Source organism: Barbus barbus, assembly GCF_936440315.1.
Source record: "Barbus barbus genome assembly, chromosome: 32".
Classification (NCBI taxonomy): Eukaryota; Metazoa; Chordata; class Actinopteri; order Cypriniformes; family Cyprinidae; genus Barbus; species Barbus barbus.
Genome location: NC_136760.1, coordinates 10999242 through 11054353, shown reverse-complemented (window position 1 = coordinate 11054353; position 55112 = coordinate 10999242). Strand labels below are relative to the sequence as shown.

At 36.3% G+C, this 55112-nt stretch overlaps 4 protein-coding genes across 10 annotated transcripts; 2 read left to right on the top strand and 2 right to left on the bottom strand.

The window, feature by feature from the left end:
- Positions 1-3940: 3940 nt before the first annotated feature.
- Positions 3941-18370, bottom strand: LOC306852777 (ER membrane protein complex subunit 9-like). Of its 5 annotated transcripts, XM_079389848.1 has the most exons (7): positions 18203-18357; positions 11103-11208; positions 8318-8512; positions 5225-5301; positions 5055-5124; positions 4876-4970; positions 4007-4803 (listed from the first exon to the last, which is right to left on the bottom strand). In XM_079389848.1, exons 2-7 carry the CDS (start codon positions 11172-11174, stop codon positions 4623-4625), a joined length of 690 nt encoding a protein of 229 aa, XP_079245974.1. In that variant the 5' UTR covers positions 11175-11208; positions 18203-18357; the 3' UTR covers positions 4007-4622. The 5 variants fall into 5 exon arrangements, with proteins under 5 accessions (XP_079245976.1, XP_079245974.1, XP_079245977.1 ...); XM_079389850.1 differs by lacking the exon at positions 11103-11208 and having other exon boundaries at positions 3941-4803; positions 18203-18370; XM_079389851.1 differs by lacking the exon at positions 11103-11208 and having other exon boundaries at positions 18290-18364.
- A 704-nt stretch (positions 18371-19074) lies between these two features.
- LOC306851962 (proteasome activator complex subunit 2-like) lies at positions 19075-23151 on the top strand. The gene is made up of 11 exons (XM_079388508.1): positions 19075-19252; positions 19528-19560; positions 19654-19716; positions 20013-20099; positions 20224-20269; positions 20919-21016; positions 21105-21173; positions 21293-21360; positions 21484-21538; positions 22353-22439; positions 22585-23151. The coding sequence occupies exons 1-11, from the start codon at positions 19205-19207 to the stop codon at positions 22663-22665; spliced, it is 735 nt and encodes a 244-aa protein (XP_079244634.1). The 5' UTR covers positions 19075-19204; the 3' UTR covers positions 22666-23151.
- LOC306851963 (U6 snRNA-associated Sm-like protein LSm5) lies at positions 23051-28297 on the bottom strand. Its single transcript, XM_079388509.1, has 5 exons — positions 27013-28297; positions 25507-25602; positions 25183-25210; positions 23796-23868; positions 23051-23270 (listed from the first exon to the last, which is right to left on the bottom strand). The coding sequence occupies exons 1-5, from the start codon at positions 27056-27058 to the stop codon at positions 23238-23240; spliced, it is 276 nt and encodes a 91-aa protein (XP_079244635.1). The 5' UTR covers positions 27059-28297; the 3' UTR covers positions 23051-23237.
- drosha (drosha ribonuclease III) lies at positions 28062-53611 on the top strand. Of its 3 annotated transcripts, none has more exons than XM_079388505.1 (32): positions 28077-28237; positions 28724-28821; positions 29366-30096; positions 31541-31847; positions 32028-32169; positions 32836-32996; positions 35390-35470; positions 37358-37444; positions 37548-37634; positions 38599-38670; positions 38991-39072; positions 39156-39227; positions 39424-39593; positions 39890-40014; positions 40317-40416; positions 40670-40777; positions 41224-41331; positions 41985-42123; positions 42217-42277; positions 42452-42511; positions 42638-42737; positions 43331-43433; positions 44659-44729; positions 45356-45400; positions 46518-46675; positions 46960-47065; positions 47685-47826; positions 48286-48368; positions 49097-49200; positions 50568-50660; positions 51216-51262; positions 51440-53611. In XM_079388505.1, exons 3-32 carry the CDS (start codon positions 29366-29368, stop codon positions 51553-51555), a joined length of 3861 nt encoding a protein of 1286 aa, XP_079244631.1. In that variant the 5' UTR covers positions 28077-28237; positions 28724-28821; the 3' UTR covers positions 51556-53611. The 3 variants fall into 3 exon arrangements, with proteins under 3 accessions (XP_079244632.1, XP_079244631.1, XP_079244633.1); XM_079388507.1 differs by having other exon boundaries at positions 28101-28237; positions 28748-28821; XM_079388506.1 differs by lacking the exon at positions 28724-28821 and having other exon boundaries at positions 28062-28237.
- Positions 53612-55112: the final 1501 nt, after the last annotated feature.

The following is a 55112-nucleotide window of genomic DNA, read 5'->3' as shown; positions in this document are numbered from 1 at the left end:
CCACAGCTAGACAGACTTTCTTTTCAAACCTTATAAACAGTAACTTAAACAACACTCGCACTCTTTTTGCGACTGTTGAGAGACTGACAAACCCCCCCAAGTCAGATTTCCAGTGAAATGCTCTCCGACAGCAAATGCAATGAGTTTGCTTCCTTCTTTTCTGAGAAGATCAATAATATCAGAAAGGAGATTGGCACATACTCAAGTTATGCAGAGGTCACACAGATTCGACCGCAATTTCAAAAAAGAAGTGACTATGTGTGCTTTTAAAAAAATTGATAACAAAATTTTGGAAGAAATAGTACAGCACCTTAAATCTTCAACCTGCTATCTTGAAACACTTCCCACATCCTTTTTCAAAAATGTGCTTAACTGTTTAGAAGCTGATCTCTTAGAAGTTGTGAACGCCTCACTTCTTTCTGGGACTTTTCCAAACTCCCTTAAAACTGCAGTTGTTAAGCCCTTTCTGAAAAAGCGCAATCTTGATAACACCATGTTGAGCAACTATAGACCCATATCAAATCTTCCTTTCGGTAAGATTATTGAAAAGGTAGATTTTAATCAGCTGAACAACTACTTAAACTCAAATGGATACCTGGACAATTTTCAATCTGGTTTCCGAGCACATCACAGCACAGAGACAGCACTCATTAAGATAATAAATGATATTCGCTTCAATTCTGATTCTGGCAAAATATCAGTGCCGGTACTACTAGATCTTAGTGCTGCGTTTGACTCTGTCGATCATAACATACTTCTAGAGAGACTGGAAAACTGGGTTGGGCTTTCTGGGATGGCACTCAAATGGTTCAGGCCATACTTAGAAGGGAGAGGTTATTATGTGAGTATAGGAGAGCATAAGTCTAAGTGGACGGCCATGACATGTGGAGTCCCACAAGGCTCAATTCTTGCACCACTCTTGTTTAGCCTGTATATGCTCCCACTAAGTCAGATAATGAGGAAGAACCAAATTGCCTATCACAGCTATGCTGATGATACCCAGATTTACCTAGCCTTATCTCCAAACGACTACAGCCCCATTGACTCCCTCTGCCAATGCATTGATGAAATTAACAGTTGGATGTGCCAGAACTTTCTTCAGTTAAACAAGGAGAAAACTGAAGTCATTGCATTTGGAAACAAAGATGAAGTTCTCAAGGTGAATGCATACCTTGACTCTAGGGGTCAAACAACTAAAAATCCAGTCAGAAATCTTGGGGTGATTCTGGAGACAGACCTTAGTTTCAGTAGTCATGTCAAAGCAGTAACTAAATCAGCATACTATCATCTCAAAAACATTGCAAGAATTAGATGTTTTGTTTCCAGTCAAGACTTGGAGAAACTTGTTCATGCCTTTATCACAAGCAGGGTGGATTATTGTAATGGTCTCCTCACCGGCCTTCCAAAGAAGGCCATTAGACAGCTGCAGCTCATCCAGAATGCTGCTGCCAGGATTCTGACTAGAACCAGAAAAACTGAGCATATCACACCAGTCCTCAGGTCCTTACACTGGCTTCCAGTTACATTTAGGATTGATTTTAAAGTACTTTTACTTGTTTATAAGTCACTCAATGGCCCAGGACCTAAATATATTGCTGATATGCTCACTGAATATAAACCGAACAGACCACTCAGATCATTAGGATCGAGTCAGTTAGAAATACCAAGGGTTCACACAAAACAAGGGGAGTCTGCTTTTAGCTATTATGTGGCCCGCAGTTGGAACCAGCTTCCAGAAGAGATCAGATGTGCTAAAACATTAGCCACATTTAAATCAAGACTCAAAACTCATCTGTTTAACTGTGCATTTGTTGAATGAGCACTGTGCTATGTCCGAACTGACTGCAATGAATTTTATGTATAATAATTTTCTTTAAATTTATTTTAAATCAATTTCTATATCATTTTAAAATTCCTTGTTTTTATTATTTTTATTTCCATGTTTTTATTGATTTTTAATGTCTATTTCACTTTATTTTATGTAAAGCACTTTGAATTACCACTGTGTATGAAATGTGCTATATAAATAAACTTGTCTTGCCTTGCCAAAGAAGGCTGTGAATATTAATCTGCATTGTTAATCCTATTGATCTTTTATTTTAAGAATTCACAAAAATCTAACCTTTCATTGGATAATAAGAATTTAAAATGGAGGGAAATATCATTATGAAATAAATGTTTTTCTCTAATACACATTGGCCACAATTAACAGCACCCTTTCATTCAATACTTTTTGACACCTCCATTTGCCAGTTTAACAGCTCTAAATTTTCTCCTATAATGCCTGATGAGGTTAGAGAACACTTGAGAAGAGATTCCTTCATCCAGAATCTCTCCAGTTTCCCAGCTCTATGACGGTGCTTCTTCTCTTCAGTTCACCTCACTCATCTTCTACAGGGTTCAGGTCACAGGACTATTCGGAATGGCCATAGCAGAAGCTTGGTTTTGTGCCGAGTGACCCATTTTTGTGTTTGGATTATTGTACGGTTGGAAGATCCAAACATGGCCCATTATAAGATTTCTAACAGAGTCAGTCACTTATTGATTTTTTATCTGTTGGTATTTGATAGAATCCATGATGTCATGTGTCTAAACAAGATGTCCAGGACCTCCACCAGAAATATAGGTCCACAACAACAAAAATCCAGCAGTATATTTCATTGTACACATGGGGTACTTTTTATCCCTGTGTTCACCAAACCCATCTTGAATGTTTGCTGCTAAAAAGCTGATTTTTTTAGTTACATCTGACCATAGAGGCCAGTCCCATTTGAAGTTCCAGTCATGTCTGATAACTGAATATGCTGGAGTTTGTTTTTGGATGAGCTAGGAGAATTTTTCTTGAAACCCTCCCAAATAACATGTGGTGATGTAGGTGCTGTTTGACTATTTTTTTTTTTTTTTTTTAAGGTTTTTCTGACCCCGAGACTTAACTATTTTCTGCAATTCTCCAGCTGTGGTCCTTGGAGAGTCTTTAGCCACTTAAACTCTTCTTCTCACCGTGCATTAGGATGATATAGAGACCTCTTCCAGACAATTTCGTAACATTTTACGTTGACTGGAAATTCTTAATTATTGCCCTGATGATGGAAATGGGAATTTTCACTGCTCTAAAGCCACTTCACTAATTTGTAAAGCTCAATTATCTTTTTCTGCACATCAGAAATATATTCTTTGTGATGGATGATTAAGGGAATTTGGGCTTTGTTTTCCCTCCTATTTATATTCCTGTGAAACAAGAAGCCACGGCTGGATAATTTTATGTTCATAATCACCCTGGAGTGCTCAAAATTGTGAATATGAATGGCAATATACTTCAGAGATATTTTACTCATAAGAATTTCTAGGGGTGCCAATAATTGTGTCCAACGTGTATTTGAGAAAAACATTTATTTCATAATGATATTTCCCCCCCATTTTAAATTCGTATTATCCAATGAAAGGTTAGATTTTTGTGAATTTTTTAAATAAAAGATCAAAAGGATTAACAATGCAGATTAATTTTCACAGCCTTCTTTGATGTTTTACCAAGGGTGCCGATATTTTTGGCCATGACTGTACATAGACCACAGGACATTCTGAGGACACACTCCAAGTTGCATCAGAACTGCACCTATAGGGTCTTAATAATGTCATGTTTGTGATTTAATGCCCCCTCTGGAGTGTACTCCAGAAAGCAGGCTTAATTTATTGTAACAGTAACACTGAAATGATTGAACTGCAATTTGATTAGACTAAACTTACTTGAGGCTATCGGTTCCAAAACAACACTTTGATTTTACTTGAATCAACCCAATATGTAACTCAAAGAGCAAATTTTTGCTTCCTTGAAGGGAACTGTGAGAAGGGGGAGAACACATATAGGGTCGTGCGAAATTAAAGTGAAATAGAGTGTGGGGTGGTGGGGGTAAGTGTAATTTAAAGAATGCTATTAACCAAACCATGTCATTGCCAGTTGACTTTCATTGCATGGACAAAAAAAAAAAATTAACTGAGAATTTTTTTTAAATATTTACTTTTATGTTCCACAGAAGTCAGTCAGTCATACAGGTTAGGAAACGAAAATGTCAACAGTGCTGCAGTGGGGAAAAAAGGCATCAAAACAAATATAAGCTCCAGACAGACCTGAAGATCCACATATCGTGGGACACACCTCACATGAACCATACACTCACACTACTCTTTGCTGGAAGGAATCATCTAAATTATTAGACAATTCTAACCTTCATATAGTTAAAGCTAAATACTAGATTACTTGATGACAACATAAAAACTCCTTTTTCCTTCACATTTTTTTTTTCCCCATGAAGCCTGTAAAATGGAGAACCCCATGTAATGACAGCACCTGAAGAACCATACGTAGTTTTAATCCAGATTACATTAATGTTGAGATAGATAGATCTTAAAAAACAAACCAATTAATAGCTTGTTAAATTACTAAAATATAACAGGAGATTAAATTTATCAAAGTAAGAAAAAATATGCTGTTTGTATTACGAGTCAACCCCAATGTAAGTTTGTGTTAATTTTTTGGATCATTTTCATCATATAAATGAGTCCAATAATCTTAAAAACACAATTAGAGAAGAAAACTATGATGTGAGAAGATTTAGTCTATACAGTTAAACATTTCCATTGGCTGGGGAGATCAGCTCCATGATCTTGGCATTGAGTTTCTGATTGGTCCAATCTTTTGTGATGTCATCCAAATGGCTGTCAAAGTCCACCAATAGCATCTGATCACCAGAGCTGAACAGCTGATTAACTATGGAACAGGTTTCGTCCCACTGTCGAAGTATTATTCTATGGAATACACGTCATTAATTAACTGCACTGTAGCGTTATCATCAACAATTATTTTGAGATTTGTCTTACGTGTGTTTGTCTTTGAGAGCCCAGCGGGCGTCTTTACGCTCATACATCACGATTGCAGGAACACGGCAGCCTGGAAACATCTTTTCTCCATCAATCTGAGGCAGAGGGAACATTTGTTTCCATTATAAAAAGGACTTTTCTAATAAACGTTTGTACCAAAATGACATTTTCTAAATTACCATAAGCAAAACAGCATTGTTACACTGCTCAAAGATCTTCTCTGCAATCTTCAATGCACATGGTGTAGGGCTAGAAAAAACAAACATACAAAAAAAAAAAACAGTAAGAGAAAAGTAAAATACAGAGAAAATAAGGCACTTGGGTAAGATGAAAAAAGATGGAGGAGTACCTGCAGTCTGAGACACAAGCATTGGCTTGATAATATCCCACAATCCTTTGCTGCGTTTGTGAACACCAAACGTCGACCTGCAACAGGAAATATTGACATGTATTCTATAAAAAAAGCATTTAAATGTCATTATTTTTACATTTAATCATTTAGCAGGGGCTTTTATCCAAAGAGACTTATAAATGCGGAATACAATGTCATGCTGTTCATGCTGCTGCTATAATATACACTCCCCTCCAAAAGTATTGGGACAGTGAGGCCAATTCCTTTATTTTTGCTGTAGACTGAAAACATTTGGGTTTGACATCAAAAGATGAATATCAGACAAGAGATTTACATGCCAGCTTTTATTTCCAGGTATTTTCATCTGGATCTGACACACAACTTAGAAGATATCAACTTTTGTTTGAACCCACCCATTTTTCATGTGAGCAAAAGTATTGGAACAGATAGAATTAACAGATTAAAGTGAAAAAGACTTAATATTTAGTTGCAAATCCTTTGCTTTCAATAACTGCATCAAGCCTGTGATCCATTGACATCACCAAACTTTTGCTTTCTTCTTTTGTGATGCTTTTCCAGGCTTTCAGCGCAGCCTCTTTCAGTTGTTGTTTGTTTTGAGGGGTTACCTCCTTCAGTCTCCTCTTTAGCAGGTAAAAGGCATGCTCTATAGGGTTTAAGTCTGGAGATTGACTTGGCCAGTCTAAAACCTTCCGCTTCTTGCCCCTGATGAACTCCTTTGTTGTTTTAGCAGTGTGTTTTGGGTCATTATCTTGCTGCATGGTGAAGGATCTGCCAATAAGTTTGGTTGCATCTTTTTTTAAATTGGCAGACAAAATGTTTCTGTAGACTTCTGAGTTCATTTTGCTGCTACCATCATGTGTTGCATCATCAATGAAGATTAATGAGCCTGTCCCAGAAGAAGCCATGCAAGCCCAAGCTATAACATTACCTCCACTGTGTTTCACAGATGAGCTTGTATGTTTGGGATCATGAGCAGATCCTTTCTTTCTCCAAACTTTTTCTTCCTACCGTTCCGTTGCTTTGGTAAAGGTTAATCTTTGTCTCATCAGTCAATAAAACTTTGAGGCTCATCTCTGTACTTTTTGGCAACTTCCAGCCTGGCCTTCCTATTCTTCTTGGTAATGAGTGGTTTGCATCTTCTGGTGTAGCCTCTGTACTTGTGATCATGAAGTCTTCTGCGAACAGTAGATTGTGATACCTTCACTCCTGCCCTCTGGAGGTTGATGCTGATCTCACTTAAAGTTGTTTTAGGGTCTTTCCTGACAGCTCTCACAATGTTTCTGTCATCAACTGCAGTTGCTTTCCTTGGTCTACCTGTTCGATGTCTGTTACTTAGTACACCAGTGGCTTCTTTCTTCTTCAGGACATTCCAAATGGTTGAAATGGCTATGGCCGATGTGTGTGCAATGGCTCTGATTGATCTCTCAGCTTCACAACTGCTTGTTTTTCACCCATAGACAGCTCTTTGGTTTTCATGTTGGTTACACCGCTTAACTATAAATGCAGTTTGAACAGGCAAGCCCCAAATCTGAAACTGAGCGTGAGACATTCAGTGCTAATTATTGTTTGAATAATCATTGTGATAGGACACAAAATACACCTGTCAGTCACGTTCCAATACTTTTGCTCACATGAAAAATGGGTGGGTTCAAACAAAAGGTGATATCTTCTAAGTTGTGTGTCAGATCCAGATGTAAATACCTGCAAATAAAAGCCGGCATGTAAATCTCCTGTCTGATATTCATCTTTTGATGTCAAACCCAAATGTTTTCAGTCTACAGCAAAAATTAAGGAATTGGCCTTACTGTTCCAATACTTTTGGAGGGGAGTGTAGATCATTCTATATTCAATTCTTTCAAACTGCAGTCCCATAATAATAATAATAATAAAAAAAGAGAACCATGAAAAATATAAATATTGGATATTTCACAAGAATATATAAATCTACTTGAACCAAAATCATTAACTGAGATAATAAGCAAAATATATTAAGATTAAGATCCTAATCTTCAAAAAAAAATAATAATAATTAATAAATAAAAAAATACAAATTTTTCACTACCTACCAAAACTAGTTTTAGCCCATTAAATGAGCCTGATTTTTAGACCTTTTTTTGTGTTTTTTTAACAATATTTGACCAGCAAGTGACACAGCATCCCTTGCCATCATTTCTGTATTAACAGCAGCTGGATCCCATCATCTTGAAGAGTCAATACACTTCTAATGCAGTTAACAAAAGCTCAAATGGGGGCAGTCGTGGCCTAATGGTTAGAGAGTCGGACTCGTAATCGAAAGGTTGCGGGTTCGAGTCCCCGGCCGGCAGGGATTGTAGGTGGGGGGAGGGAATGTCCAGCGCTCTCTCCACCCTCAATACCACGACTGAGGTGCCCTTGAGCAAGGCACCGAACCCCCAACTGCTCCCCGGGCGCCGGAGCATGGCTGCCCACTGCTCCGGGTGTGTGTTCACGGTGTGTGTGTGTGTGTGTGTGTGTGTGTGCATTTGTTCACTACTCACTGCTGTGTGTGTGCACTTGGATGGGTTAAACGCAGAGCACCAATTTCGAGTATGGGTCACCATACTTGACATTTACTTTACTTTAAATGTGCTTGCTTGTCATGAGAGAAGCTTGAAAATGTTGAGACTTCTATTAAATGGACAAAAATAAGAGAGAATAATCAAATATCTTCTGAGTTCCCAAAATAAACAAAAGTCATACACATTTAGAAAAACATAAGTATGAGTAAATTATGACAGATTTCATTTTTGGGTGAACTAGCCCTTTAATGGATATGGTCACCAAAACAAAATCATTTTAGTTTAAGTAAGTCCAAAATGTTTCACCTAATCTCTCACTGAACAATTTAGCTTTCACAACCTTTTTATATCATAAAGCTAATGACATAATAACGTTCTTATACTCATTCACTATGTTTGTAGTTCTGCAATGAAAAATCATAGCAGAGATAAAAAAACAACAAATGTTGCAATATTTGAATGGCACTCGTGGAGTTAAGTGCAGCAGCATGACAATTTTCCCAATGCATATATTTATTAAAGGTGTTCTCACCTGTGTAAGAGCGAGCTGTGTGATTGGAGCCAGAGACAAATGCGAATGGAGCAGCGGCACACAGTCTGTGATACATACAGCTGCCCCTGCTGGACTGGAGGACAACAGCAGGCCGTTCACACTGCAGCGAGGAAACTGACTTGCATGTAGGTACATTTTGGCGTAAGCCAGACAGGACAACTCCACCTCACCCATCTGAAAACAACCCATAGGAGGGGAAGAAAAGAAATCAATTTTATTAGGTCAAAACTATTACTTGCAAGCAGGTGTGGTTATCCAGGTCATTTAAGGAATATTTTTGTGCATGTAAATATACACTAAAAAATGCTGGGTTAAAAACAACTCAACTTGAGTTATTTGGCAACCCAGCGCTGGGTTAATATTGGACAGAACACATGCTGGGTTATTTTGAAAGCTGGTTGGGTTAAATGTTTTATTTAAGTCAACTATCGTTTAAAAATTATTATATTGCTGGCTTAAAATGGGCTGGAAATTAAAAATCACACTCAGAATTACTAGAGGCAACAGCAATAATCAAAAGATAAACATTTATCATCAAGCAAGAACACCCATGGACAAAATATAAGACAAATTTAATTTATTTGGGTGAATAGAGCATAGTTTACAATATTACATACATTTAAACTCGTTTAACAAGATTTTAGAAATAAAAATGTTACATTTAAAAGTAGCATTTTAATTGTATTCAATAATTGTGTCTTCAACCATTCTCTGTAATTACTTTTCACTGAAATAGTGCTAATTCTCGTGCCGGTGTCACCGAAATCTGAGCCGGTGATGGACTGCTGCAAACCTCAGACCACGGCCTCGCGTTTCACTTGTAACTGATAGATGCCGTGACCGACTCCATCACCTGCTCACAAACAAACAGTACTGAGATCAACATATTTAAACATCAAATGAAATGAAATGCAGTATTATAGCCAATAAAATCCGTCTGTTATGCAAGGTAAAAGGCGTTTACATCATGTGAAACAACCACTGCTGACGCAGCTGACCGACATTTCATATCTTTATGTTGCATTGTGTAAAATAATATAATTTGCAGCACAGTAAAGACTTTATAAATTAAATAAAATGTATACAAACCTTTGTTTCACTGAAGAAGTGCACCAAATCAGCAGCGCTGAGAACTGCTCTTTTCTGTAGAGGACGCAAAAAGCCCACAATCTGACTCAGCAGCTCGGTTGTTTTCGTTGGAGACAGGCTCAACCCAGCAGTTGGGTAGAAAAAAAAATAACCCAGCAGCTTAGTTACAGAAAAACTACCCAGCACCTGGGTAAAAAATAACCCAATAAAATGACCCAACTGGCTGAACAGGCATTTGGGTTTAAAAAAAAAAGAAAAAAAAGAAAAAAAATTTTTTTGAGTGTAGTCTTTGTCTTATAACAAGGATATAAAAACGTCTTTGATTCATATTTTTTTCTTTGTCTTTCTGTTCATGTGTTTGATGATCATAAATATTGCAGATTGCAGATGAGCAGAAAATATCACATGGCTGAAACCGATGAATGAGTAGCCCATATGATTGTCTATAAATAATTTAAAATTCAGTACACAAAGCTGAACGAATCAAACTCTGTTCTCTCTGTGTTGATATAGGTTTGCTGCAGGTAATCCAGTTTAACACCACAATCCAATGACATAAAGGATAGATTAAATTGGAGACAATAAGAATGCGATTGAAAATGTGTGTAATATGCGTGTTAGCCCTGTGATGGACTGGCCATCTGTCCAGGGTGTTTCCCTGCCTTCAGCCCGAGATACTCCAGCATCCCTGCTACCCAACACTGGACAAGCAGTTTGTTTGGAAATGGGTGAAAGGATGCAAAATGACTGAACATGCAAATCAAAACAAACTGCCCACTAAATCAATCCAGGAAGATGTCTTTCTAGATTTGAATACTGCAATTTCATAAAACGGAATGACCCGTTTATGAAAGTAGAAACCGTTTAAACATGTCTTGTGTTGTTCACACAGGCTGGTGCTTATTTCAAACGCCTTGATATCACCTGAAGATAACATTTAATTCATTAAATTAGCAGATCTGACACTTAAGTTTTACAGCTGGATAACATCATTTTAATTATAAAGTTTAATATCAGTGGTGTAAGCAGATTATGAAATTTCAATGTAACTTAAAGCAAAACCAAACAAAATAATGTTAACACCAGCTCGTAATTCAGTATGAACACATGGGAGTCTAGCCTAAAGGAACACGACTTATAAACCAACATGTTTTAATTAAGTTGGTATTTATTTATTTATTTATTTTGACTGTATGTGTAAATTAAAAGTATGGAGAAATGAAGATAAATGTCTTGACGAATGATGCGTTTCTTTGAACCCATCAGATTAGAGTAAATGGAGAGTCAGCGAGAGCCTAATTTGATTGGCTACAAGGTGGCCCCGCCCTCCCCCTCACACTTGCAAATCTCAGTTAGTGAGAGAATCGTGTAGTGATGGGAAGTTCGGATCATTTTACCGACTCGGACCTTTGAGTCTCGTTGAGTTTTTCAAGTCATTTCGTTCATTTTAGCAAAATATAATTCAAATGTTACGTGTTACTTTCCAAACACATCTACTACTTATGCAAATGTTTATCACACTACAAACAATACAAAACTATAATGCTATAAGAAACAGAAAATATTAATTCTTTTTTTTTTTTTTTTTTTTATTAAAGCTCAAAAATCACAAATATAAAACAGAATACGACCATCAACATAAAAATGATAACAATAATATTAATTAATTGTTTACCTGGGTCTTTAGTCTATGATTTGCGCACCACCTCTTATCTGACAAGTCTTCGGGTTTGAGTCTTTCGTTCATCACGTGACAGCCCCATACGCTTAACCAATGCAGCCTGAGCCGGAAAGAGAATTGATTAGTTCACCTCCTGAGTCTCGGGTTTGAGTCGTTCGTTCTTTTGTCACGTGACGTGACCGTTTTGGACAGAGAAATTAGTTAATTTACAACCTTCCTTGCCACGTGACTACTTGCCGGATCAGAATAGGCTACTATAAAGTAAAACTGTATTTTTTGTATGTTGGATCATATTTAAGAATTATCATAAAATTGTCAAAACATGTGTAATAAGCATTTTCCTAGAAATAAAAATGGTCTGTTCATTTCTGTCACTATGTTTTTGTTACTGTTTCTTGAGGATCTGTGTTATTTTATAAATAAATAAAAGCCTGTTATAAATAAAATATTGATTGACTTGTCCTTTGACTGTCAAACACTAGGATTAGGCTATATAATAAAAAATATCCAAGCCTAAAATTACAAAAGCACTTATAGTTTGTTCATTTTTGCTCCAATTTTGACTTTAGCTGGTATAATTGTTTTTCCTAGGGAAACTTGACATATTGGTCTAATATTTGTACAAGAAGATTGGTCAAAAAGGACACAATGACAAAGTGAAAGCAAATAAAATTTTGAATTTGAATGATTAATGTTAGTTAAAAATATTAAGGTTATGATAACGTCAGCTTCAATGGTTGTAACCCAAACTGACATAAAACTGGAGAGTTAAAGTGATTTACTTAGAAATATAGTCTACTTGGGTCACACAAAGTTCAGCTGAAGGACAACTGTCACTCAAGACTGTCACCAAGGGAACAGTGACCATTCCACACCAATCCCCCTTTGTTTTGCACTAGGTGAGGGGCAGAGAAGAACCTCAGACAGATGTTAACATCTCAGGAGAATGAGCACTAGAAAAAGGAGTGATGTTTGGACTCATTTTGTGGCAACTTCAGCCACTGAAGCAAAATGCAACATATGCAAAAAACGTTTTTCAACTAAAGGAGGAAGCACTTCTAATTTGAGGAGGCACCTTAAATCCTCACATCCTACTGTGCTGTCAGCACAAGTTAGAACAGAGACTGAAGATGATAACCCTGCAGCAGCTGGAGCTGTTTCTACCACCAGCACTTCTTCAGCTAGACCTTCCACGGCTTTGGCTGGCACGCTGACCACATCGACCACATCCAGTACACCAGCAGCATGCATATATATATATATATATATATATACATATAAAGAAATTTTTTTTTCATTAATTTTTTATTTAAATTGTTTAAATTCATTCGGGATTAGTTATTCTCTTAGCTAGAAAGCTTTTTTTTGGCACAAAAGTGTTATTTTAAATCTTATTTATTTTATTGATTATAAAAAAAGACTAGCTTGTTGTGCAGTATTTTGTTTTAGTTTTTTAAGGCTCTGTGGCTTTAGTATATTTTAATTTTGTATTTTTTAAATAGTTTAAATTCATTTTGGAATAGTTATCTTCTTTGCTATAGATTTTTCTGGCACAAAAATAAACAATAAAAAACAATTCAGGAGTGTGTACAGAGTGTTAATGTCTAAAGTGTCATATGTTACAAAAGTATAGTAACACTATAGTCCAAAAAAATTAAAATAAAGCATAACCAACTCCTTATTATCTTTATTACCACATGGTGTTATGGAAAAGAACCATGTGACAGAAATTAAAAGCAATAATTTGAGACCAGAAAAGCATCACATAACTGTAAGAGTAAATAATAATAATAATAATAATAATAATGACTGCACCCGTTTGTAAGGAAGGTTGTAAATTAACAAATTTCTCTGTCCAAAACGGTCACGTCACGTGACAAAACAACGAACGACTCAAACCCGAGACTCAGGAGGTGAACTAATCAATTCTCTTTCCGGCTCAGGCTGCATTGGTTAAGCGTATGGGGCTGTCACGTGATGAACGAAAGACTCAAACCCGAAGACTCGGGAGGTGAACTAATTCCAGTACAGGACCCACAGAATGTTGTGCAATGCGCATGCGCGACTGAACGAATCACTCCCCGAGACGACTCGTTCTTCCCGAGTCACAATAAAGATTCGTTCAAAATGACATTCAAGAACGACCCATCACTAGAATCTGCCAAAACTGTGAGCGCAGAGAAAAGAAAGACGGAGCTGTACATATCGGATTATTTCGGGAATGTGTTGCCCTACATACACAAGTCATTTAGACATTTGACAGTCTGTTTTTACACATACAGATTGGTTTTACGCAGTCAATCCGTTTTGCAGTTCTTTAAACTGTTGTTCTCGCTTGCAAATCACTGTTCACAGGCTTGCAGTGCTTTTGACCGTATTTTGGCGAAAAAAAAAACCGTGCCAAAAGTGTAAGCGCGGAAAAATGGAAGTCATAAGAATGCAGATCATATTTATTTTGCGCTAGCATGAAGCTGCAGTTTCACAATACATGAATTACACTTACAAGTAACAGTAAAATGCTGCAAATCATTTTTTCTTGCGCTTGAAACGTGATTTAACTTACACTTTTACAAAGCGTCTCTTGCGCATGCAAATTTAATTTACGCTTACAGTCTTGTGTAGCTACACTTCACAAATCTTACCCTGCGCATGCAAATCTTTATGGCGTTAAAATACCTTCATAGTCTTTCCACACTATGAAGAAACGTGAGTACGGGATTAATTTCGCGTGATATGGCGATAAATAACCGATGTACGTTACGCACTACAGTGTACATATGAATCGTTGATCACAGCCGCTTTATTAGTCATGTTCACAGAAATCCAGAAGAATACACTTACCGTTGTGTGTTTCCTTGTACAGTAAACAAATATGAAATCCCAAAAATGTTTTCTTTGTCTTTCTGTTCATGTGTTTGATGATCATAAATATTGCAGATTGCAGATGAGCAGAAAATATCACATGGCTGAAACCGATGAATGAGTAGCCCATATGATTGTCTATAAACAATTTAAAATTCAGTACACAAAGCTGAACGAATCAAACTCTGTTCTCTCTGTGTTGATATAGGTTTGCTGCAGGTAATCCAGTTTAACACCACAATCCAATGACATAAAGGATAGATTAAATTGGAGACAATAAGAATGCGATTGAAAATGTGTGTAATATGCGTGTTAGCCCTGTGATGGACTGGCCATCTGTCCAGGGTGTTTCCCTGCCTTCAGCCCGAGATACTCCAGCATCCCTGCTACCCAACACTGGACAAGCAGTTTGTTTGGAAATGGGTGAAAGGATGCAAAATGACTGAACATGCAAATCAAAACAAACTGCCCACTAAATCAATCCAGGAAGATGTCTTTCTAGATTTGAATACTGCAATTTCATAAAACGGAATGACCCGTTTATGAAAGTAGAAACCGTTAAACATGTCTTGTGTTGTTCACACAGGCTGGTGCTTATTTCAAACGCCTTGATATCACCTGAAGATAACATTTAATTCATTAAATTAGCAGATCTGACACTTAAGTTTTACAGCTGGATAACATCATTTTAATTATAAAGTTTAATATCAGTGGTGTAAGCAGATTATGAAATTTCAATGTAACTTAAAGCAAAACCAAACAAAATAATGTTAACACCAGCTCGTAATTCAGTATGAACACATGGGAGTCTAGCCTAAAGGAACACGACTTATAAACCAACATGTTTTAATTAAGTTGGTATTTATTTATTTATTTATTTTGACTGTATGTGTAAATTAAAAGTATGGAGAAATGAAGATAAATGTCTTGACGAATGATGCGTTTCTTTGAACCAATCAGATTAGAGTAAATGGAGAGTCAGCGAGAGCCTAATTTGATTGGCTACAAGGTGGCCCCGCCCTCCCCCTCACACTTGCAAATCTCAGTTAGTGAGAGAATCGTGTAGTGATGGGAAGTTCGGATCATTTTACCGACTCGGACCTTTGAGTCTCGTTGAGTTTTTCAAGTCATTTCGTTCATTTTAGCAAAATATAATTCAAATGTTACGTGTTACTTTCCAAACACACCTACTACTTATGCAAATGTTTATCACACTACAAACAATACAAAACTATAATGCTATAAGAAACAGAAAATATTAATTCTTTTTTTTTTTTTTTTTTATTAAAGCTCAAAAATCACGAATATAAAACAGAATACGACCATCAACATAAAAATGATAACAATAATATTAATTAATTGTTTACCTGGGTCTTTAGTCTATGATTTGCGCACCACCTCTTATCTGACAAGTCTTCGGGTTTGAGTCTTTCGTTCATCACGTGACAGCCCCATACGCTTAACCAATGCAGCCTGAGCCGGAAAGAGAATTGATTAGTTCACCTCCTGAGTCTCGGGTTTGAGTCGTTCGTTCTTTTGCCACGTGACGTGACCGTTTTGGACAGAGAAATTAGTTAATTTACAACCTTCCTTGCCACGTGACTACTTGCCGGATCAGAATAGGCTACTATAAAGTAAAACTGTATTTTTTGTATGTTGGATCATATTTAAGAATTATCATAAAATTGTCAAAACATGTGTAATAAGCATTTTCCTAGAAATAAAAATGGTCTGTTCATTTCTGTCACTATGTTTTTGTTACTGTTTCTTGAGGATCTGTGTTATTTTATAAATAAATAAAAGCCTGTTATAAATAAAATATTGATTGACTTGTCCTTTGACTGTCAAACACTAGGATTAGGCTATATAATAAAAAATATCCAAGCCTAAAATTACAAAAGCACTTATAGTTTGTTCATTTTTGCTCCAATTTTGACTTTAGCTGGTATAATTGTTTTTCCTAGGGAAACTTGACATATTGGTCTAATATTTGTACAAGAAGATTGGTCAAAAAGGACACAATGACAAAGTGAAAGCAAATAAAATTTTGAATTTGAATGATTAATGTTAGTTAAAAATATTAAGGTTATGATAACGTCAGCTTCAATGGTTGTAACCCAAACTGACATAAAACTGGAGAGTTAAAGTGATTTACTTAGAAATATAGTCTACTTGGGTCACACAAAGTTCAGCTGAAGGACAACTGTCACTCAAGACTGTCACCAAGGGAACAGTGACCATTCCACACCAATCCCCCTTTGTTTTGCACTAGGTGAGGGGCAGAGAAGAACCTCAGACAGATGTTAACATCTCAGGAGAATGAGCACTAGAAAAAGGAGTGATGTTTGGACTCATTTTGTGGCAACTTCAGCCACTGAAGCAAAATGCAACATATGCAAAAAACGTTTTTCAACTAAAGGAGGAAGCACTTCTAATTTGAGGAGGCACCTTAAATCCTCACATCCTACTGTGCTGTCAGCACAAGTTAGAACAGAGACTGAAGATGATAACCCTGCAGCAGCTGGAGCTGTTTCTACCACCAGCACTTCTTCAGCTAGACCTTCCACGGCTTTGGCTGGCACGCTGACCACATCGACCACATCCAGTACACCAGCAGCATGCATATATATATATATATATATATATATATATATATATATATATACATATAAAGAAATTTTTTTTTCATAAATTTTTTATTTAAATTGTTTAAATTCATTCGGGATTAGTTATTCTCTTAGCTAGAAAGCTTTTTTTTGGCACAAAAGTGTTATTTTAAATCTTATTTATTTTATTGATTATAAAAAAAGACTAGCTTGTTGTGCAGTATTTTGTTTTAGTTTTTTAAGGCTCTGTGGCTTTAGTATATTTTAATTTTGTATTTTTTAAATAGTTTAAATTCATTTTGGAATAGTTATCTTCTTTGCTATAGATTTTTCTGGCACAAAAATAAACAATAAAAAACAATTCAGGAGTGTGTACAGAGTGTTAATGTCTAAAGTGTCATATGTTACAAAAGTATAGTAACACTATAGTCCAAAAAAATTAAAATAAAGCATAACCAACTCCTTATTATCTTTATTACCACATGGTGTTATGGAAAAGAACCATGTGACAGAAATTAAAAGCAATAATTTGAGACCAGAAAAGCATCACATAACTGTAAGAGTAAATAATAATAATAATAATAATAATAATGACTGCACCCGTTTGTAAGGAAGGTTGTAAATTAACAAATTTCTCTGTCCAAAACGGTCACGTCACGTGACAAAACAACGAACGACTCAAACCCGAGACTCAGGAGGTGAACTAATCAATTCTCTTTCCGGCTCAGGCTGCATTGGTTAAGCGTATGGGGCTGTCACGTGATGAACGAAAGACTCAAACCCGAAGACTCGGGAGGTGAACTAATTCCAGTACAGGACCCACAGAATGTTGTGCAATGCGCATGCGCGACTGAACGAATCACTCCCCGAGACGACTCGTTCTTCCCGAGTCACAATAAAGATTCGTTCAAAATGACATTCAAGAACGACCCATCACTAGAATCTGCCAAAACTGTGAGCGCAGAGAAAAGAAAGACGGAGCTGTACATATCGGATTATTTCGGGAATGTGTTGCCCTACATACACAAGTCATTTAGACATTTGACAGTCTGTTTTTACACATACAGATTGGTTTTACGCAGTCAATCCGTTTTGCAGTTCTTTAAACTGTTGTTCTCGCTTGCAAATCACTGTTCACAGGCTTGCAGTGCTTTTGACCGTATTTTGGCGAAAAAAAAAACCGTGCCAAAAGTGTAAGCGCGGAAAAATGGAAGTCATAAGAATGCAGATCATATTTATTTTGCGCTAGCATGAAGCTGCAGTTTCACAATACATGAATTACACTTACAAGTAACAGTAAAATGCTGCAAATCATTTTTTCTTGCGCTTGAAACGTGATTTAACTTACACTTTTACAAAGCGTCTCTTGCGCATGCAAATTTAATTTACGCTTACAGTCTTGTGTAGCTACACTTCACAAATCTTACCCTGCGCATGCAAATCTTTATGGCGTTAAAATACCTTCATAGTCTTTCCACACTATGAAGAAACGTGAGTACGGGATTAATTTCGCGTGATATGGCGATAAATAACCGATGTACGTTACGCATTACAGTGTACATATGAATCGTTGATCACAGCCGCTTTATTAGTCATGTTCACAGAAATCCAGAAGAATACACTTACCGTTGTGTGTTTCCTTGTACAGTAAACAAATATGAAATCCCAATAATTAAACCAAACACATTAAAACAAGATTATTGGACTGTTTACTTCATAAGAACTCGAAGGAAACGGACATGAGGAGAACTGCAGCGTCCTTTTCTTCGTGACCACTGAGCACTTGTATATGTCGCACGTTACTGCCGCCTGCAGGTTCTTAGCGGAACACATCCATAATCAATTTTGTTTTTTTAAACTATCCATTTAACTTTTCAGGGTGGACAAACATATTCAAACTGCAATTCAATAAATTACGTTAAAAACTGTTGCCATCAATGTTAAAGGGATAGTTCACCCAAAAATTAACATTCTGTCATTATTTGAACACAAATTAAGATACTTTTGATGAAATCCGGGAGGTTTAATTCTCTCCAATGCTGATATCTGCCTGACTGCGCCCTCTATTGTTACTGAGGACAACAGGTGGTCATTTTTACCACTGCCGTGTTAATCATATTTTTGCATTTCAGAAAAGAAAAGCTGTTCATATTATAACAGAAGAAAGAGAAAATAGGTTGTGTGAATGAGAAATGTGACTGACTAATGTGCAGTGATCTAAAAACATCAAGCAGTCTTTTTTTTTTTTTTTTTATTATTATTATTAATGCTTGAACAAATACAGAACAAAAACGCCAAGGGTATACATACAAATAAAATAAATAAATAAAAAGTATATATTAACTATACATGTATGTATAAAGTCAACAAATAAATTAAAATAAAATAAAATAATGAAAGGCCTTATTAAATCACAATAAATTAAATATACAAAATAGATACACAGTTTTTACAGTTATTTTGTCTGTACTAACATAAAGCAGTCATTGGATGCGTTCGGGGATTGTGGGCGTCATCGAGAAATCGAAAGTATTGTTAAGAGAAGCTAAGAGCGCGAGGCACCTGAACGTCTGCTGCTCACAGTACCTCGAGCTCTTTGTCTGGAAATAACCAACATTTACATTCATTATGTCCAAAACTAAAGCACTGAAGATAAACTCTGATAATGCAGTGAGGGTAAGTTCATCTCTGTAGAATTTATGCTAAGTATTTCTATTCTCAACAGAGTAAACAGAGTTGACCATATGGTTCCTCAATTAAGTTTTAAAGGGTTTGTGTTGTTTGTTTGGTAGTATTGAGCATAAAATGCTACTTGCGATCTCTGCTAAAAAAAAAAATCCTGAGTCACACTTCCTCATCCACGAATGCTGAAAGTGAAAGTAAGCACGGAAGGCGAGATCATATTCATGGTGTTTGAATTGTAATTGTATATTTGTATTGCCTTCATCCAGATAGAAAACTACCGCCAGGCACTGTATAAGCAGGTATGAATTCAATTGAAATAATACACACACAGGCTAAATTTGAGATCGTTGCATTATGGTTGTTTGTGTTGACAATATTCATTGCGTTGACAGGCAGAAGAGCTGTTCTCCAATCACATACCTCTGAAGATCTCACAGCTTGACAACCTGCTGAAGGTACCTTTGTTCATTTGGCAGACATTTGGGTATTCATGTATGTGTGTTCTTGGGAAATGAACACAGTTTACAGTAGAAAATTTACAAAATATCTTCATGGAACCTGATCTTTACGTAATATCCTAATGATTTTTGGCATAAAAGAATAGACTTTTGACCCATACAATGTATTGTTGACTATTGCTGCAAATATATCCGTGCTGCTTAAGACTGCTTTTGTGGTCCAAGGTCACATTTGAGCAATACCTCGACTTCAGTGACAACTGAATTTAAATACTTTTCTTTTATGGTTTTAGGGGGATGACTTCAGTATCGCTGACCTCTCATCTCTCCATGCACCCCTGGACATTCCCATTCCGGACCCCCCTGCTCCAGAAGATGAGGTTGGCATCCAGTTTGTGATTCAAAATTATGCTTTTTAAAATAAATTTTGGGGGAAAAAAAATAGAATAGAAAAAATGTAATTAAATAAAAAGATTTAAAACGTGTATTTAAATATTTTAACAGGAGATGGAGACAGATAAAAATGAAGAAGATGAGAAAAAGAAGAAAGGTAATTTAAAAAAAACACACACACACACACACACACACACTTTGGGTTTCCATGTTTTATGGGGACATTCCATAGACATAATGATTTTCATACTGTACAAACAGTAATGATTTTCTTATCCCCTTACCCTACCCCTCACGCAAAACATTTTTAGATTTTCAAAAACTTAATTCTGTATGATTTACAGTATAAGCTTTTTTTGTTAAAAAAAATTGTAAAGAAGACACAAATAACTGATTTGGAGAAAGGCACTTTTATCTGAAACATTGCGTAAACACTGATCTATAGCTAATATAGAACAGTGTGTCTCCGTTTTTGTTTTACTCCAAGGTCGCCCATTGTCCACAACAATATCTGAAGGGCCTATATCCCTTTTCAATACTTCTTTTAATCTATGGGTACTCCTAGTTTCTGTAAATTAAAAACGTAACTAAAATAATTATTAAATTAAAATAGGAGCTGAATGTTCTTCAGACAAAATTGTTATGAACAGATTAAATGAAGGTAAAGTTTACTAGAGTGATATAAAGAAGAAATGTGGATAAAAGTGCTCTAAAGTTACATATGTGCACCAAACCCATAACTGTGATGCATTGTTGTGATATGGAATATGGCATGTTTTTGTAATGTTACATGTTTCTTGTGTCAGCTCCCAAGTGTGGCTTCATCAAAGGAAATGAGAGGATTGTGAAGCTGCTGGATATTGTAAAACCAGAGATAATGGCTCTGAAGGAGACCTGCATCACTGTAAGTGGGCAAAATTAACTCATAAATAAGTTTTCAGCATTTTCCCAGAAATACAGTATAGTGACAGCTTTAGTCTTCTTCTTTTCAGGTTTCTTGCTGGATTTCTCATCTAATTCCAAAAATAGAGGATGGAAATGATTTTGGAGTTGCAATTCAGGTTATTAAACCTTAAAAGGCTCAGACTGCTTCTAAATGCTTGCTTTATACCACATCATGTTTTTGATTCTGCATCTCAAAGATAAGCGGCAGTTAACATGATTGATATTGATATTTTAGGAAAAAATCCTTGAGAGAATTACTGCTGTGAAGACCAAGGTGGAGGGTTTTCAGACCAACATTAACAAGTATGACCAAGTATTTCAGTACATTGATTATGTTTACTGAAGATTGTAAAACTGCAGTATATTTTATACTCCCCGCATTTATTAATTTTGTCATGTTGGTAATGAAGGTGTGTTTATCTGCAGGTACTTTTCAGAGAGAGGTGATGCAGTGGCAAAAGCTTCCAAAGACACACATGTGGTGAGTGCGACCTGTCAAATCAACTATTAGTTTCATTACTTTTTTGTATAACCGCAGTTATTAAATAGGGCTTTCAATACCATGTTCTCGGTTTTTGACATTTAACCCTTTGATTCATGAGTTAAGAGGACATTCGAGTACTCTGTGCAAACACAAAAGTTGTACAACTCTGAGCATTCTGTAGCCCTCAACATTGAAATTGAGTGATATTGAGAAAATGAAAATGTCAGTGCAATGTTCAGGCGTAATAAACATCCCCCACCTTTTCTGCAGTTTCCTCTAAAAATTCTAGACAATTATTACGTTATTTGCATATTTGTGTTTGGAGGTAAATCACCAGATTTACACATTGACCCCATCACTTCAGAAAGATTTACAGTATAGTTCCAATTAAAGCAATACGCCCCAGTGAGCCGCTTCGCATCGTGCCTAACAACGCCCCTTAGCTGTTATAAATTGACTGTAAACCACGGCTTCATGGGGATTATTGCTTTTATTAAACGGTTATTCCATGTATGGTTTCACAAAATAAAACAAAAGCAAATCAAATGTTATGATATTAATAAAAACATTATTCTTCCGCCAAACAATGTATTTCTTCAGAAACAGTTGTGGTCGCAACAAAGTGGTTGTCGAGCAACACACAGACGTTAAAAAAGGTGCATGTTTGTAGAGTAATTTACAACAGCTTCGAATGCGGCTCAACCAATCAGAATCAAGGACCGGAACTATCCATTTTACAATCACTTTTATAGTCCTGAAATACACCTTCATACCCTTTTTGTGTAACAATAAATATATGTTCTTTTGGCAGATGGATTATCGCTCTCTGGTGCACGAGAAGGATGAATCAGCATACTCTGAGATTAGAGTGATTGTGCTTGACATTCGTGGTTTCTATGTGAGTTGCTTACATTCATTCGGCAAACAGCTTCTAAATGAGAAATGCTACCGATTCATCCGAGAGATATGGCCTTTACGAATGAATCATGATAATTGTGGACACAACTGTATGGCTGAATATTCAGATGTCTGTTGTTTCTCAGGCTGAACTCTATGATGTCATCAGCAAGAACGTGGAGAAAGTGACGAATCCTAAAGGAGAAGAGAAGCCCTCCATGTACTGAGACAGATGCTTACTGGGAGCAGGATCGCAGTTCTACAACTAAACCAGTTTAAACAATTTCTTCACATGATTTTTGACACTCTACAGATACATCTTTAAAGTGGTTAGTTGTTAAATCAGTCATAAACCTTGTGTGTTGTGGTAGAAATGATGAGTTCAAATAAATCTGCATGTACATTTCAGCATATAGAAAATAAATCAGGAAAACGCACAAATTCAGAAATGTGACATTTTCTTAAAGCAAAGGACCGCATTAAAAGCAAAACTAATGACTTCACAAAATATCCTGTTTCTTCATTCACTCTTCAGGAGTCTTATCACCCCAAATGCTATTATAACATACAAGAGAATTCCAACTCAGTCCAATTCATTTTATTTGTTTTATTGTAACATACAACAAATGTTTACAAAAACTTTTTGGATCACTTAAAGAATAAAAAAAACTAATGTGGAAAAACTCTTCTCATAAAATGAAAATGAATGTTTGAAAACAATAAGTGATCAATTTTCAGGTTTCTTTCATGAAACAGGAACATAAATTGTATATTTATTTTGTGGAAGGTGCTACATATTTCACACTTCTGGTCCTTCTCCTCCTGGAATCAGCTGGGGGAAAACAAACAGAAACGCATGATTTCATTACATTTGGCAAACGAATGTGTCATTTTGATTAGCATTCATCTATTAATGCAATGACAGTTTGGTAATGTTTGAAATGGATTAATATAGTCAGGGATAGGCTGGGATGTTAAGGCGTGTTTTTAGATCTGTGGGCTTCCTCCTAGTTTCTTGGTTTGACATTTTAAGAGTGTATTAAAGAACAGCAGTAAAAATGACAGATTTAGAAAACTTGTGTGTTTTTGTTTTTTAAGTTTTAGTAAAACACAGTAAAAAGTTGTAGTCAAAATACTGAAAAAAAAAAGTTGAGATACAACTTTTGATATGACCCAACTTTACTGAATCCTAACAGTTGGGTTGGTAGATGTAGAGCATTAAACACTGGCTAAAACAATAAACTTACATAAGAGCTTTACTCATATTCATACACTAAACTAATCTAGAGGCAAAGGTTGTCAATTCATTAGCGTGATATATAGTTGATTTAAAGGTGAACTCAATAATTAATCATACCATTGTGATGTTATTGCCATTGAGTAGAATCTGATCCAGCTTTGTGATTCTTCTTCCTTCTGGAGTGATTTCACTGTGACACAAAAATAACTGTTGTTATGGCTCAGTGATATCTGAGATGAAGAAACATTGGCCCGGTTTCACAGACAGGGTTTAGACTAAACCAGGATTAGGCCATAGTTCATTGGGACATTTAAGTAATTTTTTTATAAACATGCTTAGAGAACAACATTAGTGATATGCATCTTGAGACAAAACAGAGGTACTGATATATGCAAGTGCAAGTTTATTTCAGTTGAAACAGCTAAGACTTACATTTTAGTCTAGGACTAGGTTTAAACCTTGTCTGTGAAACCGGGGGATTATGTTTCTGAAAGGTAATCTCACATTCATGTTGATATGAAACATTTTTGTAAAATGTTTTTGCAAACATATAATTGATTTCAGAATTCAATTTCAATATATTCAGATTTCCGGTTTGACAAAACATGGTGGAGCCACGTAAAAAGTTATAAAACATTGTCCTTACACCTTGAATACATGTGTGTACAATTCAGAATTTTTTAAACATTATTATATGACATCATCAATTTATGACATCATAAGATACAATAATGAAGTCCCCATGGGGTTACTCCATTTGACCTGGAATAGGCACCCCTTTTCAAATAAATCTGTGTGTCGGCTTCCCCAGAAGTGGTGTTTTTGCTCTTTTGAACACATCGAATGGAAAGGCTGCTTTATTCACTGTTTTTGCAATACTTTTGCTATTGAAATGAACACCTGGCATCTTGACAGGACACATGGACGCCATTTCATGGGAAACATTAAGCTGCATTTGCTTTTTATTTCAAATGTTCGATTATTTTCTACTTTTATAACACTAGGGCCCGGTTTCACAAACGGGGCTTAGCTTAAGCCAGGACTAAGCCTTAGTTAAATTAAGATATTTAAGCAACTTTTGCAAAAATGCCTTAGAAGAAAACGTTAAGGTGTGCATCTTGGCACAGAACAATGACACTGACATATTTTAAGATATGTCAGAGCAAGATATTTTCAGTTGAGACAGCTCAAACATGCATTTTAGTCTGAGACTAGCTTAAGCCTTGTCTGTGAAACCAGGGGTAGATGTTTTAAGGAAATTAAAAATTAGACATTACAAATTCGGTTTGAACCTTGTTAATAGCAAGAACACCATGGTGTCTGGATCCCAGTAAAAAAGCAAAAAAACAAAGTCTATAGAAGAGTATCAATACATATTCACATATCCCATATATATTTAATCATAAGTTTGAGGAGCAGTTAAAGTCAAAGCAGATGAATGCATACATCATGTAAAGATAATAAAGAAATTAATAAGCACATGGATAGGTGGAAACATACTTACAACTCTGTCACATCCTCAAGAACCATGTCTGATTAAAACAGTCAAGAAAATGTTTGTGTAGTCCTGCCACACTTTTAGAATTTAATGCACATTATCTTTCTTTACATCATGTGAAATAAAACTGTAACTATCATGGTAACAAAGAGTCTCTTAGATTCATAGTACAAATAAATGATTGTAAGGTGTTACTATGTCCAGAGGAGTGAATGTGTAACAGTGTCATCAGCTCTCTACTTGTATTTTGTAAAATAAAACTGAATCTAATTCTAAAACATTAACCATCACAAATATGTGCCAGTGTTTTTGCAGAACGTAAAAGGATACTGACAAAGTCATCAAATCCGAGTAGAGTTCCCACAATCTCTTTATCGTTCTTCATGACGATGTGAATCCGTGAGCCAATGCATTTATCCACCAGCTCTGAAAGACATCACAGAAGCCATGACAAACACAATGCCTGCAGTATACATGCTGTGGACTGTGTGAAATCTACTAAATGTTCCAAAGCAGATTACAGCACACACAATCTTGACAAAAAAGTGACAAAAAAATGTTTGAAACTCAAGTTTGACATTTTGTAAGAGCATTTTGTTATAACTGAAGCTTGCCAGTTAGCTAAGTGTCAAATATTAAGGTTTAGATATACTTCAAACTTTAAATCAAAGAACTAAATGAAGTTCTATTGGAGTATGATTTGGCTGTTTGAAAAAGCTTGCCAGAGTGAACTTTCCAGGAAACTGTTTAACTTAAGTCTGTAATTGGTCCATGATGATTATGCAGTTGGGTGTGCTTTGAGGCTCTACCTAAAATATTTTCAAGTTCATTTTTTTTACAATTATTCTGTCGAGGTCAAACATAAGTAAAAAAAAAAAAGAGCATACTGGAGAGTTTCTTTCAATTAAAGTTGCACTTATAATTTAAATTGTGAGTCCTTTATTCAGAATTCCTGTATGCCATTCATCAGGTATTGCAAAGTTATTTTTTTTACCCCTGACTGAAGAACAAAACATAACTTACATGAGTATATCAAAGTTTTATCTTTGCTGTAAAGACTAAATTCACATCACGCGCAAAGTACTCTAGTGTATGTGTAAAAACCTTGGGCTTTTAGGGTTCCAATTTGGGACAGGCCCTGTGTCGGACATTAAGTAAAATACATAAAACGAAATTATGAGCAAAAAACCAAAATAAGTAAGGTACTTTTAAATTAAAAATTATGAAAATTATTAATTACTTTCACGTAGGTAAGTATATTTTACGGTTAAGTGATTAACTTTATAAGCTGTTCCCGTCTTCACATCTTTACAATGATTGAAATACAGCATGTAAGTTAAAATTTAAATAACTTGAAAAAGAATATAGAATTTAAATCGACACGCCCCTTGCAACATCTAAACTCAGCAATTCTATCATCTAGAATTCTGGGGTTTCCTTTTTTAAAACGACTTGGTCACTCGTGTGTTTGTAACTTGTAATTTACGAGATTTCTGACTATAACTGAAGATGACATAAATTAGTGAACTAATGTAGGGAAGGGAATGACAATAGAATTGAATAAGTTAGGGGTATGGAGTGAATTCAATACAGATGTAACAGAATTCGCCCATACTGACTGCAGGGACAGATTTCCATTTATATCTTGAACCACTTATTTAAAAATGATCAGACCTATACATTTAATAGCCACGTGTGGCCAATAATATACAAATAAAACGCACTGAAATTTGAATGCGACTCAGTGGGAACTAGGAACTCTATGCCCCTATTACAACAACAGCAAATGTTTAATTAGTAAAATAAATAATCCATTAAAACGAAAGTCGCACATACCGAGAGGTAAAAGCTGCGAGGGATTCGTTGTCGCGATTGCCGCCATTTTGAAAACAGACCAAAGCAATCGGCTACTGAGAAAAATACAGACATGAGAAATCGATACTAGCAGCCATTGATGGCTATATAAACACAAAGGGGCTCTGCTCGTCCCTTCGTTCAGACTATGGTTCAGATAGCCATGAACAAACCTTTTTCTTGTAAAACCTGACCAAGTTATGAATATTCTCTGTGGAAAAAAATATTTGTATCCATTATAACCTACGTTATAAGAACTGAACTGCAAGGTGTATTCAAGATTACTTAGTGCCTATGATTTTTTACTAAAGGCTCCCACCAAGAGCAAGAGGATGTCTCATCTCTTGACCCTGCAGGCTGTTAATTTGTGTAAAGATGCTCAATATCAAGATATATGTTCTTTATTGTAATACAGAAATGCTGATTCTTATGATAATGAAGATGCATTAGATACTAAAAATATAGCAAACATTGTAGATATTGTACTGATGTGTGTTACAAATAAAACTTTTTTATTTAAATCTGGAGAGTTTTAGGCTTATTAAGCTTTTAAAATAAAAACAAGTTTTGTCATAAAAAGACGAGGAAACATTTTGGATTGTGCACTATTTATAGGTTACTAATCAAATGTGAGTAAATGAGTGTAATTCATCATGTGATTCTTAAAGATGGTCATATGTTGTTGATTTTCTTTCAATTATCTTAAATCCTGAGAACATGATCATCATGTTTTAAGAATAGTTCACCCAGTTTCAAAAAAATGAAAAAACACTCATTTGAACAAGGACTCATATTTTAGCTGGAAGCAATGGTTTGAAGTTAATAATGAATTTGTTTTATTACAAATAAAGTTTGATGAGTTTTGGTGTACACAGAAAAATTGTTGACAAAGTAGTCATTTACTAGAATGATCAAGTAAAGTACGCGTTGACCTTTTGCATGACCTCTCCAGTCTCCAGCTCAGTTGGTGGCAGTGATGCAGCGACAGAAGAGGTCTATTTCAGCGAGGTACCATTTCTCGCGTTCTCATTGGCTACATGTCATGCAGCTTCATTCTGATTGGCTGCAGCACACACCGCGTCGTGAACGAGCGTAAAGCGCTGCATCATAAACTGAGCCTTTTTTATCGCAGAGAACATAAAAACACAATAAATAGCGTGACTGGTTTATTTGTTTAGCTTCCAAGCGATAGAAAAGCCTTCTAAAGGTAAGTTGTATTCTCCAGGAATAAATAGTTTGACTTCATAATTAAAGTCGTGTTCTGTCTGAAGCTGAAACTGTGTAACGTTACTGTATATCAATTTTAGAATGTTTTTTAGTTTTAAAACGCCATTTGAAAATACAAGATGCATCTGAGAGGGATAAAACACTGATAATCAGGTTTTGAGACGACTAAATGATTTAATTCGGCCAAAGACCTGTATAACGAAACAGGCTTGCAAGGCCAGTGGTTTAGATTTTTATATGCCGCGTCAAAATCTTCACTGATTGCAGCATAAAATAACCATTTCTTATGAAAACCGCGGTTTCTAAGACGTTAGAAACGCCGTTGTCTTTTGGCCTCACAATTACAAACCGCAAATAAATGTTATTACTGTCTACATATATTTAGAAACCGCTGCTGTGACTAAAGAAATGGTTAGGTTTCGCTGTAACGTTACTCGTAAAGGAATAAAATAACTTCTCCTCATAGAAATTCTTTTATGGAACACAACAGAAGATATTCCTCAAAATATCTACCTTTACGTTCCACAAGCGGGAAAAACATACAGGATATAACGACATATAAGGGTGAGTAAATGATGACAGAATTATATATATGTATATGTACACACACACACACATACACACACACACACACACACACACATATGTGTGTGTGTGTGTGTGAAAAGTTCAGATGCAAAAGCCTCTAAGTGCTGTCTGAAATTTTCTCAGACTCCTACGTTTATGTTCAGTTATTTAACTTTAATTTAATATATATAAAGTGAAATTGCTGAACCTATACATAGGAGCCTGAGAAAAATGCTCATTTTAGAAGAATATTTCAAATGGCACTTAGAGGCTACATATATTTAAAACAAAGCAAAACTAGTTCTAAGCTAACTAATATAATGAGTGCAATGTAACTAATAGTAAAATGACTGAGAATTTACTGAAAACAAGTAAACAGCAATAAAGTAAATATTAGAATTCAGATGTGTTTCTTTAGTTCTGACTGAGTGTTGAAAGTGTTTCAGTTACATTGATGTCTTTTTATGATCCAAGTTGTACATTTATCAAAAAAATATTTGGGTGTATCCACATCTTTCTCACATCCATGTCTTTTTTACAGATGTCTTTCCATGCTGGCCGTGGATGCCCGAGGGGAAGACCAGCTACTCCGAGCCCAATGTATCGGCCTGCTCCTCCACCGTATCACTACGACCCTACGGCGCCTCCGGGTACCATCTATAACCCACAAGACAGCAGTGGCTACATGCCACCTCATCCTAACTTCATGTCATTCCATTTCCCTGCACCCTCACAGGGCTCTAATGCTCTCCCCCAATACCCCGTACACCCACCAGTCTTCCCAGAGCCGCCCCCTTTTCCTCCACCTGCTCTTCACAACTCAGACAGCTCCGCTCCAGGTCAGAGCTCTTACCCTTACATGATGCCCACCATCACCCCTCCACCTCTTCCACCTGTGCCACCCTCAATGCCACCTTCCATGCCCTACCCGCCATCATATCCCATGAGCTACCCTCCACAGCCACCGCTCCCTCCTCCACCGAGCTTCAACCCAGCTTATGTGCAGCCCGGAGGTTCCTTCAAACCTGAACGCTCCCGCACGCCTCTGCAATACAAGTCGGACACCTGTTCCCGCTCCCCGGAAAGACTTCGCCACCATGATGACCACCGGCACAGGGGCCCCAGCTATGGAGGATACGGAGGCCGGCATAACCGAGAGTTTGGTGGAGAGAAACGGGACAGAGGGTGCAGTTCAGAGCGCAGGCGGTCAGACAGCCCACGGTATAAAGCGGACTATGACAGAGGGCGCGTGCCGTCAAGACACCGCAGCAGGTAACACACTTTAATGCTAATATTCTTAATTTCTGTTATCAAAAATAAGACCTCTGTTGGGACCAGTTTATCATAAGCCATCTTATCATTTTCAAAGTGCATTTGACATAGCATTTATACCTCAAAAAGTTTTTTAATGCTGCAGTGAAGTGGCACAAATTCTTTTTTCCTACCTAAAAACTCAAATAACATTTGCACTTGTTCACACTGCTGCACTTGAGCACTGTAAATGTAAATCAAATTACTACAGTTTGGACCAAAATGCTACTTAGGGGAGGGAATTACCTATATGTAATTCACTTTTAACTCCTAATATTAATGTGTTGGATAGTTGTGTCACTCACAGATCCAGTTTTTAAGAAAAGCTTTACCATGCAACAAAACAAATTTATCTTGATGAAATTTGTCTTGATGAAACTATAAATTATACACACGGGGCTGTTGAATTCTTGAATCTGATTGGATGAAGAACATTCTAAGGCATTGTGGCCTTATCACCACCCCGGGTGTGCATTGTTTTTCTAATAATTTAACGACCCATTGTCAATTATTCCTTACAAAATAAATGAACACGATAGCAAAATTTCAGTAATCTGTGCCAATACCATTAAAATTTTCATGATTTACTGTACCAATTTCAATAACATATCAAAAGCTTTTGGATTTTTTTTTTATTTAACTATTTGAAAAAACTGATATTAAATTAAAAGTTATTAATGTTAACAATAATAATAATACATTAAAAAGCCTATAGCAATTAAATACTGTACAATTAAAAAAAGGTTTATAATAAAGTTGTAATGTTTCATTAGTAATAAAATGAAAACCAACAAAAATGTTGCATATAGTATTACAAGTGGCATGTGTGTTGCACTTAAAGAAAAACAAAACTTTAGGTTATACAGAATAGAATGGGTTATACAGCTTTAAAGAGCTTCGCCTTTACAATCACTGAATCTGAGGACCGTTAACCCCAAAATTAAAAGTCTGTCATCATTTGCTCACCCTCATGTTGTTCCAAAACTGTATGAGTTTCTTTTTTTGATGAGCACAAAAGATATTTTGAAGAATGTTGGTAACCAAACATTTGGCTGTAGCCACTGACTTCTATAGTATGGCACATTAAGAAATAGAAAATAAAAAGAAATGACTCCTTATTATGGCTCCTTTCAGTTATAAAGAGTCATTTTATTTGTTGTTTGTTGATTTTAAATACAAAACTCGGTTAAAGGATTTATGTCAGTGCTTTTTGAACATTTCCAGTCCCTTTTAACAACACCGTAATAATATTGACAACCATGATAATTTAGGTCACTATAATCATGATAAGAAATTTTTCATACGTTACATCTCTACTTCAAACACACACAGACCTTTATAGAGTTCAGTAAGTTCTTTTGCTGGGTTGCCTGTTACAGCGTATAATATTTCCTCCATCTCCCAGAGAACGCTATCGGCATAGAGATGAGACGGGTTCACCCCCCTCAGACAGACACAGGAAACACATTCGTAATCGCTCAGGCAGTCGAGAGAGAAAGCGTCGACGTGTGGAGGAGGAGAAAGAGAGGAGAACAGACAGCGCCTCAAGCAGTCGAGACAGATCGGTGAACTACAGCAGGACTAGAGATGCAGAGGAGACGTCCACTGACCGACACGAGGAGGAGAAAGGAGAGGAGGAGTTACTCAAACCTGCCTGGATCCGCTGTACACATGCTGAGAACTACTACTCCAATGATCCCATGGACCAAGTGGTAACTACAGTAATGCACACAAACTGCAGACAAGCAGATAGTCCTGACATTATTACAAATTTACCACAAAATTATACTCTCCTTTAAAATATAGTTTTGTATTGTGAAGGTGTCATGACCAACCATATCATATACTCAGAAGCTGTTTCTCACCTTCCATGTATTTGTATTCATCTGTAGGGTGATTCTACAGTCGTGGGAACCAGTAAGTTGAGAGATCTGTATGAGCGCTTTGAGGAAGAGCTTGGCCGGAGACAGGAGCGGGCCAAATCCTGTAGACCTAAATGGGAACCACCCAAGACCAAACTGGACCAGGATCAAGGTATTGTGTATTTTACTATTTCAGATATGTACAGTGTATTTTATAATGTTCTATAAAATTTGCAACATTATGAAGATGATACAACATGCAGTGAAGTCATTAATCTGTATTTGTATCTCATCTCTTTGCAATAACAAAATTGCTTGTGCTTTTCAATAGTACAGAATGTGGCTCAAAAGTGTGAAAAGTGAACATTTTTAAATATAACTATTTAATGCCAAATATTTGTTACCTGTCTGTGGGCTAGACAGGTTAGAGGACTAGAACAAACGGGCTCATTTTAGTTCTGTGTACAAATGAAATAAATCATTTTTCGTTTACATGGATGATTAAAAAAAATAAAAAATCAATAAATTTTTAATGCAGTCCGCAACATCTTGCAATTGTAAGGGAGTTGCAGTACTTTAGATGCATGTATACTGTTTCTCTAACCATATTTTAGTGTTGGGTGGAGGTGGGCAAAATTGTAGAAGTGGAGGGGTAAAGACGTGACGAGGTGGTTTATTTAATCAGCAGTTTTGTGTTTGCGTTCAAAGTGTGGAAAGTTGATGTTCCTTTGATTTTGTTTTAATTTCAGAGCACATGAATAAGGAAATACACACAGTGTTAGCTATATCACTCAGCCCTAACTCTAAAAGAAAGATGATCTTGCTTTGTGTTGTGCAGATGAGAGCTCCAGCGAATCTGAATGTGATTCTGATGGAGGCGGTAGCAGCTGCTCCAGCAGCTCTGACTCTGATGTGTTTGATGTCATTGCTGAGATCAAGAGAAAGAAAGCTCATCCTGACCGCCTCCACGAGGAGCTGTGGTACAATGACCCCGGACAGGTGCGCTTCACCATTTTGCTGAGAAATTATGGTCGTTTTGTTCAAAAAGCCATTTTAATCTAGCGATACATAAAAATATCCAAAAGTGGTCAATTCTGGACCCTACAGGCCAAAAAAACAAAACAAATGATGCTAATTTATGATGCCAATTTAAAATTTGTAATAACTAAACTAATTATATTATTATTAGACTGTTGTACCTGCATTTCTTCCATTGCTGTGGCACAGACAAATAATGGGGACAATAATGTTAAAATGCCTGTGGTAGTAAAGAGATAGATCACCCAAAATATACGTCGTATACTCATCGTCATGTCATTTGAAACTCATAAGACTTTGATTGGTCATACTTTATATTAGGTGTCTTAACTACTATGTACTTACATAAAAAAATAAGTGCATTGTACCAAATGATTAATTGAAATGTAAGCACATAGTAGTTAAGGCCACCTAATATAAAGTGGGACCCTTTGATTAGTCTTCAGGGTCCGTATTCATGAAAAATCTTAGTGCAAAGAGTTGCTCCTAGCAGCAAAATTCTAAGAAAATTCTTAGAAATGTGAGTGTTTCCGGAAGTCGTGGCCTAATAACCCAAAGGTTGCGGGTTCGAGTCTCGGGCCGGCAGGAATTGTAGGTGGGGGGAGTGAATGTACAGCGCTCTTTCCACCCTCAATACCACGACTGAGGTGCCCTTGAGCAAGGCACCGAACCAAGGGGCAGTCGTGGCCTAATGGATAGAGAGTTGGACTTGTATCCCGAAGGTCGTGGGTTCAAGTCTCAGGTCCGGCAGGGATTGTAGGTGGGGAATAACCAACACTCTCTCCACCCTCAATAGCACGACTGAGGTGAGACCCTTGAGCAAGGCATTGAACCCCCAAATGCTCTCCGGGCGCTCCGCCCACTGCTCCAGGTGTATGTTCACTACTGTGTGTACACTTGGATGGGTTAAATGCAGAGCACAAATTCACCATACTTGGCCACACACCACTTCCCCCTTTTTTTTTAAAGTTAAAGAAAAGATCCTAGTAAAGAAAGTCAATGGATGAGGACTTTTAAGAGGCTTAAGAGTTTCTTTAGCAGTGGAGAAAATGGACGAAACATGAAGAGGGAGAAGAAATGTTGCACACAATGCATGCCAGTGAGTTAATAAGACGCTACACATTAGTGCAGGGATCATGTTTGTGACCGATCTTATTAGAGACAAGTTAACATCTCTGACACCCCGCAGAAATGCCATAGCGCCAGAAATGGAAGCAAGTACTACATTAACTACATTAACATATTTGGCAACTGGAAAAATGTGGCTATGCAGCAGTGATAATTTGGGTCTGTCACAACCTTCTGTAAGCAAAGTTATCACACAAACAATTACAGCATTTTCAGAACCTTATTGTGTCTTTGTTCAGTTCCTATAAAATATTAAGTATGACAGCATGGTAAATAAAAAATAGACTATATATATATAGATAGATAGATAGATAGATAGGCTACATGTATAATGTGTGTGTGTGTGAGAGAGAGAATACGGTAAAATAGGAAAATGATGCCTGTATTTTCAAAGTGAAGGCTTATAATAAACCCTACTCTTAAAAGCGCTCTTTTATTTCCTTCTTGGACAACCAACCAATCACAGTCTTCAAAAGACTGTGTCATAGCTAGCAACGAGGTCAGTCCCTCACTAAGATAAGTTTTTGTCTTTTCCTCGATCAGAGTTGCTCTCAGATTGGTCCTGAATAACTTTTAAGCTAAGACTCCTAGTTAGAAATTTTTAAGCTAAATTAGGAGCTCTCTTAGAGGATTCTTAGAATCTTTAAGAGTACGGGCCCTGAACTCAAATTTAGAGGGGTTTTTTTTAGAGGTTTCTCTCCCTCAAGTGAAAGTTCAGGTAACCAAAACTTAAAAGATCCAAGTGGGTTATAAAGGCAGTGTAAAACAAATCCAAATGAATTGAGTGGTTTTATTAAGTCTTGTGACAAGATACAATTGTTTTCTGTGATGAATAGATTTAACTTAGGCTTTTACTTACATCTGTTCATCATATAATGGGATTTTATCTCTGTATAAGACTTAGATTTAAGTTTTATGTTTGGAATGTGAAGGTAAGGTAAGGTTTTTTTTTATTTATTTTTTTTTAGGTGAACTGTCACTTAAACCAGATGTGCTATTCTTGTAGCTAGCTATAAACATGTCAACAGTTTAGCTTACTTATAACTGACTTGTTTGGCAACGTTCTCTTCCAGAACTGATTTAAAAAACTGAAGAGGGAAAAAGAGTTCCTAAAATGAACAATTCGTTCTGAAATGATGACATTTGCTTAAGCGTTAACGGTTTCATTTATGTGTGTATTTTTATGACTTAATATAAAGTTACAGTTATTCTTGTTTAAAACTCAGATGAACGATGGACCGTTATGCAAGTGCAGTGCCAAAGCCAGGCGAACTGGAATCCGACACAGTATTTATCCGGGTGAACAGGTATACGTGCATTCATTCAATCACTTGATCTGTTTTGGAACCATATTTAGATTTTTTATTTGCTTATGCACTGTTATATGCAAACATTTGAAATGTAAAAGTATCTGAAATTTGGAATTAATAAGACAACTGGTGGAAAAACACTTATTCTGTACAATATGAAAAGCACAAACAGAAGGAGAGAAGCTTTGGAAGCCTATGTTGAGTTTGAAAAATCAGGAATATTCTGGGATTATACAGATTTATTTAAACCCTTAATAAGTATCTACATTTTTGCATGAGTGGGCTAAATGGTAGGCTCTGATGGGCCTAGGATAGCGAGGTGTAAATATTTGCACATGTGGTGCTCCAGTTGAACTCAAACTCTGCATTGACAAGTGTTATGTGAGCCAAGTGCTGCATTAGGGGACATTCACACAGAACAAAAGATTTGGAGTAATGGAAGTACACCTGTGAATCTCCGTATGCATTTTTTTCAAAGATTAACTTCATTTAATTGTACAACAATCACTGAAAAGAATGCACCAAGACGTCTGTCATTTGGGGTCTGTGTAGGATGTTTTTTTTTCTGGATGTTAGTTCCCCAGAATTCAAAGTTCTCCCACCTGCTCTGCCCTGAGCCATCTTGTACCTAATTGACAAGAAGACATCTAGAGCTTCTTTGCATCAACAAAGCCTGGAAGGACCAATCTGACACAAAACTTTAGATGGGAGATTTGAGGAGCAGGGACTCTGAAGTTGGTTTGTCTGACTGGGCTGGTGATGAAAGAAGTATAGGCCTAGATTACAGTATGCTTCAACTGCAGGTAATTGAGCAGTTATGGAGTGGATAGCAGGAGTGCAGGTGCCAAAGAAAGATAGTGGACTGTGGGTCTGAGTCAGGGGTATCAAATTCTGTTCCTGGAGGGCCACTGTCTTGCATAGTTTAGCTTCAATTCTAAATAAACACACCTGAACCAACCATGGTCTTTAGGATTATTAGAAATTTCCAAGTGAGGGTTGTAGTCTGGTTGGAACTACACTCTGCAGGACAGTGGCCCTCCAGAACCGGAGTTTGACACACGTCTAAGTGAACTTCTCTAAGCTTAACTTTCGGCTTGGATGATATTACCAAAGTGTAACTTCATAATATGAGGAATTTTATATCCTCTATGCAACCTTTTCAAACTACAGGTAACAGATACCTTAAGATACGCTTCACAGCTTTATTTGAGACCCAGCACATTTTTAGGGCCAGAGTTGAACCAGTGTGCCTGAGACTAACACCTGACCCATGTCAGTGAAAAACTGTTAAAAGTGGGCACTGTTCTCTTTTTGTTCTCCCACTTAGACCAAAACGAGAATGAGGTTAATAGGCTGCTATAAGAGGTTTATACTTAATATTTTAGCCAAGCTGTAGCGCCTACTGAAAGTGCATTCCTTATGTGAATGGACCATTCATCAGTGATTTGTTTTGTTTTTGTGCATTGTCACATTTGGTCTAAAAGGCCTTAATTTGTTCTTCGTTTATTTGAAGGATGTGACAGAATTTTTGCTTTTCTTTGTTTTGTTTTTTTGTTAATGTCTAATGTTGTCTGTTGATTTTTACTGCTGTATAAAGCAGAAATAATTCAGAAACAATTCTTAGTTTGTGTTAGATATGTGGTTGTCCAACACGAAATTACTATTTTCAAATTGTACTAATCAACATAGTAGCGATATCAGCGTAATTATAATAGTGATTTCCTAGGAATTCAGTTTTATTCTCTGAGTAAAATGTTGCTTTTATGTTTTTTTTTAAAAGTTATTTAAACCCAGCATTTCCATTGCAGGGATTTTGATTGTTATAAATCTATTTGGGTTGTCAGACTTATTGGATTGGTCAGCAACGTTTTCTTTCTCTTATAGCCAGTGAAATCATGTAGGCCCATGAATAACAATGCCGGCAAGCTGTTCCACTACAGAATAACTGTGTCCCCACCCACCAACTTCCTAGTAGGTTTCTGTGCCATTTTATTCATATGATTTTTATTTAATTTTTTCTGGTCTTATATTGTTTCTGCCTGTGAATATAATTGTTTTTCTCTCTCTCTCTTAGACAGATAGACCCACGGTTATCGAGTATGACGACCATGAGTACCTGTTTGAGGGCTTTTCCTGCTTCTCTCACACACCACTTACTAATGTAAGCATGTGATTTCTGCATGGTTGCAGTCAAACCTAATAACTAGATTATTACGTGATCCTTAGTTTTTGTGAATAAACAACAATTTTAAAAAACAGTATATAACTTATCCAAACTTGACTGTTTCAGCAGACAAGACATGGTGTAACTGTTCATAAAATAAACTCCACATTGTAACAGTAGTTCAACAGCTAAAAGAACAATTTATACTTTTGGGCTCAGATTTACTAACAGCTTGTGCCAGCAGAAACACTGTCAGGATTTACTAAAGATATGCAGTGAAAAATTAGCCAAAAAAATGCATAGACACTAACAGCTGACTGGCCTTATACATATGCGTTTGTAGGAGTTTCCCTTTCAGATGCAACATTTATCATTTACTAAGTTTTGCGTTAGTCAATTTACTAGTATTTGCACCCTTATTTAACTCCTAAAAAGCATGTCTTTGTCCATTTTGCCCTCGATATGGCTACTGTAGTTGCTAATTTGAGTCGGTCATTATGGAAATGTGTTGTCTGTGTTCTTTAATTTGCATATTGTCAGTAGATCATCCGCAGAACCTTCCACTCCCATTAGTGCTTTTATGGGATTGTGGTTTCAAACTAATTTGCCCTGTTTAGTAAATCTGACCCTTAATGATAAATTTGTCATTCACAAACCTCTGTAGTTTCAAACCAATAAGACTGGTTTTCTTCTGTGTAGACAACAGTGGTTTAATCGTAATTTTATGAAGCTACGAAAATACTTTTTGTTGTAGCTTCATAAAATTAAGGTTGAACCACTGATGTCACATGGACTATTTTAACAAGTTCAAGTGGTGTTTTGAGCATCAAGTTCTAATTGCAGAAAATAGAGTAAATGTCACTTTTAGAAGATGAACAATTCTTTATCAGACATAATTTCTGATTTTAAACCATTGCAAATGTCACACATCTCCCAGATTAACTGTTCTCCCCCCCTTTAGATCCCTTTATGTCAGGTTATTCGCTTCAACATCGATTATACTATCCACTTCATAGAAGAGATGGCACCTGAGGTATGTGGCACCCCACATTATCAAATTTCACACTGTCCTCATTTTCTTCAGTTCACTGTTATCATCTTCTATAAATGATTATAAGTATAAATTTTAGTTACTGTGAATAACATTTTTATGCACGTACTTAATTGCGTACTATTAATACATACAATTTAAATTTGCATAATGAGACAAACATATCTTGACGCTTTGATTGATTTAAAAAAAATTCTGTGTTATCTACATTTTAAGTGCTATTTCAGACATATTGGTTGTCTCTAGCACAAGTGAAGTGACCCACAAATGCTCAACTATTGTAATCTGTTGTGTTTGACCAGAACTACTGCGTTAAAGGCCTGGAATTGTTTTCGTCGTACCTCTTTAAAGACATCTTGGAATTATACGATTGGAATATCACAGGTAACGTGCACACGTACATATAACTCTACACAAGCACACCATAAACGTATAAACCATAGCAATATAGTTTTGCCGTCACACAGGTCCTGATGAAAACGGCCAGTCGGGTTTTCAGAGGTTTCATTTTATGCCACGGTTCGTTCGGTTCCTCCCAGGTGAGTTTTAAATACCCCTCTGTCCATTTCATTCATGAACCAAAAAAATGATTGAAAAAAGAAAATGTTTGAGCAGTATTTTAAACCTAAATTTGACAGATGACTTGCCAATATATTGGTGTATAGTTCATTTATACAGTAGAGAGAATGCTTCATCACTATGATTGATGTTGTGGTGTCTGCTCATGTGTGTCAGATGGAGGAAAAGAGGTGCTGTCCATGCACCAGGTGCTGCTGTATCTGCTGCGCAGCAGCACAGCTCTAGTTCCCGAAGAGGAGATTGCCAACATGCTTCAGTGGGAGGAGCTGGAGTGGCAGAAATACGCTGAGGAGTGCAAGGGCATGATTGTCACCAACCCTGGCATGGTAAAACACATTCTCACAAACAATGGCATGATGTCAGGTGAGCAGACTGAATATTCAAGTGCCTGTGAATGGCACAGAGGAAGCTGAAGAGCCTTTTTTTAATGAGGAAATGCTGTACAATAAATAAATAATAGTGACGCACACATATAGTATGTGAATAGAGTCTTTCTGCACTGACATCAGTAGCCAAAAGCTTTTGCATGATTGTGCATCCATACTAATAAGTTCAAGTCCACGGTCATGTCATGAAAAGACATCAGAATTTTAAATGTGTGTATGTGCCTGTATTCACACAGAAACCCAGCTCTGTGAGGATTGACCAGTTAGATCGTGAGCAGTTCAATTCCAGTGTCATCACTTTCCCCATCATCGTGCATTTTGGGATCCGACCTGCCCAGCTTAGCTATGCCGGAGACCCACAGTAAGTCTGATTGAGCACTCACCACTTCTGTTTTTGCTTTTTAGCTTGACTTCTAATGGCAATGAAGTGGTTCTTATAATTTGATTTAAACCAATGCTATGCTTAAGTTCCTAAAAAAACAAAAGTTTAATTCAAGGGTGTTTACACTTGGATGTACTCTAATGTTTACATCTAAATTTCTTCATTTTCAAGCATAATACCATTAAGCTTTTATTTTGACAGTGAGTTAATACTAATAATGATTGTATTAATAATATAATGATGAAAAGGTAAAACACTGCAGTTTACTGCTTTCATTGCAGGTATCAAAAGTTGTGGAAGAGTTATGTGAAATTACGGCACTTGCTGGCCAACAGCCCGAAGGTTAAACAAATTGACAAACAGAAGTTAACGCAAAGAGAGGTAAGTGTCTGCACTCGTCATTTATGTACATAGAGATAGCTAATGTGACAAAGACACCTTAAAATAATAAATATGATCATTATGGAAGGGTAGCATGAAGTTCTTTTTTTATAAAAAAAAAAAAAAAACGTGCATTAACCGGATGAGCAGTTTTAAGAGTGGCAAGAGGTTTTAGTACAGTACATTGTAGTTGAGGAAGTGTAGGTTCATTGTCATAATGGTGTAAATACTGTGTCCACAAACTGATTTACAGGAAGCTCTGCAGAAGATCAGGCAGAAGAATACGATGAGAAGGGAGGTCACAGTGGAGCTCAGCAGTCAGGGTTTCTGGAAGACTGGAATCCGCTCTGATGTTTGCCAGGTACACATACACGAACACATTCACTTCAGAATTTGGGTTTGCTGAAGTGTGTTAGGGATGTTGAAATCAAACCAGATAAATTAAACAAAATAAACATATATGTATTATAAATGCCTGAGAACATGAAGTGCACATTTATAAAGCACAAAAAAATAATGATATGTTGCATTACATTTATGGATGTGCAGTTTCTGTGTTACCAAATGTTTGTCTATTCACATTTTTTCTTGATTATGACTATTAACACTAATGGTGTTAATTCCATGTCAAACCTATAATGTAACCTATAAGCCTGTTTATAAATTGATTTAAGATTATATAATTATAATAATCTGTGTGTGTGTGTGTGTGTGTGTGTGATGGACTATGAAAAAAAATCGCATTTTAAAGGTCACTGAATCTTAGTTTTAGGGCAAACATTTGAGTCGGATGCCTTATTTTTGCAGCACGCCATGATGCTGCCAGTTCTTACCCACCACATCCGCTACCATCAGTGCCTGATGCATTTAGACAAGCTGATCGGTTACATGTTCAAGGAACGATGCCTGCTGCAGGTAAGAAAAGAAAAGAAAAATGAACTAAATTTGTGCTAAACAGCTGGAAATTAAAAACTAAATGTAACTCCACAACAGTTTTAAATTTGTTTACTCGGATTATGTGTAGAGAAGTGCTCCACTGATCTGAACTTTATGGCAGAGAGGCCAGATGGAAGCCTTTCCTTAGTTAAGTAGTTGCAAAAAGCTGGTAAAGGACTGTCAAAGCAAGATTTTTGGAACTGAAGCCTTTAGTATTTAATTTGCAATAACAGCTGGAAATTACCCCACTATAATGTTACTCCACAACAGTTACACACATCCAGAAATTAACATTTATGGCATACGATGCAAAATATTACTGGTTGAATCTACTGGTTCTTATTTTTGTTAGTTGGCTGGATAATGTTGCCTAAGTGACATATTTAAATTAACACAATTTTCAACAGAAGGCTAAGAAAGCAGTGCAGGTCTCTGTTCTTACAGAACAGATTTCAGTTATGCTTGTTGTTGGGTGTTCAGTCCTGCATAGCTACAAGTATGTGTGTTATATTTGAGCATGTAGCTGTAGTATTTAATGGTCATAAAAGGTTCGGTGGCTGTTGATGTTTGGTTTCACGTTATGCATTATAGCTCTCACTTTGTTTTTCTTTTGATTTTTCTTTCTCTCCCAGTTGGCAATGACTCACCCCAGTCATCATCTTAATTTTGGGATGAATCCTGACCATGCTCGCAACTCTCTGTCAAATTGTGGCATACGCCAGCCCAAATATGGAGACCGGAAAGTGCATCATATGTACATGAGGAAAAAGGGTTAGCAAATCTCTCTCAATGTATTTGAGAGCTTTTTTTTTTTTTTTAAGAAGTAGTCCTACTCTACTAATGGTTTTGCCCTTTTTTCACTAGGAATTAACACCTTGATTAATATTATGTCAAGATTGGGCCAGGATGACCCATCACCCTCCAGGTGTGTGTGTGTTTTATTGTATTATTTCATTTTAGTCAAGGCATTTTTTTTTCTTGATTTTAAACATTTGGTGATCATTTATGAATTTTTGTTTGAATTTTTTTACATTTTTGCATTTTAAAAAGGTAGTTGAAATATAACAACTAAAGGGTGTGATCCCTGTCCTTTTAACAGAATCAATCATAATGAGCGCTTGGAGTTTCTTGGTGATGCAGTTGTTGAGTTCCTGACCAGGTGAGACCTCTTACTTTTCAACAGTGCTGTAAATCTGTCATTACATAGCATGTCTCACTGAGTTTAGCTTTTGAAGCTTGTATTGTTCTCACCTGTTATAGTCATATATTTGTCTTTGTTTTCCAGTGTGCATCTCTATTACCTATTCCCAAACCTGGAGGAGGGAGGACTTGCCACATATCGCACAGCAATTGTTCAGAATCAACATCTTGCTATGCTTGCTAAGGTGAATGTGAAGTGACATTCAGCCAAGTATGGTGACCCATACTCGGAATTCGTGCTCTGCATTTAACCCATCCAACGTGCACACACACAGCAGTGAACACACACACACCGTGAACACACACCCGGAGCAGTGGGCAGCCATTTTATGCTGCAGCACCCGGGGAGCAGTTTGGGGTTCGGTGCCTTGCTCAAGGGCACCTCAGTCGTGGTATTGAGTGTGGAGAGAGCGCTGGACATTCACTCCCCCCACCTACAATTCCTGCCGGCCGGAGACTCGAACCCGCAACCTTCGGATTACGAGTCCGACTCTCTAACCATTAGGCCACGACTTCCCACAAACATTGCCAAATGTTTACTAGATATTAGAGATAATCCAAAAATTCAGCGCACTGTTAATGCCACAATCTTTTTTTTTTAAGTGAATTTAAACCTTTGCATAACTATTATGATTGTTTTGATGAATTGAAGTGTGTTTTAGCACATCTTTTGGCATGCATACATGGTGTTTTTAGAGTTTTGTGTTGGTGGGTGTTAGTATCGTGTTTTTTGTTTTTTTTCTTCATTTTTTTTCATCTTTATCATTGTTTTCCCCAGAAATTGGAGTTGGATCGGTTCATGTTATATGCCCACGGTCCTGACCTGTGCAGGGAGTCAGACCTCCGACATGCCATGGCAAACTGTTTTGAGGCACTGATAGGTTAGTGCTTTATCGTGTATGCTGTCTCTCTGTGTTTAATATACTGTATTTTCACTCACTGAGGTCAAATTGTTGATCTTGATTTTTTTTTTTTTTTGCAGTTTCAGAAACTTAGTTTGTGTTTTGTAAGAACACATTTTCAAAATGTTATAAATACTGCCCTAGGTGCATGACAACTTTAGATAGTGGTTCTCGACTCAGTCCTAGGGATCCAACGCTTTGCACATCTTGTTTCTCATTTAAGCCAGGCATTCACTGTGTGATTTCAGCAATGTTTTGTTAAATGCTAACTCTCACCCTACAAGTAAATTGCAATGTAAAACCAAAGCTAGTGATTTATGTGCTCACACAATACGGTCTGATCGTCAAACTGCGTCTTGACTGCTCACACTATACGTGTGAAATAAACACATGGGACCCCCAGAACCAAGAACTGTGTAGCCTCCATTGCTTTTGTCCATACCACATGTCAGGTCGCCATGGTTTTCTGTTTTCGTGTCGCACAGAAAAAAATATTTAGGGAAATCAGTTTGTAGCTTTGCTTCAACTATCCCTCATTTCCGACCATGCGATTGCCAGTTGGGAGAGGTACGAGAGAACCTCTCGTTATCCCCATGACGCACAACACATGACAAAGCTGAAAAACGTCTTACGACTTTTTTTTATGAGCTGATAATTTGAATCATGTGTTATACAAAATGTGCAGAGCCGGAGGTGTGAAGATATCCCATGAAGTCTCTGAAAGAAATTGACATGTTTGACATTAAACTGCATTATTTTGCTAAATAAGCCTCAACAAATAATAGTAGATTTTGGCAACTGAAAATCTTTGGCTTAAACTGAAAATGGCTGTTTCAGTCCAATTTTTCGGTTGCCAAAATTTCAGTGTATCATTAGTAACTCATGTCCTTTTTTAAGGCTTTTTGTACTTAATAAAGCACATTTAGGTCATTTTAAGAGCAAACTAATATCCATGTTTTTCACAAAATTTGATAATTTTAGCTTTAAGATCTACTTTTTTTATGTTTTTGAAAGAAGATTCTTTTATGTTCAACTAGACTGCATGTATTTGACTGGAATGTCAAACACCGTATTCTTGTAAAATAATATTACAATAATAGTGTCCTTGCTTAATAAATGCATAATTTCTCATTTAAAAAGAAACACAGTGATTCTCAATTTTTGAGTAGTAGCACATTTGTTTAAAGTGTTTTTGTTTTCGTAGGGGCTGTTTACCTGGAAGGTGGTTTAGAGGAAGCCAAGCAGCTCTTTGGGAGACTGCTGTTCAACTGTGAGGTGAGTTTTACGTGTATGTTAGTAAGACTAAATACATTTGAATTAGATTTATTATTGTGAGCCTTTAAGACTATAATGTAAGCTAAAGTGTTGTGTTCCAATACAAAGCTTTTACATTTAAAACTACCTGGGTGTTTAAATATAAATTATAATAACTTTGTCCTCAGAGGTCATTTCTGTATTTTGAGTTTGTCTTCTACCCATACTTTCCCCAATATCATTTAAAAAAAAGTGTTAAAATACTTTAAGTAAAAACTAATCCCATTCAATCATTATTTTGTCTGATACTGCTGTTATTTACAATGACATCAAACATTTTAGAGAACAATCAGGTTTTTTCAGCAGAACTTCTCTGTTTGGTTACGATGGAAACAGAGAAACAGTAAAGTGACAGCGTAAAGAGCATAAATATAATTTATTATGATCTGAGAGTGACTCTATTGCTGTCATTATTGAATAAGTTAATTGACTCTAGCTTAAAACTGAAAAAATGTCATTGGTATCACACAAAATAACCAAAACTATCCCCCAAAAACATTTTGAGTCTGAATTGTCATATACTCTTATTCTTCTCAAATGGACTGTCATGTTGTATTCAGTTTGTTTCTTCTCTTTTTGTCTTGCAGGACCTGAGGGACGTTTGGCTCAACTATCCACCTCATCCTTTACAGGTGTGAGAAGAATTGATTTTCAATGTTCAAATGTCATGTCAAGTTTAAGACAGACACATACATACACTTTCATCTTCCACCTAGCTGAATAACTAGAAGAATAGCAAAGTTCAATAAACAGTAAAACTGCTACAAACTGATTTATGATCGTGATTATGATCATGATTTGCAGTGTCAAACAGCATAATGCAGTCTTTTTGTGTTCAGCCAAAATAACTGGAAGCGTCTAAAACTGGAAACCTTGCACATTCAAGGTCTAAATGGCCATGCCCACTCTTATTTGAATATATTTTTCCTAAAATATGCATTAGTTGAATTATGCAGGCGAATTTAAAGAGGGGAATTCCTTCATTTATTTACCTTCATGTTGTTCCAAACCCATAAAACTTTAGTTCATCTTCGGAACACAAATGAAGATATTTTTAATATTCTCTCATCATATTTGTTCATCCTTTTGAAAATCCACATTTTCTAGACTCAAAAAGAACATGAAAAACCAATGAGGTGTGTTCTCAAAGCATGTTTACCATATTCAATGTGCTCTGTGTACAGCAGGGGTACCCAACCCTGTTCCTGGCGATCGACTGTCCTGCAAAGTTTAGCTCCAACTCGAATCAAACACACCTGAAGCAACTAATTTAGGTCTTCAGGATCGCGTGAAAATTAAAGGCAGGTGTGTTTGATTAGAGTTGGAGCTAAACTTTGCAGGACAGTCGATCGCCAGGAACAAGGTTAGGCACCCCTTGTGTACAGTATGCGCTTAAATAAATATTTATATGTGAATAAAACCTAAATTACATCTATTCATCGTAAAAGTGATTTGTGTCTCTTCAGAAAACTTGAATGTAAAAAAAAAAAAAAACCTTTGTCTTTGTGAACTTTTTAAGCTCGAAGAATGTTAAGACTTTCAATGGATGGGCAAAAATAATGAGAGAATATTAAAGTATATTCATTTGTATAAGGAAGATGAATAAAAGTCTATGGGTTTGAAACCACTCGAGGGTGAGTAAATGATGGCACTGAAATGTTTTTTTGTTGTTGTGTTTTTTTTAATTGAAGCTGACTGTAAGCTTCAATGTAATAAAAGCACACACTCCATGTTCTGCTGTATGTTAAGGTGCAGGAGACATTGACAGACAGGCAGTTGATCGAGTCGTCTCCAGTTCTGCAGAAACTCACTAATTTTGAGGATACCATTGGAGTGCTGTTCACTCATGTACGTCTCCTCGCACGGGCCTTCACTCTGCGAACAGTGGGCTACAACCACCTCACCCTGTAAGTGCTCTTGTGCCTCTGTGACTTTGTAAAATCTATTTTTTTCCAAATGGAACAGTTTATTCAACATTTTAGTTGAACAACATTGAACAAAATATTTTTTTGAAAATCCAAAACATTTGCATACGTGTTTTTGTCAGGTATCATATTTGATACATCAGGTTGTGATACAACAGTGTCTGTGCTCCTGCTGTTTTTCCACACCCAGGAACTGCACAACAGTAATCTTATCATTTAGTTAACTATCGACTAGTGCTTCATGCAGCCGCTGTGTCTGTTTGCAGAGGCCACAACCAGAGGATGGAGTTCCTGGGAGATTCTATCATGCAGCTGGTGGCCACTGAATATCTGTTCATCCACTTTCCAGACCATCATGAAGGACATTTGACAGTGAGTATATCCCTCGTCTGTTCTTCATTTCATCCCAAGATTGGTTTCAGTTTTAGCTCCCTATGACTTTTGACACTTTCTCATAATTCTGTATGAATATGACAACATAAAATCAGCATGGCTGAAGAAATATCTTCTAGAATGTCTTCATGTGTCTTGTTTTCCAGAAGATCAAGCATACTCGTGTATTTGAAATGTATTTTTTGTCATTTACCTTCCATAACTATAAATGTATTTGTGTACGGTAGTGTATATGTTATTTTACAGGGTATTCACTGGACAATTCTACAAGAATGTCCGTTCGTGTCTATTGTGAAATATTTTAAATAGTTGAAATTATTGACATTTCTCAACTTTTAAATGTTCTCTGACACTTATTGTTTTTCTTTAGTTTGCTTCAATCTCATAATTAGAATGTTGAAATTGCCTGCTCTGCTCCGCTCTGTCCATTTGAATGTAAATATACCTTTTAGTTTTTAATTTGGTTTCCTGTGCCAACAGATTCCCTGGTTACCCCTACCCTATAGTGCAAAAAATCCAGCCATTTCAGTCACTGTACCCCCTCTCTTCTGGTTGGTCAGTCTGTATAGGTATAAAGTGTGTTTGTGTGTGATTGTAGCTCCTGCGCAGCTCCTTGGTGAATAACCGGACTCAAGCGAAGGTTGCAGAGGAATTGGGTATGCAGGAATATGCCATCACCAACGACAAGACCAAACGGCCTGTTGCCTTGCGGACCAAGACTTTAGCCGATCTACTGGAGTGTAAGTGTGACATGGCACTGCAAGGGACGTTTGATTTTATTGAACTATAACAAAAATTGTGAAATATTATAAAAGGACACCTTTTCTCATTATAACTAGCTAAATAAAAACAACAACATGGTAACACTTTATTTTAAGGTGTCATAATACAGAGTAAATACCTAATCAAGTACTTAGTAGTAGCCGTTGTACTTGCATGAAAGGAAATGTACTTATCATGTAACTAAGTTATGGAACAGCCTGTACTTACAGTTTGTAATTATGTAGATGTAATAAGCAGCTACTGTTACACACATGTAACAGGCAGAGTCTGTTACACAGCTACTTGTAACACTTAAGTACAATCTTGATGCACTTTATTTTAAGTAGCTTAGGCCTGTGTAATATTCTGTAATTTGAATGTAATAGCTATTACTACTGTATAGCTATTAAATTTTCTCTCTTTTTTTTCCCTCCCAGCTTTCATTGCGGCTCTTTACATAGATAAAGACCTGGAGTTTGTGCACACATTTATGAATGTTTGCTTTTTCCCACGACTCAAGGTATGCCAAAATTAAATGACAAAGGTTAAATTACTTTTTTTAACACATTTATACACCTGCGTGTTATCAATAATTATAAGCGATGGTTTTGTATTGACCCAGTCTCAATGAAAAAATAACATTTATTGAAAAGAATAAGGTGACATTTACATATGATGTGGTACATGTAATAGACATCTTTTTTTTAGCATTTTGTGCAGTGAGCGCTTTTTTTAAAAGAGACCGTGTCAAGCTAATCAAAATTAAACTATTTCAATCATGACCCCTGCTGTTTCCTTTAAGTTTTGAATGGCCATTATTAAAAGAATATGGTTATACAGCAGACAGCTCCTGTTGAATTGAAATTCTTTTTTTTTTCTCTGAAAATTCTGAAAAGTAACTGAATTAGACACCCTCAACATAAGAAGTGCATAAATTATATAAATTATATAAAGTCACTTCTGATACAGCACTGCAGGCTGAATTAAAAAAAAAAAAAAAATACTTGAACAGGATTCCCAGTGAATCGTAAGCATTGAAAAGTTTGTAGACATTGGGAATGATAAAAAAAAATCATCATGTAAAATAAATTCATCAGCAATAAACACCTGAGAGTTTAGTCTATACATCCACTGGCATGGAAGAAACCTCCTCAGTGCTCAAATGATGTGTGCAGGCTTTTTTTATTTTGTGTCTGTCTATAAAAACGGATTAACTTTCAATGTACTGCTGTTTGATTATTGTTTCAGGAGTTTATCTTGAACCAGGACTGGAATGATCCAAAATCGCAGCTGCAGCAATGTTGTTTAACGCTGCGAACGGAGGGAAAAGAGCCAGACATTCCTCTATACAAGTAAGAAGCTTCTGTCCATTAACATCCTTTGATTTGCCTCTTCAACTTCATCCTCTTTCAATTTTCTGTTTAAAGGGTATTTGCCTTGAAAAAAGTATTCAAGCCCATGTCCCCCACATTACATTAAAGTTCCTCTATTATGGGTTATGAAAGGTTCATATTTTGGTTTGGGAGTCCCCAACAACAGGTTGACATGCATGCAAGGTCAAAAAACACTTTCGTGTTCTTATATGCATTTATTTTTACCTTATTTGCTCAAGGACTCCCAAACGATTCGTTCAACGATTAATTTTTCTAAACCCCTCCTTTGCGTGACGCTAATCTGTGGTGATTGGTCGATTTCATTTCAAGCAGTGTTGCATTTTCATTCAGACCAACGTGAAAATCCAAGTTTTCCCAGGTCTGCGCACGCAACAAGTGGGATTCATTTTTAAAAACAACTCATTTCAGTGACTCTTTTGAGAGACAATAACTTTATACATGGTGCACTTTCAGATTTAAAACTTTGCAGGATGTTTTCATTCACGTAGAGCTGTGTTACACACTGCATGAAAGGCAATTTTCAAAAATCCATAATGGGGCACTTCAATCTACACTCCACACCCCATGAGGACAGATTTGTAATAACACTGCAAATTTGATGAAGTGAAAAAAACAAAAAAAACACCACATTGTGTAAATTTAATTTCTACAATTTAGCCCTGGTTGCATCCCATGTCTCTGGATAATTTTTTGAAATCTACAGTTTGATTGGAGCCAATGTACTGCAAATTCAATTGATTAGGGATGATTTGAAAAGGCATACAATTGTCTGTTTAAGGTCTAACATGCATGTCAGAGCAAAAGCCAAGCCATAAGGTCAAAGTAACATCCTTTGGCTGCATAGCTCAAAGACAGAATTGTTGGCACACAGATCTAGGGAAGACTACAAAATTTTTCTGCTGCATTAATGGTTCCCAAGAGCCCAGTGGCCTCCATTTCTTCATTACTCCTTTCTTATTTTTTTTTATTTATTTAATTTTTTTAGTCAGTGTTTGAAGTTCCTCCATTGATTGTGAACTTGGAATGCTCAGATTGTTTGGAATGCTGAAGTATCTTATTTCTAGTTAATGTGACATTAACCCTGCAACAAAGTTCACATTGAACTGTATGGGAAAAATCAGCTGAACTAAATTGTAGAGATATATTTAGAGAAACTTTAGTTTATGTTGTCTTGCCTATGTTTACTTGCTTTTACTGACGCAAGGCCACTGGTCAGTTTGAAGTCTTGTAATAGTGTAATGTGATCACAGGTCCACTTTTCCAGATCCAGTTTCAGTTTGTTTTTCATTCATCTCAACTGTGATGCTCTTCATCTTCTTTTACAGGACACTTCAGACAGTTGGACCCTCTCATGCCAGGACCTACACAGTGGCAGTGTATTTTAAAGGTGAACGGATTGGCTGTGGAAAAGGACCAAGGTACTAATACACCCAGATATTTACCCTCATTGCCAAATCGCTACATATCTGCTCTTATAAATGTCTGGCCCTGTGTCAAAAACAGCTTCCGTATGTCACACTCTCAGAACTTGCCATGTCCTGTGCTACCTTTATGCCACCTCTCAATGTTCAGCTCTCATGAACATTAATCTACGTTTCTCTCCTGTGACATTTTTATCATCTGCTGGCTTCCTATTTTTGTTGTTGCTCTATGTATCAGACAACACTTTCTATTCAGTGAGCCTGTATTTTACATCTTGAGTTCTGATTTCAGAGTAATTTAATAACTATGTTGGTGATATGCCACCTCATGTCAGTTAAATTTCATGATGTGTTTATAATAGTTCTCAGTAGCTCACTAAACCCAAATGTATTTGTGGGACATTTACCTGTTTTTTTAGTTATTCAGTTATTTTAATATTACTGGATTTAATTTGTTATTTTACGTACTGGATTTAATCCTTTCAGTAGAATGCTAAAATCCCATTTTTTTGAGTTGTTGAACATTTGTAACTTTTAATTTTATCCCGACAGTATTCAGCAAGCTGAGATGGGTGCAGCCATGGATGCATTGGAGAAATGTGAGTGACATTGTGGCATTTTTCACAAAAAGCTGGCAATGGTTTTAGAAGAAACATTTTCACTCGTTATGGCAATAAGGTGTTTGTTACAGTGCTGTTTTTTGGTTTTCTGAAGCAGCCATTATAATGCTAAAGGTTATGAAATTCTACAAGTTCTTTCCCTCTTGTCTTCTACAGATAACTTCCCTCAAATGGCTCATCAGAAACGCTTCATCGAAAGAAAGTACCGACAAGAGCTGAAGGAGATGAGAAGAGAGCGAGAGCGACAGGAGAGAGATAGTGATGAAGGGTAGAAAAGCAGAAAGTGAAGGAAAAAGCAGGATGTTACATGAAGTGAGTCACACAACAGCAGGCTTAGGAAAGCAAGAATCTGTTTGTTTTGTATATAAATCTCTGTAAAATCTGTTTGTTAATCCAGTTCATACCTTTGGTATGTTTTAAAAAGATAAGTTTTGCTTGAAATAAATCAAACCATCAAAATTTGTCAGTGTGCAAAATTTGGTCAAACTACAGAGTACATCATAACATGAAACAGTAATCATAATCTAACCAGATTCGATTTGAAAAATGGCCGTTACATGCTTGGGATGTGCGCCACAACCAGTGTTGGGGGTAACGCATAACAAGTAACGTGAGTTACATAATCAGATTACTTTTTTAAGTAACTAGTAAAGTAATGCATTACTTTTTAATTTAGAAGGAAATATCTGAGTCAGTTTTTCAAATAAGTAATGCCAGTTACTTTGTTTCCCATGTGTTGACTGACAGCTCTCCTGTTCAGATGTTGAGAGAAATCGGAAGTGCAGAGGCACTGTGTGAACATGATGTTACTGTAGTTCTAAACTAAATGTCAACATGCATTTACTCATTTCACCTGGACAAAAACAGATTCAGTGTTCCTCAAAATGAATAAAAACTGCCAAATGCAAACAGAATGTCTTTCCTACTTTTGACCTTCAATGATCCAATTCAGCCATACTAGCAAGCAAAAATTACATTTGTATTTCATTTTTGTTATTGCTGAATAGTGTCGAACTTTCTTCTCCTGCATCATATTATTCATGCAATTTATTTGAGTTGCACCCTGTACTGTACAGACATGAATTTACAGTTCCTTCAGCCTGAGGCTTATTCATTTCACTTTTGCTGTGAAAGGGCTTTTACTTTTGTAAAATAACTTTTTTATATTAAAAATAAACAAACAAGCAAGCCCTGCCCAGATTTAAAGAGTAACTCAAAAGTAAAGTAACTCATTACATTCCATAAAAAGTCTCCAAGTAGCATAATTAGTTACTTTTTAGGGGGTAATGCAATATTGTAATGCATTACTTTTAAAAGTAACTTGGCACAACTAATTTCATTAATGTTTAAATGGAAATTTTGTAACTGACTAGTCTACCAATCCCCCAAACAGACAAAAATATTCTTTATAACGATCCATTTAAAATCACCTTACATAATTCATGAATCATACATGATGCTGACAAATGAAAATTTGCTTGGATTAGTATCATTGTACATTAAATTTCTTCTTCCTCAGTAGGCAGTGCAGGACCAATAAGTACAAACTCAATATTATAAACAGGTTTGAACACTCTGTACACATGACAGACAGCAAAATTACAAGAAAAGCTTGATGTATACTGGCATCTATACATTAGTTCAGGGGTTTCTGTTCATTGCTACGTTGATACAGGATCTGATGTTGTCAATTAATTTTCATTCATAATGTTTTGCCAAAAGGGAATAACCTTGGAAAATATGCAAATTCAAACATATTGGATATTTTGAAAGCAAATGAAACTTTGAAATCAGCATGGCCAAATTTGACTAAAGTATCCTACCAGTGATGGGCAGGTCACCAGAACTGAGACATCTGGAAATTAGAAATGTCCAGTAGAATTCTGAGGACAGATTCTTACATTACAGGCAGACTGGTTGTTCTTCATTAATGGCTTATATTACTATTACAATCAAATAATAAAATATTATGAATTCATATATCATTTATCTCAGATGATGAATACAAATGGACAAAGTGTGTGTTTGCAATTTTGAAAACAGACCAGGATGATGTACAACTGAGAAGAGACAATCAGTGACTATTTCCAGACTGATCAGAAATGCATCTGAAGTAATTAAATATATCACTGTAAAAGGACTATGAATAAGAAAGAGAATACTATACAGACACAAGATCATTGAACAATTTCTGAAATTTCAAGTATTGATAAAATACAATGAAATCACAATATAGATCTTGCGTCAGGGTTTTGATATTAGTGACAACGTGTATTTTCTACTGTGACAACTGTTGCGGTATTACTGTAACATCAGTTTAAATTAACCAAAAAAAAAAGACATTCATCCTGGTCAGAAAATGTTAATATTGGTATAAAACCAAAGATAATAATATTGATAAAACCAGTGACCAAAAACAATGTTTTAAAATATTTGTATTATTAATTAGAAATAGTGACTGACCATACAAAGTCATCTTCTGAGTTTACATCTTACCAGTTACTTAACCATACCATGCAGGAAAAAAATGGCTGCTCTTTGGTTAGAATCAGATATGTGTTCCTTAGTTATCATCTTCAGGTCAATCAGAGGCTGTAATTTATCATGTCATGAAATATCTGAACAGGTCAGTTGGTACTGAGATGGTTCACTTTTAGAAGTCTTTGTTCCCTCTGTAAGAGCTCTGTGCTAATGTGCTGCAAATGAATTAGTAAGTAATAGCCCTCAGTTGCAGCTTATGTAAGATAGTAATTCCTTCTAATGGCGGCGCAATTTAATTGACTACCTATTGATTATGTAAGTGGTAAAATTGTTATTGTTAACGATGATAACGTTAAAGTAATGGTTAAAATTTGTAATTTATCCTGCTTTTTATGGATTAGTTTCACATTATGAAACTGTATGTAGTTTATAGTAGTTCTCTGGGAGGTATGGAAAAATAGTAGTAACTGATTATCTAATAGTGAACTACAGCATTCAGCTGAGTGCTAGTTAATAATTTGTTAGATTTTCTTGTTAGGTATAGAATATGAATATTGTTTTACTCATTTGCTGCTTTGTAGTTATTTATTAATGATGGAACAGTCTAAATTGTTCTAAAGTGTTACCCTGAAAGGTAAATAGGTTATTTAGAAATGTAGTTAGTTATATACTTTCAGTAAGGCAGAAAAATCTGTTACATGTTTGGAAGAAACTTGCAATTTACTGTAAGACACAACTGCTGCCACCATGATGACACAAAAAAGGTCCTATCTGCTGTATCAATCACAAGTTTTTGTTAATGATGAAGTGTCAGACCAAAAAAAGTAGTGCCACAGGGCTCAGTATTAGGTCCTTTAATTCTATCATTGCATTGTACTGTACATGCTTTCCTTTGGAGACATTACAAGGAACCGTGACATTTAGTTTTCACTATTATCCAGATGGTACTCTGGATAATATATTTATATATACGCTTTATATTTCCCCCAGACTAGACTTGCCAAGTTAGCTGAGTGTATTTGTGATATTAAAGATTGGATGGATAGAACTTTACTTTCTATTCTGAGAAAAACGAAAGCATTAGTTATTGGATCAAAAACCTGAGAGGATAGAATATATTGTCTTTGGATGGAATTACTGTCATGCTGTTTTTTACATTTAAGAAGCTGGGCGTTATGTTTGATATCAATCTGTGCTTTGCCAGACATGTTTCCAGTGTTTCCAGTATAGCCTTTTTCTGCATTGCTATTAAGACACTTGTCTCTTCTGATGCTGAAAAATGTATTACTTACTTACTTTTACTTACTTTTGTCATTTAGCAGACGCTTTTGTCCAAAGCGACTTACAA

Coding starts and splice junctions, on each gene's coding strand:
- LOC306851962 (XM_079388508.1), top strand. CDS start 19,205: ATGTCCAAAACTAAAGCACTGAAGATAAACTCTGATAATGCAGTGAGG. Junction 20,270..20,918: donor AGATGAGAAAAAGAAGAAAG/GTAATTTAAAAA, acceptor TTCTTGTGTCAG/CTCCCAAGTGTGGCTTCATC. Junction 21,017..21,104: donor TGAAGGAGACCTGCATCACT/GTAAGTGGGCAA, acceptor TCTTCTTTTCAG/GTTTCTTGCTGGATTTCTCA.
- LOC306851963 (XM_079388509.1), bottom strand. CDS start 27,058: ATGGCGGCAATCGCGACAACGAATCCCTCGCAGCTTTTACCTCTCG. Junction 25,603..27,012: donor CTCGCAGCTTTTACCTCTCG/GTATGTGCGACT, acceptor GATGTCTTTCAG/AGCTGGTGGATAAATGCATT. Junction 23,869..25,182: donor CTTGAGGATGTGACAGAGTT/GTAAGTATGTTT, acceptor TTTGTGTCACAG/TGAAATCACTCCAGAAGGAA.
- drosha (XM_079388506.1), top strand. CDS start 29,366: ATGTCTTTCCATGCTGGCCGTGGATGCCCGAGGGGAAGACCAGCTACT. Junction 30,097..31,540: donor CCGTCAAGACACCGCAGCAG/GTAACACACTTT, acceptor TCCATCTCCCAG/AGAACGCTATCGGCATAGAG. Junction 44,730..45,355: donor GACTGCTGTTCAACTGTGAG/GTGAGTTTTACG, acceptor TTTGTCTTGCAG/GACCTGAGGGACGTTTGGCT.
- LOC306852777 (XM_079389848.1), bottom strand. CDS start 11,174: ATGAACGAAAGACTCAAACCCGAAGACTTGTCAGATAAGAGGTGGTGC. Junction 5,302..8,317: donor CACAGCTCGCTCTTACACAG/GTGAGAACACCT, acceptor TTCCTGTTGCAG/GTCGACGTTTGGTGTTCACA. Junction 5,125..5,224: donor GCTTGTGTCTCAGACTGCAG/GTACTCCTCCAT, acceptor TGTTTTTTCTAG/CCCTACACCATGTGCATTGA.